General features: G+C 38.5%; 2 protein-coding genes and 2 long non-coding RNA genes across 6 annotated transcripts; 1 reads left to right on the top strand and 3 right to left on the bottom strand.

Annotated features, from left to right (window-relative positions):
* Nucleotides 1-8054: 8054 nt before the first annotated feature.
* LOC122300087 (transcription factor bHLH67-like) lies at nt 8055-10647 on the bottom strand. 2 transcript variants are annotated; one of them, XM_043110477.1, is made up of 4 exons: nt 10178-10647; nt 9157-9837; nt 8628-9035; nt 8055-8426 (listed from the first exon to the last, which is right to left on the bottom strand). In XM_043110477.1, the coding sequence occupies exons 1-4, from the start codon at nt 10208-10210 to the stop codon at nt 8343-8345; spliced, it is 1206 nt and encodes a 401-aa protein (XP_042966411.1). In that variant the 5' UTR covers nt 10211-10647; the 3' UTR covers nt 8055-8342. The 2 variants fall into 2 exon arrangements, with proteins under 2 accessions (XP_042966411.1, XP_042966412.1); XM_043110478.1 differs by having other exon boundaries at nt 10333-10646.
* A 15158-nt stretch (nt 10648-25805) lies between these two features.
* On the bottom strand, nt 25806-26276 carry LOC122300086. Its single transcript, XR_006239903.1, has 2 exons — nt 26133-26276; nt 25806-26047 (listed from the first exon to the last, which is right to left on the bottom strand). It is a non-coding gene; the product is annotated as an uncharacterized LOC122300086 (long non-coding RNA).
* Nucleotides 26028-26835, top strand: LOC122300085. The gene is made up of 2 exons (XR_006239902.1): nt 26028-26423; nt 26548-26835. It is a non-coding gene; the product is annotated as an uncharacterized LOC122300085 (long non-coding RNA).
* A 270-nt stretch (nt 26836-27105) lies between these two features.
* LOC122300084 (metal tolerance protein 1-like) lies at nt 27106-30348 on the bottom strand. 2 transcript variants are annotated; one of them, XM_043110476.1, is made up of 2 exons: nt 30189-30348; nt 27106-28508 (listed from the first exon to the last, which is right to left on the bottom strand). In XM_043110476.1, exon 2 carries the CDS (start codon nt 28506-28508, stop codon nt 27252-27254), a length of 1257 nt encoding a protein of 418 aa, XP_042966410.1. In that variant the 5' UTR covers nt 30189-30348; the 3' UTR covers nt 27106-27251. The 2 variants fall into 2 exon arrangements, with proteins under 2 accessions (XP_042966410.1, XP_042966409.1); XM_043110475.1 differs by lacking the exon at nt 30189-30348 and adding an exon at nt 29993-30115.
* Between the last annotated feature and the right edge of the window lie 41741 nt (nt 30349-72089).

The following is a 72089-nucleotide window of genomic DNA, read 5'->3' as shown; positions in this document are numbered from 1 at the left end:
GAAAGCTCGAATAGATGTTCAAAATTGGTTGGAAAGGCAAGAGATCATGTGGAGACAAAGGTCAAGGGCCCTATGGCTGACTGAAGGTGATAAAAATACCAGTTTTTTTCATCATAAAGCCTCCCAGAGAAAAGCAAAGAATTTGATAAAAGGGATTAAAGATGATATGGGTAATTGGAGAGTGAATGAAGATATGGATGAGGTTATACTAAACTACTTCAAGAAGCTGTTTACATCCTCAACACAAAGGGGTAGTATGCAGTTCCTAGAGGCTCTAACAGGTCGAGTTACAGCAGAAATGAAACAACAACTGGAAATGGAGTTTGTGGCAGATGAGGTTGATGTAGCTTTAAAGGAAATGAATCCAACAAAAGCTCCTGGTCCTGATGGGATGGCTCCATTATTTTACCAAAAATATTGGGCCATAGTGGGTAGAGATGTTACTAGAGCTGTTTTAGAGGTGTTGAACACTAGAAGTTTTCCTTCATTGCTAAACCACACTTATGTGACATTGATTCCAAAAAAGAAAAAGGCTGAGTTGGTCTCTGATTTCAGGCCAATCAGCCTTTGCAATGTTATTTATAAGTTGGTGTCAAAGGTTCTTGCAAACAGATTAAAGAATTTTCTGCCTCAGATAATTTCAGGTTCTCAATGTGCTTTTGTCCCTGGAAGATTAATATCAGATAATGTGTTAATTGCCTATGAGTTAGTGCACTTCCTTCGAAGGAAAAGGAAAGGAAGAAAAGGTTACATGTCCCTAAAGCTTGATATGAGTAAGGCTTATGATCGAATAGAATGGGATTTCTTGGAATCAGTTCTGAAAACTATGGGTTTTGGTGATAAGTGGACTAGTTTACTGATGCTGTGTGTTAAATCAGTCTCTTTGTCTATTTTGGTGAATGGAGAACCTAAAGGCCCAATCTATCCTTCAAGAGGGTTAAGGCAAGGGGATCCCATCTCCCCTTACCTTTTTATTCTCTGTACTGAAGGCCTTATTTCCCTCCTTAAACAAGCTGATGTCAAAGATGTAGTGGAAGGGATCTGTGTATGCAGAGGTGCTCCAAAGATTAACCACCTTATGTTTGCCGATGACAGTGTGTTATTTTGCAGGGCCACAACACAAACTAATAGAAATATCCTTCATTTATTGGAGGTTTATGAAAAGGCTTCAGGGCAAGTGGTGAACAAAGAAAAAACTTCTATGGTTTTTAGCAAGAATGTCTCCTCCACTAATAAAGCTGAGATTATGCAGTTCTGGGGTGTCCAACAGCAGCAAAATTATGATAAGTATTTGGGATTGCCTCCAATGGTGGGTAGAGGAAAGCATCAAGCTTTTTCTGGGCTGCAAAATAGGGTGTGGACTAAATTACAAGGGTGGAAGGAAAAATTGTTATCTCAAGGGGGTAAGGAAGTACTTATAAAGGCAGTAGCCTTCTCAATTCCAACTTACACCATGAGTTGTTTTAAATTACCTGCCTCTTTGTGTTCAAAGTTGGAAAGTTTGATAGCTAGATTTTGGTGGGGGCAGAGAAAAGAGGAAAATAAGATTAGTTGGGTTAGTTGGAGGAAAATGTGTAAGTCTAAGTTGCATGGAGGGATGGGTTTTAAGGATTTAAGAACTTTTAACTTGGCCCTTCTTGCAAAGCAGAGTTGGCGTATCCTTAAAGAAGAAAGTCTGCTGCTTCATCAATTATATAAAGCTAGATATTTCCATTCTACAAGTTTTAAAGAGGCCAAACTAGGAGCAAATCCTTCTTTTGTGTGGAGGGGTATATGGGAAGCTAAGCAATATCTCCTGAAAGGTTGTAAGTGGAGGGTTGGAGATGGTAAGGCCATTAATATATGGTCTGATTTTTGGTTACCAAACCATAAAATGGTGCCTGTCTCGGGTTCCACTACTCAGTCCCAATTAAACTGGAAGGTTTCTGAATTAATTGATGACAGCACTCGAAGTTGGGATGTGGAAAAGGTTAGAAGATGTTTACCTCCAAGGGAAGCTGAAGAGGTGTTGCATATGGTGTTAACCTCTATTAGTAGGCCTGATGAGTTGGTATGGGAACATGAGAAGAGTGGTCAGTTTAGTGTTAGAAGTGCTTATAGACTATTCTTGGCTGATGCTGCCAGGAACCAAGAAGGAGATGTATCATTTCGAGAAGATCAGACAACAATGTGGAGGAAAATATGGAAAATGCAAGTCCCTACTCGAGTGAAAATTTTTGTATGGAGGGTTTGTAAAGAAGGTTTACCTTCTTTAAAGAATCTGCTAGTTAAAAAGGTGGTGACAGATGCTATGTGTCCATGGTGCAGAATGGAGGAGGAAGATATAAATCATGCTTTGCTTAATTGTGTGACTTTTAAAGATGCATTGTTGGAGCAGTTCAGGTTTCTGCAGGGAGCTTCAGGATTATTGGACTTTGTACAGATTATGCTTCAGCTGGCATTAAGCAAAAAGGAAAAGGAGATGGAATCAATGGCTTTATGCACATGGGGGTTATGGCACAGAAGGAATAAATTTCTCTTTGAGCAGCAAAGATTGTCTCCTCAGCAAGTTATGGATCAAGCTTTTTCACTTCAGCAAGAACAGAAATCAGCTCTAGCAGATCAGAGAAAGGGAGTAAAGCCTGTGTGTAATTGGATAGCTCCACAGGTAGGTGCCTTGAAGCTTAATACTGATGGTGCTATCTTTCAGGTCCAGTGCAGCTCGGGAGTAGGAGTGGTTCTAAGAGATGAGAAGGGACAGGTGATTTTCACAGCCTGTAAACCAGAACATGAAGTAACAGACCCAATGGAGATTGAATTTCTGGCTGTGTTAAGAGGCCTTCAGATTTGCTTACCTCTGGGAATTGCTGAGCTTGAGGTGGAACTAGATTCCCTTCTGGTGGTACAAACTCTTGCTACAGATCAGGATTCTATCTGGGGGAACTTGGTCTTTGAGATCAGAAGGCTCTTGCAAAGATTTCCTAAAGTTTCTATAAAGCATAAGGGTCGGATGGCCAATGCTGTGGCTCATTGTTTAGCTAGACATTCATGGCATATAGATGATCTTGTAATTTGGTGGCATTCTTTTCCTGAGTTTGTTTCTCAAGTTATTAGTCATGATGCTTTGATGTAATGGATATTTTGATGAATAACACTATGTTTCTTTGGTGATCAAAAAAAAAAAAAAATAATAATAATAATAATAATAATATTATTTGAGTTGGACAATGAATGAACATTAGTATGTAGTATTTTAATGATGATGTGGTAGTGACTTATGGATATTGTTCTTGATGGTTGAGTATTGCATAACCTTTATTACTGTTGTTATTAGTTTCCAACTAATACCTTTTACTTTCTACTACTACTTTTGTATACACATGTCATTTACATACGAGCACACAAGTTCCTACGTTATGTAAGGGATATCGCCAGTTGTGCTTGCATCCTGAGTACTGTGGTTCCTCTCCAAACCACAACCGAGGGCTGGAGGCACCACATGCAAAGTCTTGTGCATTGACTGCTTAAAAATTACAATTACTTTTGCTTATATCTTATATGCACGAAATCCATCAATACACACGGTAAACTATGAGAACTATATAACAATGGTAGTATGAAAGGGCACACTTCTTTTGGATAACAAGTAAGCACTCCTAAGGCATCTTAGAAATTGCTCAAAGGTGCTCTAGGTAAGCCTTCAGTGAAATATTATACGTCAAAATATACAACAGCAAACTTACCCATGAAAGGCCGCAACACCTCATGCATTAGTCTCATATAGATTATGCCATGTTTTGAGTGCTATCTTCCATTTTTCTACAAATCTTAACCTGATCTGGTGATACTCACTTCTAAGGTCAATGTTGATAAATACCTTAGATCTTAACAATTGATCTAACATGTCATCCAAGGGAGAATTGAGAATATGTACTTCATTGTAATCGGATTAAGATTTGTAGGCACATGCACCAACATCCATCCTTCCACATAGCTAAGTATCCTCTTTCAAGCAATTCTATCACCCAGCACTACAACTCATCACATTCTTTTGGATGAGCTGATAAGAGGCCTGCTAGGCAAATTGGATTTTGGCACAAAGGTTATTTAGTGTTAATATCTTTCAAGGGTGGCAACCCAAGAAGAAGAACCTCCAACATCAAGTCACCAAACTCTGATAGTAGCCATTGCAACTCAACTAATAAATTACTATGTGCCCTCCTTTTCTACTTTCTTGAGGAATCTAGACATGGATAGAGATTGATTCTCTTCTATGCTATGAGAACAAGGATGTTTCATTCTCGACAGTGGCTAATAGCACATAATCACCTTAATGTTTATGGAATAGGTGTTTCTCTATCTATCATGAACAATCCTCTAGTCATACTGTCAAGGATTGCGCGCCGATAATAAATTATAGGCATCCATAGACACTATGTCATACCAAGCATTATCATAATATTCCATGCCAATCGGAAAAAAGAAAATAAAAAATAAAGCAAACATCTCCTAGCTAGTATCATCCCTAAGACTTGTTAATTAACTACTTATTTAGACACCACATTCTTGCAATAGCCACTATAAATAATAAGCGTACAAAATGAACATCTTCTCTTGAGTCGCCTTTTACAGCCAGCAAACTCTATATGACAAAGATAATCTCCCACTACCACATCCATACAGAATATTCCAATCATTACCATCATCATATAGAGTTAATATTTTCTAAGAAAAAATTATCAAAAATTCTTGGTTTGTTAAGGAAGTTATTTTAAAATTTGGCAGGCAAGAATAATTTGTTTATATGAACTAAGGCCTCGTTTGGTTGCAAAATTCAGTTAAGATCAACTTAGTTCAGTCTAATTTTAAACTAGGTCTAACATCCAAATACTCAAATTTCAAATTACTAAACTCATTTCAACTTAAAACCTCCTTACACGTGGAAACTATAACCTTTTCAATTCAATACATCTTTATACATAGGACCTACAACTTTTTTCAATTTTCAATAAATACTAATAAACTCATTTTAACATCTAAACTCATTTTAGATAGGCTTCACATAACTCATTCCACCTACTCAACTCACTATTATTTATAAATAACTCAGTTGAGCTCAGTTTAACTCAACTTCCAAACGCAATCTAAAAATATACAAAGAAATTAAGGGAAGCAAAATGCCCTTCATTTACTATAAAGAATAACCTAAATAGACTGTCCCGCAACCAATTAGAGCACTCCCAATAGATTTTTCATCTTATCTTTTAAAATACATCATCAAATATCACTTTTTCTATTTTACATACTGACTTTTACAATATACTATACATCAGTTTATCTATTTTTTCTTTATATCATTTTAATATTATACCTTTTAATATTTTATGGGAGAAAATAAGAGAAATTAATTTGAGAGAAAAAGTACAAGAAGAGATAGAAAACAAATAAAAATATGTTTACATTTGTGTACAGTTTCTTCTGCATCTAGCGGCAATACTATACAAAAATGAAAAATAGAAATAAAATGCAGCATCCGATGGATGCACCTTTTAGACAACTTACCTTTAAATTTTACATAATAATAGGTTTTATAAAATTCACTGTGAGTGCTCTTACAACTGAAAAAGACTCATTTAAATTCGAGAAATTAGAAATTAGGAAAAAAATATATTGAAAATGACGAAAACTAAAGCACTCATGATTTGAAATTTAAGAAAACAAAAAATAAAAATAAAATTATAAAACAAAGATAAAAAAGCTCATGATTTTATATTAAAAAAATAAAAATAATAGTTTTAAAAAGGGTGTTGCCCTTTGGCATACGGCAACCCCCAAATGGGTGAAGTGGGATCTTGGGGGGCATCAACCCCAACATCCAACCCTACATGGGGTGGATGCTGATTTTAACTGCCGTGGCATCTTTGGGAAATTTATAACATTTTGGTTTTATGAATGGATATATTTTAGGTTGTTTTTTTTCCCCCCCTTAAAATATAAAGCAATATTTTTCTTAATTTCTGAAAAAAAAAAAAAAAAAAAACACAGATGTCTTGGTGTGATTAAGGGTATAAAGGGCCAGATTAATGAATGTTTTTGTATGAGTTAGAAGCAGCAACAGCAAAACTAGTTAAACCCAGAGAAGAAAACAGCTTTGGACAGCTATCAGAGAGAGGCAGGCCGATCGACATAGATCAAATTTAGAAACAGGGAGAAAGGCTGTTTCTGGCAGAAGAGACAAAAGAAGGGAGGTTGTTATCATGGAGCTCATACGACAGTAAAATGGGTCCCCAACATACACCGATATGGTTTGTTGGATTGGGACTGACCTTTTGAGAAAATAGAAGAGAATTTTAAAAAAAGAAAGAAAGCTGTAAAAAGGGTAAAAGCGAAGGCCCATAAAAGAAAATTCAAAAAAATAAAAATAAAAATTGACTAAAGGAGAGTGATTTGTCTCTCATTGGAATACTTTTGCACATGCATGGATATATGCGCCTTTTTATTCTGCACACTTTTGCAGCTCTCTTTCCCAGATCACTCTCTCTTTCTCTCTCTCTCTGTCTCTGGAAGGTGTTTGGCAAATGGCTATTGGCACTGGCAGCAGCATTTGCAACCCTTCGCTCATCACCATTTGACTTGGGCAGGGGCTATCTCGTCAAAGCATTGCCCTTCTATTCAACGACTCTTTTGCCACGTCACTCCTCTGCCATTAACGTTATCATCTCAAGCTATTCTATGAACACTTGAAAAAGTTTGTAAATCAGGTTAAAGGTTCTCGTGATTAAAAGAGAAGATGGGGACCCATGGACATGCATTAATAATTATGCATGTAAAAACGAGGAAATCTATGTTGTCATCATGTACTTCAACTGAAGTAGGAGAAATCTTATTTTCTTCGTATTTTGTAGCCTAATATCATATGGATTGATGCGTATATTTTAACTAATTTTTTTATTTAATAATTTGTTAACATATTAAATCATTTGAAATATAACACATCAAATGAGAAGTTTCAAAAATGATAAAATTTAAGATAAAGAGTATTATTATTTTAAAAATATATTTCTTTAATACTAATTTATTAATTTTGTGTATGAGTTTGAATTAAATGTGAATTAATTAGCCCTAACACCTTCAATATCTTAAACCAAACGTCAACCTGAAATATTACTTTTAGGGTAATGTCATATTAGAAATACTTTAACCAAAAAGAATTATATAAAAATAAATCTATATATTAATGTGACTTAATACAATACGTCAGATTGTAAATTTATTTTTAATATAAAATAAATTTAACCCATCACGTGAAATCATGTCAATTTATAAATTTATTTTTATATAATTTTTTTATATTTATAACAAGTCTCATGTCATATATTCTACAAGTTTTACTACATAAATTTTATATATGTGATTGTTTCACCATCAAAAGTTTAAATCAAAGTCAAACCATATTATCATATTGATGATGTGTCACCGACTGATTACCAATTACATTGAATTAATAAGATTTTCTGAGTATAACTCCACGGCTAGATTTGGATGATGAAATGAAAATTTTTAATTTTAGATAAAAATTAAAAGTTGAATAAAATATTATTTTTTAATATTATTATTATTTTGAGATTTAAAAAAGTTAAATCAAAATTTAAAAAAATTATATTATTTATCATATTTTATATAAGAATTTAAAAAATTATAATAATAAGATAAAATTTTTATTTCATCTTAGCCGCCAAACCTACCCTATATTATGTTAACATTTTCCTTACTTTTATGTTAGATTGGTCAATGGTACAAAAAACCAAACCTTACCATTCCCTAACATCGAACCCTAAATTTCACGAGAGGAATGCTACACATCATCCTATATCATACATTTTATATATTAAAATATTATTTTTTATTATTTTTTATTTTTTATTTCATTTTATTCTTATTAAACTAATTAAATTATTTTATTTATCATCTACACACTACATATTTATTAAAGAAAAAATAAAAAAAAATTAAAATTAGTATGATGTGTAAAGTGTGAGGATGATAAGAAGAATTTTTCATTCCACGAATGAGTGAAAACAAATAAAATCAAAATTATATAGAAATTAAATTAAAAATATCGGAACAAACATTATAATTAAACATTATCTGGTTCTGTCCCGAGCCGTCTGCGGTACAACTCACTGCCTAGAAGATAGGGACGACGGAATCTGGTTCCTCTCCGGCCTCCATATCCCATCCCCATAATCTCTCTTCATTTTAAAAAAAAAAAAATTAATTTCCTTTTCTTCTCCCAAAGTACTCCTTCTTTATCCGAGTAATGTAGGCAGCTGCCTCTATATTTGCGATGATTCTTTCAACAATCAGCTCCTGCTGATAAAGCTCCATATCTGTTGTACTGCGGATGCAATCTCATTTGCAGATCCCAGTTTACACTCATCCTCTATCTGTGCAGTAAAAGCCACCAAAATCACACCCAAATGAACAATGGTGTAATGTAAAGTACTGATCAAAATGAAGAAAAACCAAAAGAGGACTGGTGCTAGCGGCCTACTGCTATCTAGGTTTGATCTCTTCAAGTCTCAGAATGGTTGACTAATAAAAGACAAAGCAAGAAAGACTGAAATTAAACTCGAAAAGAACAATACCTTGAGACTGAGAGAGTAAAGAATCGAGGACTCTGAGGAGGTGATGTTGAGGTGCAAAACTGTCAGCCTAAGTTCCTCCAGTGCAACAATGGCTTTCAGCAACTGCCCCGGCTTCCTTTGGCATTGAATTTTCAGGTTCACATGTGTTTGAATCACAGTAACCTGAATCTCCGCCTCCTCGGACTTGTTCTCCGCCTTCACTTCTTCCCCACGGTGGCCTTCCTCCGTCGACGCATTTCTACATTGGGGAGACATAAACAGGCCGTTGGATGGTGCATCCATAGCGCCGGAGCCCTCGCCGCCTTCCTGATTTTTTCTCATTCTCTTCTGTGCTTCAAGGGAATGGAGTAGCTGCTCCAGTTCCTTCACAAAGTCTATTGCACCTCCGATAATAGACGCTTGGTCACCCTTTCAAGGAAAACGCAGAAATATTAAATCTTTCGAAAAATGTACATTAAATTATATGAAATTCAAGATTATATAACAATGGAACTTAGAATGGCTTCAAACTCATGTCATGATTGATTACCCTTTGAATATAGGGGGTTGGCATTAGGGACCTGAGGACGTTGAGATGGTCATTCATTTGGCGTCTACGGTTGCGTTCCACGGCAATGTGGGTCATGCGCTGGCTCTCTACTTCTTCTTGGTTCTTGGTCGGCCTTGTCCGCTTTCGCTTTCTTCGTTCCCGGGCGAGTGGAAGAGATTTGGGGAGGTGGGTCTGTTTAGGCCAGGACTGTGGCGGGGGTTTTGGCCACGGAGGTGGAGAGCCAGCTGAGGCGCCTAATTCTATGTAATGGTTGGGTTCTTGGTTGCACTCTGAGCTCACGGTAGCCTCGAGACATGAAGCTGAATGCGGCTGTCGGAGGTCCATGGTCACGGATTTGACAGGAGAATGCAGCTCCACTATGTCATGGGTGACGCAGCTCTCGAGCTCTAGAGCGTGAATTTGGCTTTCCATTTCAGGGATGTTGTAGGTGTAACCGTCCCAAGGCTTCTTAAGGTGCTGTAATCTCAACAGTGTCTGAAAGTTGGGCTCCCTGTAAGGCAAAAAGTGAGGGGATCCCACACTTTGTAGCATCTGAAGAAATGGCATTTTCTCTTCCAACATTGGGGTTGAAAATTGTGGTTCTTGTTCCTCAAATTTCAAGCTTTCTGAAAGGACAAATTCTTGCTCTAGACAAGCTGCGTCTGAATGTTCCCCAAAGAACTGCAGGAAAGCAAAAAACCCAGAAAAGAAATATTATGAAAGAGAAGAAAATGAGGGAAAATTTTCTGATCTTTCAAACTCAAGCTCCAAAGCAAGCAGGGAAAAAGATCATGGAATGTTAATGGGTGGGGGTTCCCGTCTCTATAATGAAAGAGAAACAAGAGTGAACGAGAACAAAATATCGAGACAGAAAACAGTGTCGAATATGTTACTATATCCAGGAAAAGAAACATGGTGCATTAAATACGAGCATTCTGAGAGGTAAATGCGGTCCATTTCTTGATTCTAGAGATCAAGGGACTCAAGAAAAAAAGGGAAGGAATGAACATTAGTAACATACACAGGAATTAATGGGTCCCTGAAACCTCTCCATTTCAGCCGAGCAGCCGTTGAAGTATATGCGTTAAGTTCTCTCTGTGTCTATATCTCTCTCCCACCTAGGTGACCAACATTCCATAGTGATGATACTAACAAAACAATCGTAATAAATGTTACCCCAAAGAAACAGCAGCAGGAGACCGCATATCCATCGCACGATATATTCCTTTGTTCCTGAGACTGGTGATACCCTTAAACAGAATATATTAAATGCTTGGCTTGGAAGAACTCATGCACAGAGAGAGAGAGAGAGAGTAGAATATAGTAAAAGGAACTCGGAATAGGGCTTGGAGAAGTGAAGATGGGTTAATACCAATGGTAAAGAAAATAAAAAGGGAAGCGGTAATATACGAACGGTGGAAATCACACAAGCTTGAATATATATCAAAATTACTTGAAACTGAGAGAGGGTTGGTAAGACTTCACAGAGGAGGGATCAGAAAGAAGAGGAAAAGGTAGGGTTGTCTCGTTTACAAGGTCCCAAATATTATTGGCGGTAGCAGTTTTGTCCAGCAGCGGGGACAGACAGTTGTGGGGACTCTCTCTCTCTCTCACTCTCAATGCCTGCAGTAAAGAGAGAAAAGGTTCGGAAAGTCCTTCTATGGATGTCACTGCTCACTGGTATCTGTTGATGGGTCATCCCATTTTCCCACATCTCCAACTCCATTTCCCCATTGATTTTCTTTTCCCTGAGCACATCCACAATTGCACATGGGTTGTGATTTTTCTTGTAAAATTACCTCATTGTTGGGAGATTTTCAATACGTTGTACGCCCTCTAGCTTTGGAACTGATTCCGACTGTATACATTTAGGCAACTGATTTTTACTGTTATTTTCCAAAATGCATGTCATCTCGTTAGTAACAAAAAACACTCATCGACACAGCGCAATCTGCATCATGTTTTCGAATATGTAGCTCATGCCATGATCATAGGCGCAGTACAGGACGTTCAAATGGACGATGCACGTTCACAATTACTCTCGCATTCTTTTCTTTCTTGTAATTTGATCAAGGGCGTTGCAATCCTCACCGATGAGCCAAAGTTTTTTGTTTTCTTTTATATTTACTTTTTTTCAGGCATTTTTTAAAATTATTTAAACATTTTTTGAAAAGAAAAAAACAAATCTATTAAATTTTTTTTTTAATTATTAAATAAAAAAAGTAAAAAATAAAATTCCGTATAAAATTTCGGTTAAAATCTTCCGTAGAAAGTAGTATATTTCTCCTTCGATCAATCTCTTTCCCTTCTCGTTTGTTGGCTGACAATTAGGTGCAACAGTACTTGCGTCTCAAGTACGGTTTGCATGCATAGTTCTCGCATTCTTATGCTCATCCTCGGTGTCTCGCGAAATTGTCTGTTGTTCTTCTACCTTCACTCTCAATAATTGATATATTTTTATGTGGGGACGATGCATACTAGTCGTGTGCGTGATTTGCTTTAATGCGTCGGGGACAGAGTGCTTGTCACAAAGGGAAACATGTGATAGCTAGATCATATTGATTCCAAATTAGCCGAACTGATATTTTTCGGTCCTTGTAAATTTGTCGGGAGGATTTATACTTGATTTGTAAAGAAATTTAATTTAAATTCTACCATTAGCTGCGGAGTCAGGAATTTACTTTTGGGGCCAAACAAAATTAGAACAATATGCATAAAATATTTTTTATTTTATTTTTATATAATTTTTTTACAATATAAATAATACGATACGAAGATTTACAATAAAAATAAAATACATTTAATATAACTTATGTATTAAAAGTATTGGATATGTCAATAATAATATATTATTGAAATAATATAAACACATTCATATAAAGATATTAAACAAAAGAAATATAGAGTGTCTAAAGTTATAACTTGTATTCTTTTAAACAGACAAAATCATCAAATATTGAGTCTAAATCAAAATTCTTAACTATTTCTCTTTCAATATAGACAATGGAAAGAAGTTAGAAATACTACTGTTTATAGTTAGAATTTTTTTTTTTAATTTTATTTATAATAAAAATATGTATTTTATTTTATATGAGAGGTATTTTATTTATTTCATTTTTATATCAGATTAAATTTTATGGAGGGGCCAAAATAATTTTTAGAGGAGGGGCATAAATTAATATTATTTTATTAAATAAAAAAATTAACATATATATATTTTTTCAAATTTCAAAAGAGGGGCGGAGCGAGCTTCGCCACTGTCTACCATATTAACAGTGTGAAGGGTGTGCCTTTCATACCAACTTATAAATGTAGTTTTCCTTTCCATTCACCCTCCTCTGGCCTATTCAATACGAAGTTATATATTAATTTATTTTAGTTTGATGGTTGGCTCTTGATAGCATGCATATCAACTCGGCATCATTAATCTTAGTGTTAATGCTTAAAAATAGTGCAAACAGGCCAAAAAGAGAGAGAGAGTTATTTTTGGCCCCCTGAGACTATTCAAGCCTCAATTAGTGCTATATAGAGCTCCCATCGATGGTCTAGTGTGGTTGTACAGTGTTCGTGCGTATATATATAGTAATGAGTAGTAAATAAATACAGAGAAAGTAAAGAGACATAGACGCACAAATTTATGTAGTTCGAAATAATGCTTACGTCCACTGGGATTTAAGGATGAGAGAATCCATTATAATGTGATTGTTTTACAGTCTCTAATTCTTGTTGTATAATGGAGATCGAAATTCTACCTCTGGTGGGGATCTCGTCACTGGAGTCCCTAATGTTGAATAAACTAAAATAGAAGTCAAAATTTGCCCCAAAAATCATTTGAAAGAAAAGCCCCCCTTCATCCTTTACTCCTCCTTTGTTTTATATCACATTTTCACTTTTTCTCGTAATACTCTTTCCTTCCTTACCCATTATCCCCTCATTCTCTCTTATTCCACTTTCCTTCTATTATCTTCTAGTGGGAGCCCTTTGATGTGCTAGCCTTTTTATCTGGGCCTGAGATATTTTATTTCCTCTAATTACCTGCGATTCTTACGATCAATTCGCTCCAAAAGAAAGCCTTGACAATCTTCAAAATAAAATATGTGATAGAGGTAGTCTGTAGAAACTTGTAGAAAAATATATTTCGGCAGAGGCTCCCTGATTCTTCGTTTTGCTTGCGTTTAGTGATAAAGATTTCCAAGCGCGAAGCTAGGTAGGAGATAGACTCAACCGCATAATGTGCGAGCGTGAAGCTCGGCTTTGGCAGGAGATGGGCTTAACCGCTTAAGGTGCGAGTATGAAACTTGGCTATGGCAGGAGATGTACTCTACCACGTAAGGTGTGAGCGTATAACTCTGCTTTTATGTGCGAGAGGATGGTCAGGCAATCAAGTGACTTGCCTGGGAGGCCAAGCGGTCCCTGACCTTTCCCATCTATTGACTTAGTATGAAAATGATGACAAGCCAAGCAACCGAAAGACTGGATCCGCTTCTTTGGCTTAACAAAGGTGGAGCAATTGGTAAGACTGGACTCGCATTGTTGCTGTGAGGGAGGTCGAGTAATTTGTAAGACTGGACTTGCCTTGTTGTTCTGGTGAAGGCTGAGCAGTGTGTAAGACTAAACTTGCCTCATTGTTCTGGAGGAAGTCAAGCAATGCGTAAGACAGGACTCGCCTCGTTGACCCTCGTAAAAGTGAGTGAATTCGAGTAGAACATAAGACTGAACTTGATTTGTTAACCTTATGGAGGTCGAGCAGTGCATAAGATTGAACTCATCTGTTGTTGTCGAAAAGTGTATGTTCATCCAACCTTTTTGTTTTCAATGGTGTTGGTGAATTTTTCTTCTCCGATGTGAATTGCAGTTAATGTTAGAGTTTATTTGTTTTAACCCATGCGAAGTAAATAGGGAGCCCATCGACCACCTAGGTCCACCTTAAGTGGTTGTCGAATCCGTTGACTAGTTCTCGAAGGTAACCTACACGAGGTGGTTGTGGAGCTCGGAGGCATGTTAACTCTGAAAGTAACCCATTAGTAGTAGTTATGACAAAAGTGTGAACACCTGATGTTTGCTGGTGGAGAAGCCATCTTGGTAAGATTGAACCTGTCGTGTTGTCTTGGTGGTGGTCGAGAGTACGTCAAACTAAACTCGCTTCGTTGACTGGATTGAGGTCTAGTAGTATATCAAGCTGAACTTGCCCCTTTGATTGGATGGAGGTCGAGCAATACATAAGACTGAACTCGCCCCTTTGACTGGATGAAGGTTGAACAATACATCAGACTGAACTCACCCTGTTGACTGGATGAAGGTTGAGTAGTATGTCAGAATGGACTTACTATGTTGACTTGATGGAGGTCGAGTAGTACGTCAGATTGTACTCATCTCATTGATTGGATGGAAGTCGAGCAGTACATTTATAGAAGCCAAGTCGGTTAGCGTAGATAATTTCCAATCACAAGTGTGATATTTGCGCACCTGAATTGTCCATTTGGAGTGTGGCAAAGGTTTGAGACGTGTTGACGAGGCCTATGAGCAATTATGTTTTGGCGATAACGGAGGTCTGATGTGCCCACAAGCATGTTAATGCCGAGAAATTTATTTTGATGGAGACATATTGAGACATCCGAGAGATGCCAGAACGAGGTGGGGTGTTTTAGCTGCTGTAGCCAATTTTTGCTTGACTAAAATTACCTACTACTAGTTGTCATTTCTTCTTTTCATTGCCCTTCTTCTTCTTCTTCTTCTTCTTCTTCTTCTTCTTCTTTCTCTCTCTCTCTCTCTCTCTCTCTCTCTCTCTCTCTCTCTCTCTCTATATATATATATATATATATATATATATCTTTTTAACAACTTGTCCAACATATGTCATGTAGCTTTGACCACCTGGGTTGACAATTGCATGGGACATACAACGTGTGTCCATCATTGCATTTATCTTGGTTGTGTGACTTCATGGGTGGGTAGTCTTGACAATGATGCTGAGGGTCTTCGGGCATCTATCTTGGCCGTGTGAGTCATGTGGTCATAGAACCACTGAGGTTAAGGAGGTCGTGTTTGAGCAGCTCCAAGCTTGGGCCAAGATGGTGGCTATCTGTGACGAGTGAGTGGCTCAGTAGTTGGGTCTGCGAGGGTGGCAGCTAGGGTGGCCTTACTGCTAGTGCATGTGGCGAGTTGGGATGCAGTGGTGAGTCATCCCAGTTGGGATGCAGGGCCGAGTTCGGTTTTAGCGAGAATGCTGATGGAGGGTTGAGCAAGTGGCAGGGCCAGTGGGAAAGATGCCACTAGCATTCTCTGTCACCGATGGCCAGTATGGGACGGCAGCCAGTGCTGACACACCCAGCTGTGGCGTTACTAGCTTGTCAGCAGTTGGTGGGCAATGACCTGCTAGCCTCCAAGTGCTCGATGACAAGGGATCGGTCGTGGATCGCTGCTCGTGGCTTCTTCTGGGCATCCTGTACAATGGCGGGAGTGCGTTGTGCGTTGTAAAGGAGGTGGCAGGCTTTACATGCTTGCCACTATGATCCTGTTGTGGAGTTATATGTCCCAAATGTAGGGACAACGGTTGCTTTTTGGGATGGGAGGTGCCTTATCGGAGACAAAAACCGCAGGCAACCCCAATGGTAGTCATCAATGGCTGTCCCAGGTCCCCTCTGTGGCTGGCGGGATGTATCGCTCCAACCCGTGGAGACTTCGAACGGCGAGATGGGGTGGCCGAGATGCACACCAGGTGGCGTGCTCCCCTTCAGTCTAGTCTGGACTTTCGATGGTACGCTCTTCGATAGGAGGGTTGGTGGGAAGCTAGCTGTTGTTGAGTGTCCCTCAGTGCACTTAATGTACACCCATTCGCTACTGTGCATGGCACTATGCTTGCTATGCAGAGTGTGTGTGCTTCACGTGCACTGTGCATTTAAGTGCACAGTGAACTTCCATAATCCTCAACTGTTGTGTCCTTCGTGCACAGTGGGTGTATCCCACCCTTACTCTAAGTGTATAGTACCAACCTGTTCTCTCCCCTCTCTTTTTGCATATTGCACTTAAAGCGCACTTATAGCTTAAGTGGCCGGGTAATGTGAGTAACCAGCCTCACATGCCAAGTACATGGAGAAGCACTTAAGTTCATAAAAATAAAAGTCGAAAGGTCTAGAATACTTATTTGGGAAACTTCTATGTGCTCCTTCATAGATTATTTGGCAGAAAATCATCATTCTCTCGCTTCCAATGTAGAAAGTAAATTATCATCCTATAGACAATACCAAATGTTAATGCCTAAAAATAGTGTAATAGGCCCAAAGGGGATAAAGAGTCATTCCAGGCCCGCTGAGACTATTCGGGTCTCGATCAGTGCTGCGTGTAGCGCTTGGCGGTGGTCTGTTGCGACTGTACAGTATTTGTGCATACATCAATGGCAGTAGTGGGAGAATTCACTATAATGAGATTGTTTTAAAGTCTCTTATGATCTCTTATCCTCGATGTACAATGGAGATCGGATCTCTATCCTGTGGTGGAGATCTTGTTGCTAGAGTCCTTATCATGAGGTTAAACATGCTGAAGAAGAAGTCAAAGTTCGACCCAAAAAGAAGCCCCCTTCATCCTATGCTCCTCATTGTTTTATGTCACATATTCTATTTTTTATATTACATCTCCACTTTTTCTCTTGATACCCTTTGCTTCCTTAACCTTTGTCCCATTTTTCTCTCTTCTTTTACTCTCATTCTATTTTCTTCTAGTGGGGGCCTTTGATAGGCTAGACTTTTTATCTGGGCCTAAGATATTTTATCCTCCTCTCAACTTGGAATCATTGAGGTAAAGAGAAACACTAGAGTAATAATTTCATTACAAATTTCAGATTTTAATTGTCAACTCGACAGTTCTAAACAAGTTGAAGACCAAGTCCTAATATCTTGCAAATCAAATCCTTGGTCTAAAACAATTTCAAAATTACAATTTGTCATCCATATGCTTTTAATGGTTTAAATACTTGTTACAAACCAATACACTAAATTTGAATTGATAAATGTTTTATCTCTAAATAGATTTCACAAAAGTACATTGATAATCTAATGTGACTTGACGTTATAGGTCAAATTATAAAAAAATTTCTACGATGAAGTAAATCTAATGTACATACCATAGTAAGCTATTCTAATGTGTGATCTAGCGATGTCTACTGCAAGTGATCTAGCAATTACATTACAATTTTAGCCCAACCAAGAGAGCGAGTGTCAAGAAAATACTTAGGTATGGTTTGGTTACCAAATATTAAACTATCTCATCTAATCATTATAATTTTTTCAAATTTTCATATAAAATATAATAAATAATTCAATTTTTCAAAATTAAAAAAAAATAATAACATTAAAAAAATTATATTATAATAATATTTTATTTAACTTTCAACAAAATATCTCATCTGAACTATGTAACAAAATGGGTTCTTAATTTAGTATCTCACTCAATTGAGAGTAGTAGAACTCTTTGATAGGGCTCTCTTTTGTATGCTTTGTGCGATTCTCGTCACTTTCTCAAACCTTCTTGTCCTCTATATATTGATGTGTTTCTATGCTTTTGATGACGATGTGATCTGTATTGTTCTCCCTTAGTTGGAGAGAATTCATCTAGATCTAGTTCTGACCTCTTTCCTTTAATTTTTTTTTTTTTTTGAAAGGAAACTTCATTCATTAAACCTCAAATGAAATCCATAATAAAAGAGGGGATGCTCCCTACGTCAACTGACAAGGTAGAAAGCATAAGTGCATTCTTAGCTAGCACATGTGCTACCTAATTACCCTCTCTACGAATATGGCTTGCTAACCAACTATCAAAAGAAGGTAGCTGACTCCTAACATCTTCAATTATCATGCCAACAACAGACCATTTTTGACCCTTTCCGTTTATAGCTTGGGTAACCTAGATGGAATTCCCTTCAAGGATTATCCTCTTTAGTCCCAGTTGAATTCCCGGAAGGGATGCTTCCAAGGCTCCAATCTATTTTGCCAATAGAAGATCTGGGTAGAGGGCTCTAAAGTGTCTTGTCGATGCCATGACCAAGCCAGTTGAGTTCCTGACAATTATGCCAATTCCAACTTTACATCACATCTTGTCTATTGTTGTGTTCCAATTGAGCTTGAAGACTTGAGGTGGAGGGGGTATCCAGGTTGAATTCAGAGGTTGTGGTCCTTGTAGCTTATGTGATCTCTGAGCCTGCAGGGTGAGTAAATCCTATAGCGTATTCTTCGCCTACTCTGCTACTAAGTTTGGGCTTTTAAACTCTTGTTGAAAAACATACAAGTTCCTCCTAGATCAAATCCTCTTGGCAACCATTGCTAGCTCCTCCACTAGGGAAGTACCTCCAATTAGAGCTAGTGAGTTGATCAGCTCTGGCAGTGAAGGGGTAAGGGAAGGACTTTTTTCAAGTTGGCTAGAGCATTGGTTCCATACGTCTTGGGCTGCAGGGCATGACCGGATGGCATGGATTACTGTCTCATCCTCTTGCAGGCACAATGGGCAAAGAGGTTTCTCTAGTATTTTCTTTTTATATACGTTCAAGTTTGTTGGTAGAGCCTCATGACAAGCTCTCTAGAGAAACATCTTGTCTGCTGGGGGAATTTTAAGCTTCCATAAATGTGACCAGAATTGATCCCTGGTTGAGTCATCTGATGTTTGCCCATTTCCTCTTGCTGTATTTCTTTGTGGATGTGGTATGCGCTTCTTATTGAGAAGTTGCCTTGTGTTTTTCCATGCCAGATTAGCTTGTCTTCACACCCTGAAGAGCTTAGTGGGATCTGGTAAATGAGCTCTACCTCCTCCTTTGGGAATAGCTCCTGCACTAGATGGGCTTTCCATTGCCTTGTGTTCTGGTCAATCAATTTACTAGCAGTGGCCTTATGATCCAATTCTTTCAAAGTATGTGTTAGTCTGAAAGAGTTTGGTCTCAAGGTCCATTTATTTCACATGATGTTGATGTTTGTTCAATTGCCAACTCGCCATTTAGTGCCTTTTTCTATGAGGAACCTGGCTGCCATGAAACTCCTTCATATGTATGATGGTTTACATCCCTTCTTAGCCTTCATAAAATGACAGAATGTGAAATATTTTGCTTTTAGAACTCTAGAAGCCAGAGATTGGGGTTGTTGTAAGAGTCTCTAATCTTGCTTTGCTAACATGGCAAGGTTGAAGCTGTGGAGATCTCGAAACCCAAGCCCTCCTATTGCCTTTGCCTTTTCCAATGTTTGTTAAGATACCCAGTGGACTCACTTCTCTTGTTCACATTGTCCCCACTAGAAGTTCCTTATCTTTTTGTTGATTTGGTTCAATAGGACCCAACGTAGATTGAAGACGGACATGCTATATGTGGGCATAGCTTGAGCTACAAATTTGATGAAGACCTCCTTCCTTGCTTGTGACAGAAGCTTGATTTTGTGATTGCTAAGCTTTTGCTGTATTCTATCCACAATGAGCTTGAAAGACTTTGGTCTTGATCTCCCCATTAGGGATGGAAGGCCCAAATACTTTATAAGCATTGCTGGATTTCACTGCTGCTACACTTAGGATGAGCTTCTGATTTTCCTTTGATGTGTTCTTGCTAAACTGTATGGATGTTTTCTCCTTGTTGAGACGTTGACCAGAGGCTTGTTCATAAGTATTTAGCACCTGTATGAGCCTACTCCACTCCAAAGAGTTGGCCTTGCAGAATAGCAAGCTATCATCTGCAAACAGCAGATGGTTGATGTTAATTCTTCCTTTTGCAATAGGGACCCCTGTGATTGCCTTAGTCTTTACAGCATTGTAGAGTAGGGAGCTCAAGATCTCTGCACATATAATGAAGAGGTAGGGAGACAAAGGGTCTCCTTGCCTAATGCCTTGGGTTGGCTTGAAGGGCTCTTGAGGATGACCATTCAAGAGAATTGAATAAGAAACAATCTCTACACACCCATCACCAAGTGCACCCAATTTGTGGCAAAACCCATCTTAAGCATAGCTTCTTTCAGAAAAGACCCCTCTATTCTGTCATAGGCCTTGCTCATATCAAGCTTTATAGCCATGTAGCCCTCCCTTCCACTCAGCTTGCTGTTCATTGTATGCAAAGTCTCAAAAGCTACAATGATGTTATTTGAAATTAAACGACCTGGTACAAAGGCAGATTGTGTGATAGAAATGATCTTAGGAAGAATAGATTTCAACCTCTTGGATATGGTCTTTGAGACATTCTTATACATTACATAGGTGGATTATTGGATTATTGTCGAAAATCAGAAACTTTAAGTGGATTAATGTTCTTAGGAATTAGAGCAATATGAGTGGCATTGATAAAGTCAATCTTACCCTTTGAGTTGAGAATGTAGAAGCCAGGTTCACTTCCTTACCCACTAGTGGCCAATGATTTTGGTAGAAGGCAGGGGGAAAACCATTTGGGCCAGGAGAGTTGAGTGGAGCCATGTTTAGGACAGCCTCTTCCACCTCTTGCCTTGTGAATTTCCTTAGTAGCTTGTTGTTCATTTCATCATTTACTTTCTTCTCCAAATGCTGCAAGGAAGCCTGAATGTCTTGGGGCTTTGATGTTGTGAAGAGGTTTTGAAAAAAGGTTTGGAATTTTGCACTAATTCCTTCAGGTGATGAAGCTTTGGAGCCTGTCTCATCAATTACTGTTTTGATCAAGTTCTTTTTCCATCTCTGAGTTGCACACTGGTGGAAATAGCCTGTATTTCTATCCCCTTCTTTGAGCCATCTTTGTTTGGCCCTTTGTTTCCATATAGTATCCTCCTCTTCAAGTAAATGGTCAATCTCTTTTCTAGTGGCCTACAATGCATTTTTGAGATCCTCTTGTCTGCTAGTTGGAGGGCTTGCAAATGTTGGAACTTCGTTTTAATCTATTTCTTAAAGTATCCCCTTGAGTTTTTGTTCCAAGTTTCCAACCTCTCACAACAACTACCATGCTTCCTCTACCACTTTGTTGCAATCCTCCCTTAATGCCCAACTGGCCTCATATCTAAAGGGTTTGTCTCTTCTTGCAATGTCTTGAGCTACTGGGGAAATGGAGACCACCAGAGGCCAATGATCTGAGTAGTTTGTTGGTTATGTGTTGAAAAGGAAGCTGCCAAACATGGCCAACCAAGTGGAGTTTGTGCAAGCTCGGTCAAGTCTCTCTTTTGTGAAGTGAGAGCTTTGCCTATTGTTGCTCCAGGTGTACTTGCCTCCCTTATAGCCCATATCAAATAACCCACTTTCCATAAGAGCTGAGCTGAAGTCTTCTAGTTGGGAGTAGCGTCTTGCTCTTCCCCCAAACTTCTCTTCATGGTGCAGGATCTCGTTGAAGTCACCTAGGCAAAGCCAAGGTTGCCCCTCTGCAGGTTGCAATGCTCTTAGTGGGGCCCAACTTTCTCTTCTCTTTTTAGTCATCGGGCTTCCATAGAAGCCAATGATTCTCCAACTTGTGTTATCACCTCCTGATTAATGCTAAGGAAATGTGGGCTTGCGAGTTGTTCACTAAATCCACCTTAATGGAATCATCCCATAGAAAAGCCAAACCTCCACTTGCCGTTCAGCTGTCTACTACAAAACTACATGTCATTCCTAATTTCCTTCTCAAAAGTTCTAGTTTGTTTCTATTGCACTTAGTCTCTATTAAGAAGATGAGACTAGGGAGCTTTGATTTCACCAAGATGTGAAGTTCTCGAACTGTCTGAGGGTTCCCAAACCCTTGGCAGTTCTAGCTTATACATTTCATGGGCTTTGGTGGTGCTGCCTAGCAGCCACCACCTTAAGTTTTTGTTTGATGTTTTCTTTCCTCCCTTCTTCCCGCTTCTGTTTTTTGAGGGGGCATGTGATTTATGTTTGGTAATCCATTCCTCTCTTCGAAGGGATTTCAGTATGTGCCATGGTGGAGTCTTCATCATGTTCATCTCTTAGTTGCAGTTGCTGGACTCGAGCTCTCCTCTTCCATTTGTGCTTCTTAGGAGCTGCTAGATGCTTAAGCTGAGAAGTCAGGAAATGGTTAAGTGAATTTACTTGTGAAGCTAGAGATGGGCCTAGCTCACGAGGGGCTCCCTACCACCATGGGCTTTGCTCAGCTGGGCCATCCTTTCTTTAGTTGCTTCAGCCTTGGCCCTTGGAGACTGGCTGCCCTTGTTGAGGCTCATGGATCCTTCAGGGGGCAGGGTGTCAGTTTTAGCAGTTGCCTCTTTTTTTTATTGAAACCGAGGGTAGGTCTTTTATCATTAGCTTGGTGGCTTTCTGAACATGCCTATTGTGGTCTTGATTTTGCTTTTGACAGGTCAGGTTAGCTTTCCTAAAAGGGAAGTTTTCCTTGTTTTCCTCCTTGTGTGTAGCAAGGGTTGGTGAAAAGGTTGTTGGTGCAGGTCCTTGGTTTTCTTTTTCTGTATCATCACCGTCTGTTGGAACCTCTTGCCGCCCTAGTGGCTCTGTCTCCCCCTTTCGTCGCCCTCGTATCTCTTGGTCGAGAGGCTACCAAGTTTAGGAACAGGGGCTTGAAGCCAAGAGCCATACTCATGTTTGTATTTAATGGTGCCACATTGCAAACAACATGAAGGTAGATGCTCGTATTTGGCTGGTAGCCAAATCATTTTGTTATCAAAGTTCACAAATCTACCTCAAATCAAAGGTGTCGTGATATTGACCTTAACCTTCATGCAGAGAAACTGACCCCAAGCACATCTTGTGTTGTCTGTATTGAATTCTAGAATCTCACCTATGCCTTCTCCAACTTGGCAGCCTATTGTTGAGTTCATACTCCCTAGTGGCAAGTTGTAGATTTGGATCCAGAAGGGGCTCATGTGTGGAAGCTATCTCGTTAGGAGGGAATGTCCAGTCAACATCCTCCATGCAGACCAAGGACTTGTCAAACGTCCATGGTCTCCCTTGTAGGACCTTTTCCCTTGTCTTGCTCACATTGGAACTCCACCAAGAATTTGTTGTTGCCCATCTCCTTAAACTAGATCCATCCCCTTAGCCCCCTTACCTTTGACATCATATTTCAAAAAGCCTCTTTGTTGACCATACGTTCTGAGACGACCAGAAGCATCAGACAGGATTTTTTGGTACCCGTCGTTGCTTCCATGTTTGTTTTGCTGATTTTGATGCCTTGTTTCTCTTGTTATGTAAGAGTAAAACCTCGCCATAAACACTCTAGTTCATCCCCCATCAGCCCCTCTGCAGTTTGGAAAACTCAGAGAGACACTTTGCTTGGAGCAAAGAGGAAAACCTCAACCTTCGAGGAGAAGACCTCACATTGACCTCTTTCCTTTAGAATCTTAGATCATGCCTGATTAAGATGAAATCCTAATGCTATATATAATTAATCTAAGAACTGCAAACTTATATATTAAGAATCAAATTCTAAAAAAAAGTTTGGATAGTGAGTTGAGATGTGAATTGATATGTGAATTGAATATTATTAAAATATTATTTTTAATATTATTATTATTTTGAAATTTGAAAATATTAAATTATTTATTATATTTTATATAAACAATTTAAAAATTTATAATAATTAAATGAAATAAGTTAGTGAAACCTTCGACCTATTAGTGACTTAGTCTCCTTATCAATCTGAGTTTATTATTTCTTGGCATATCATGTGTGCTTTTTTCTTTTCTTTATCCCTCACCTAACCATGCATGCATGGTTGAACATGATTCCTCCAACTCCTCCCGAAAATTCTTTCCACCGAAATTCCACCTCTCTATCTTTTTTCTTTTTTGCTTTCTTTCTTCCTTTAGTGTTTCTCACTTTTTTTTTTTTGGCAAATCTATTATATATGCCCCGATCATTGTTGACTTTAAAGCACCCTCGATTCCTTCTGCCTATTGACCACTTAACCATCTACTCCATTTTTGTGTCTATCTTGTTTGAGCTGGCTTGAGTGTGACGCGCGCATGCACCACCTCATCCATTGAGCTTCCTTTATAGATCTACCCGAATCCCACCTTCTCCTATGCTTTTGGAGAATTCCAGTGATTAGGAGTATAACAGGTTAGATTTAGTTTAGTTTTAGATATTTAAGAATCGAATTGGTATATATCGATTTTAAGATTTGACGAATCGATACCGCATCAATTACACTACTAAACTGATATTTCTAATTTTATAGGTTCAAGTCTGGTTTGGTCCAATTTGTTTTGTATATTATATATAATATAGTATATATATTATAACATATAATAATATAGTGATAATATATATTATAATTTTATTATAGACTATAGTTATATATTATACTATATAATATAATATTATACCATATATATAATATAGTGAGGTATTATAGTATATTATAATATAGAGTGATATAGTATTAGTATAACTACTAATGCAATAGACTATAGTGATAATATATAATTATAAGTATATATAATTATTTATATATTATATATAATATAAAAAATCATATAAAAATATTTTAGACAATATAAAAAGTTATTATATATATATAAATTGGTCCGATTTGATATTAAAAAAATAAAAATAAAAATCCAACCGACTTCGATCAGTTTTAAAAAATTTTAAAATTAGTACCGGACCAAACTTTCAGACCAAAAATGAAACTGTACATTCCAAATGCGCAAATATCGTTCCCCTCGAGTGAATTAAAAGGTTGAGGATGCTCTAAAACTGATAACTACTCTTCTTGGTCTAAAATGGGACGAGATAACCTGATTATACAGCACTATTACATGTTACTACATTGTATCTGGAACTCTCAAATCTCAATTTTTTAGAAGACAGACAATGACAGCTTTATGAAGTGCTATTTTTCATGGCTAGCTATCAGACCAATCACTCTGTCACCTCTATTATGAGCATGTACCCTACTGTCCTATTGTCCTATAAGGCGATTTTCTTTTTCTTTTCTCTTTCCCTCTTCCAAGTTCCTCTAACATGCCGTAGCCGTCTACATTCTCACTCATCCAATTCTATTTCTAAATGTATAATCAAGTTGGAAGACGTTCGTACGTACGTTTGTGCTTAGAAGTTACAATCATAGTTTTGAATTTCGTTTTGATCGATCTGGCTGGAATTTTTGGTCCAGTATTGTATTAAATTAACTAAACTTTATTGTTTCATTTTATTTTAAATTTCGATCCATTCTTATCCATTTCAACTATTTTAGTCAAATTCCGGCTCCAGAATTGGCATTTCAGAATTACCATCTGAATTTTGTTTGAATTGGCATTCTGCTCTTATTTAATTTCGGATTATTTTTATAATTTTTTTTATGTGTGGATGGTATTTTTATAAATTTTAAATTTAAATGATATTTAGTTAATTCTAAAATATAAAATATATTTATATAATTTTATTTTATTTTGTAACTTTTAAGTATGCCCTCTCATTATCTCTTTTTTTAAAGATCATTATATTTAATAATTTTCTATTCTTTTTATTTTTATTTTTTTCTGTTTCTCAACTCAAATTTTTAATTTTTTAAATTTATATTCATTTAATAAATCTTTAATTTTTTCATATACATACACATATACATGATACACACTTATATATATGTGTATTTATTATATTAGTTGATATTTTATATATACATATAATTATTTATATATAATATCTAATTAATTTCAAAACAATATTTGTATCGAAATATTTTGTTCTAATATCTTAACCGAAATAAACCATATCAAAAACTTTGATTAGAACTCACAGCAGAAGCAGCAGATATATGTATGACAGAAATTTACAATGAAGACAAATTCAAACGAATAAAAAAAACCAAACCTCTTTGAAAACACCAAAACTTTACCTGATAATGTCCAAAAGAATCTTATCTTTGAAACTGTGGCCTCAATATCTCTAAAACAAGGACCTCTAGCCACACAAACCAGAAACATCATCTTTCTCAAGAAAACTGAGAAAAAAACCTTGGACCTGTCCTCTAGCGGTTGAGGAAAAAGAGGTTAAATTTTACACATGTGAATACAATAATACTAAATAACAGTTCTAAATGTTAGTAGCATCACCTCTATCTATTGGTAATGTTTCTAATCCTCAAAATTCACAAGGTGGAGCCTCTGTTTTAATTGGTTTTTGTCCAGTTTCTGCTTGCCTTCAAAGGTAATGTATGCGTACCCAGTTTCTGTTTCCATTTTGTAGAACATAGGAAGGTACAAAGTACCAGCTCACAGGTCTCGCTTATGCTGAGCTTATCATGGAGAAACTGAAACCCATCTCAAATGCGTGACTCTTGAAACTATTTTGTGGTAGACCCCAAGACTCGAGCGTCAGCTGATGCTGGATGCATTCCTGTGCTGGTAGCAACCCTGATTCCTTTCTTAGGGAGAGGGATACTCCTCTCTGCAAAATGAAATAAGGCAAACAAAAGAGGAAATAGAGAGAAACGAATCTGCTTGGCCTGATCTACAACTTTTGGTGCAGGTTATGAAGTACGCATGAGCTCCTGGACATGACATGAATATCAGAAACAACATCGGCATTCTATCATCAAATTTGTCGCCAATACGAGTGAGCGAGCTTCGGAGGTTACCATTTTTCTGTTTGTGACATGTTATTGTTAGAGAGCTTCTGTTCTTCGATCTAGATTTTCAGATTCCCAATTGCACTTGTTAACGTGACATGCACAACAAAAATGACAAGATTTAAGATGAAGAGTTGCGTTCATTTTATTTAATTATTTAATTATAACTGCTTCATAATATTTTCGCACTTTGGTGGACATAACCCAAGTGTCAGCCCTGTCGTGGAAGAAAAGAATTCGGTTTCTACTTTCAACAGTTGGACATATTGTGTGAACTATATGTATTTATACACTCCCTAGGTTAAAAGAAATTAAATATGCACAGATTACTTGGTAGACAACAACAAATCCACCATATTGGGGAATTGTGCTCAGACATTTTCATCTGAGAGAGAGAGAGAGAGAGAGAGAGAGAGAGAGAGAGAGAGAGAGAGAGAGAGAGAGAGAGAATCTGCCGCTAAAAGTAAATTCTAGTCCGCAAACTCTGAAGATATTTATACCTTAAGTAGACTGCAACAACTACTGCTAGGAAGTGCACAACGAAATTATTGATAACGATAGAAATATAATTTTTCCACTAATTATTTTCCATGCGAACCGCCCCCTACCGCTCTATCTGTATAGTTATATGACTGATGTTGTACTCCCTTTTGATATAATTTAGCACATTGTCCAGCACCAGGTCTGCATTTGCTTCTGGCATGATTTTGACATGGCAAGCAAGTAGGATCTTCCCCACCGTGATAGCCCATATATGGAGCTCATGAACGGCCACCACTTCCTTCATTTCTAATAACCCCTTTTCGAGTTTTGTTGCATCTATCTCTCTTGGTGTGCTCTCCATCAGGACTTCGAGTATGCTCCGGAGCATTCTGATAGTAGTCCCTAAAACAATTACCGAAAAAATAAGGGTGCAAATCAGGTCAACTATCTTCCACTCAGGCTTATACCATATAATTGCCCCTCCAATCATTACACCAATACTCTGGATAGAGTCCCCAAGTACATGGAGATAAGCTCCCTGGACATTTATGTTCTTTCCCTTCTTCTGTTTGGGTCCATTTGTTGGTTTATCTAGCAGTGGTTCAACATGATCGTCATGATGGTGTGCATGATCTTCATGATCATGATGGTCTGCATGATCTCCATGACTGTGATGGTCCGCAGGATCTTCATGACCGTGACAATGATCATCTTCTGGGTGCTCATGATGATGATGATGAGGAGTAGAAATTGTCATTCCGTGGCTGTGATGACCATTTTCATCATGTCCATGTCCATGTTCATGTCCATGTCCATGTCCATGGCCATGATCATGGCCCAATAAGACAGCCATAATGATATTAACCACAAGACCAAATGAAGCAACAATAAACATTAAAAAGCCATTTACCTCGCCTGTTTCATGAATCAGTCTAACAATGGCTTCATATACCAAAACCCCTGCAAGCAACCATATGAGTTGCATAGAAACCAAAGCACCAAGAATCTCAAGCCTAAAAAATCCATAGGACTGACGGGGAGTGGCTTCCCAGCCGGAAGCCCAAATGGCGAACAGTGAGATGGCAAAAGATGCAACATCTGAAAGCAAATGTGCTGCATCAGTCAAGATTGCGAGACTATTGGCTTTGATGCCACCAACTACTTCAACACTCATGAAGACAACACAAAGTACCACTGCAATTAAAAGCTTGCGTATCGAAGCTGATCTTTCTCTAGCATCCTTAGATTTGGATCCAGCATCCGAGAGTCCACAAGGTGCTTCCCCACAAAATTTACTCCCTCCAGTGCTTGTCTCTCCAGTAGGAACATCTATACTGATTTCAATAATCTGCCCAGGTTGAGAGTTGTGCTCATCCATCTGAAAACTCAGAGTGATGAGAATGCGTACATAGAAAGGGATCTTCAATACCATAATTATGCATATGAATATGCACTAAAGTGTCTGAAATTGTTCAAACAACAAAATCTTGCCTTTTCTTCTTATATTCGACCAGAAAACAAGAATATTGCTTAGAAAAATCATAAGCATGAGTAGAAGTTCAGGTTATAAATTGACCAAAGTATGGAGAATAGTATGATTTTTTAAACCACTGATGATTTAATTGTGCATGGAAAATTCCATACACCATATACTATCATCTCACTTGCATCCCAGTAAGTAAGATGTGACACATTTACCACCATTGAATGATCACTTATTACATGCTTCTATATTATCAAATGGCGATAAATGCGCCACATCATATATAGTGAGATACAAGTGGGATGGTGGTGTGGTGTATACTCATCCATTGCTGATGTTCTGTTTTGAATACCCTAGGTCTTGTTCTGGGTATTGTTTGTCTCTAAAAAGTGTATTTATACTAGTTTCAATGGTTATAAACACAGTTTTTAGAGATAATCAATGAGTCCTATATCCAAGTGAAGAGTCAGATTCAATCACCATAATTATGCACCAAGTTGCTTGAATCCTCTTGCGTTATGATTTTGAAACATTGCTTTTCACAGAGACCTACCTAATTGAGCTAATCATCGCTTCTTCATTTTATAAGCCAAAAAGGCAACATTTCTTTCCCCAAAGACCTACCTAATAAATCCTTATTATAGAACTCTGGAAACACCAAAATAGCCTAATTGCTAGCATTACCAGCCTACAATTGAATGCTAATCCATACTGATACATAAAAAACAATTGAATGCTAATTCATGGGATTTAGAAGCCATATATGTTATCTAGTGAACTCTACAGTCACGCTTTTTTTTTTTTTTTCCATTCTTTTTTTTTTTCAGTCACACTGTGGTCATCCAAATTTCAATTACATTTCCGGTCCAAGCAATTAGAAAAACACTAATGAGTACTTTATTTAGTTGTTATAAGAATGTGCCACTTAATAAAAATCCAAAATCTTGAATGCATTAGGAAATCCGCCTTATGATGTTGGGGTCACATCTTATATCCATAAAGCCCCCATCAACACCTCCCTCATCTTCCCCCCCCCCCCCCCCCCCCCCCAAAAAAAAAAAACAAAAACCAAAACAAGGATAAAGGAAATCTGTCACCGATTCCTAGCCATGATTAAACCCGGAGAAATATTATTGGAGAGATAAACACACTCACTGCGGAAAGTTAGTACCGAGACAGTTATTTTGGGAAAGAAGAAAATATACATTAACATTATCAAAACAACAGAGAGAAAAACAGATCCTATGGATCACCACTTGTTTCTAACGATTTTATATATCAGGCGGAAGATTAATCCCAACCGACTTCAAGAAAAATCGAAACCAAACACTAGCTGTATAATTTTACCAAGATTTGCTTTAATCAAAACGAAATCTCACCATAATTGAAAGAAGCAAACATAAACTGAAATTGGTACAAATACCAGACCCAGAATCACATTTCAGAACTCGTATAAGTAGTAGTGTACTGTAGTAGTGGTGATAGTCTATGAGTTGAAAGAAAATATAATCTTCACGACAGAAAATCGTAATAGTCTCATGATGATACCAAACAATAAAGGAGGGGGATACAAACCTTTGACTTTCGTCTGGTGCCAAAGATAAAGGGCGCTCTCTCGCTCTCTGGTTTCGATGAATCGATAATAAAGGACTTTCCGCATAAGAGATCCTTCTTTGTTTAAAGCATGGGAGTCGGCTTTCATGGTTCGCAATGATGGTTTTTCCATTTTCACGCAACCAGTCATTCCAAGATCCGGCCCAACAACCATTCAGTCCAAACATGACCGCGTGTCCATGGGCGAATTCGGAATTTTAATGATAATGTCGGTAACTCATAAGTAAATTAATTATACCTGATGAAGAACGTCTTTCACTTTCACAAAATATCTGATTTTATTCCTTTAAAAAAAAAATATATATATCTGATTTTATTTTATCTTATTTTATTTAATTATTATAAATTTTTTAAATTTTTATATAAAATAAAATAAATAATTTAATTCTTTTAAATTTTAATATAAAAATAATATATTTTAATAATATTTTATTTAATTTTCGATTTTAATATAAACTTATCTCGTACCAGCTTTGAAAACAAACAAAGAAAGGATGTCTACTTTAGGAATCGTCACATTGGATCAGATGTTATATTTTATCTTTTAAATAATTATTATATAATTTTAGAATAAGAGTGATTCTATATATAACTATAAAATATGTAAATTCGTGTAATTATTGTAAAAAATAAGGTCTATTATTAAAAAATTAATTTAATTTTTATGTGAATCTTATATTTTATTTATTTTTTTTAAAATAACTACATCTCAGTTACAAAATTTATAATTGTAAATATCTTTTTTTTAAATAAAAATAAAATGTGACAAATGAGAAATCATATGACAGCCGGCAATCCAATGACAAAATGCCAAAAGTTGTCCCACCACCCATAAGAACTAGTTTAAATAAAAAAATGAGGTAAGATAGTTTAAGATAATAGATAAATGTTAAATAAAATATTATTTTTTTTTAATTTAAAAAAATTAAATTGAGATTTAAAAAAATTAAATTGTTTATTACTTCAAAAAAACTCTTTAAAAATTTTCAAATTCTATTTTTTTAAAAATTAATTTCTAATATTTTGTAAGAGTGATTGGCCACCTTCGTAAAAGAACAATGCTAGGGTGCACGTGAAATGTGCACTCCAAGTATACTTACTACTGTAAAGGATTTTTTTTAAAGCAATTTTTAAGCATCTTTAATTTTAAAAAAATATAAATTCATTAATAATTATTATTTTTAATTATAAAAAAATATAATGAATGGATATATATTTTTTGAATAAAATGAATAGACACATTAAAGTCATAAAATACAAGGATGGTCAGGCTATCCTCAAGATCTTGTTCTAGGTGTGGTCCAACCACTCATAACACCACCGGGGTTGTAGGTACTGTGGTCATTGGGACTGGCCAGTCTGGCCGAGGCCACCCTTGCGCACTACCCGATGTCTATTCGGGGTCGTAAAGGCCGCTCCTGATAGCCATCGAGGTTGGTCATTTCCAATGTTGACGGCTCTAGGATGTTGGTTTTCATCCAAAACTGGATTCCTAGGGTGGTGTGATTGTAGTCCGATGTTCTACGAGGGTGGCCAACACAAGTCTGAAAAAAATTGAAGGGTTTTTTAATTTTACTATCATGGGTGGAAAGAAGAGGTAGTTAAAATAGTTGAAGGAAGAAACAAGGGATAGGGAAAGGCCGGAAGCATTTATAGAGGTGAAAGTGGCGCATCGGGTTATTAGTTAAATGGTATGTAGAGGTAAGTGAAATAGGGAATTTTGGGAACAGATATGTGTAGACTCCAGGGATGCTATTCTGTATTCACAAATGCGGAGACGGTCATCCCTTCCCCACACCCCGCCCCCACACATGCAGGGGAGATGGTTTCTTTCCCATCTTTGATTTCTTGTATTTTCAAAATTCCTTTTAAACATTTATTTGATGTGAAGGGTTTTGTTATGTGTCTTTTTCTTGTAGGGGCCCTTTTTTTGTGATACATTTTCGTGATTTATTTGTGAAAGTCTTTTTCTTAGAAGAATGCGTATTATCAAACATATTCTAAATGCATGAATATCCGATGTCATCAAACATATAGGCGTCATTGAGGTTATTCTTCTCAAATCTTTCCTTAATAAAATGATAAAATAAAAGTGGCTTCTTTCCGTCAGGCAGTTAACAAACAGTTTACAGAGTTTCTTTTAATGGGTTTTTTTTTTTCCTCTTCTTGTTGGTTTCTCTGCTGCAATTTCACATTAGACCAGCGTGCACTACCAAACAAAGTACTACCATCTAGAAAATTACTACACATGATGATTAGGAAAGTGGTAATATATGACACGACATGTAAATCTAATATGAATATTAAAGCAAATAAGTGGATTTGAAATTGATAAAAAAAATTTGGATTAAAATGAATTGACGTGATAAGACACAATTAATAAACGGATTAATTGTGAATCAACCTATGTAACACGAATATATTTATATTTTTCAGATTTTATGAATATTTAGTTTTATATGCTTTTTTTAATTTGTAGTTAGAATGTAATATTAATATTATTATTTGACAACTTAATATTCTAAATTATTAATTTTTTTTGGTTAATATGTAATTTTATTTTATGAAAATATTAATTTTATTTTATATATTATTAGTTTGGATATTGATAATAAAATATCCAAACATAAAGACACAATCTATCTAAAAATATTGTCATATATATTTTTTTTCATATATTACTCAAACACAAATATTTTTTAATTTTAAATTTTAAATTTTTTTTTTATCTAATCATTATAATTTTTCAAACAAAACATAACAAATAACGCTAGTTTTTTAAATTTTAAATTAAAAATAATTTTTAAAATTTTTTTAAAGATTTTTATTCAATTTTTTCTATTTCATTCATAATAATTCAATAAAATATATTAAACTTGAATATTTTTGTAAATAGAAGTTGTGGCCGAAGGGTATGGTCGAAAAGGGAAGTGATGTGGGTACTGATTAACATAGGGTGAAAATATCCAGCCGGTTTTTGGTAATTTTGTTGATTGTAATGACGATGACTTTGACATGTGGTCAGGTTAGGAGCCACTGGATCAAGTTTGAGAAGTCATCTTTTCATTAACGCTACTGCATATGTTCAACCTCGTCATCGTATGGAGTCTCAAACGGTGTGCAATCTTGGCCGTCAACTTTTATGGAGTTTTGAACAGGGTGCAGTGCAGAATATTTCAGTAAAAAATATAGTTATAAATATAATTGTATTAATTTATATATTAATATTAATTTAATGTGATTGATTAAAAAATAAATTTTATTAAAAATAATATTAATTTAAATTTTAAATATGAATAAATCAATATTGATACATAAATTAATACGTAATTTTATATATAATTTTATTTTTATATAGCAAAACTCATATCTCAGTTCTAGCTGCTCAACCTGAGAAGCTCGTATGTAGTCCTGAGAAAATTGTGTAATCTAAACGGGCTAAGCTATTAAAAAAGGACATTCTAAAAAAAGTTGTACTATTTCAAATTTATTTATAGGTTTAAAATATTTTTAAATACATTACGTTTGATTATAGACAAATTAAAAAATATTTTTTTAGTAGAAATGAAAATTATTTAAATTTTTAAAAATTATGACTATATATTTAAAAATTTGAAATTGTAATTATTTAAAAGTTGTATGATATTTTTGTCCATTAACATTCATTTTAAAATGATATTTTTCTCAAATATAATTTTTAATTTATTTAAAATTAAAAGTATTTTAATATGTAAAAGTCAAACAATCCAATTTTTTTAACACTATTTAAACACTTTCATTTTTATGACAAACCCAAACAGTCCCGGACTATTTTTTGCCGTGTTAGGCTTGGTTGTGCATTTTTACACTTTCATTGAATAAAGTAAAAAAAAGAGTCAAAAGTTGAGAGCTCATCATAGGGCGGAAAGGGGAATGGAAAGTTAATTTGATTAAAAAGATCTTTAACAGTGAAGAAGCAAAAATGATCCTCAGTATACCAGTCAGTCAATGTAATCAAGAAGACAAGTTGATTTGGGGACCATCCAATAAAGGGGTGTAAGAAGTGCCTACTTTCTACGGTTGGATAGAAATAGAAGCTATAAAGGCGAGTCTTCAAAGGAGGGGAAGGTACTGGATGGTAGACGGAGGAGCATTTGGGATTTAGAAGTGTCCAAGTGTGGTGAAGGTTTTTCTTTGGATGGTTGGTAATGATTTGTTACCTATGAAAAAAAAGCTGTTTAAGAAGAGAATTGTTGAGGATTCTTGTTGTCCAGCATGCTAAGAAGAAATTGAGACAGTGATGCATGTTCTTTGGGAGTATCCAGCAGCCAATGATGTGTGGGGTGATGACCAAAGTTGTGTGCAGAAATGGAAGAGAGCAGGGAGTGATATTCTGGATTTATGGGAGAGATTGATGTGAAAATTGCCTAAAACTCAATTTGAGGGGATAGCTGTCCAGCTAAGGAAAGTGCGGATGAGAAGAAATGAGGTTGTGCTTGAAAAGAGGCTTACTTGTCCAAAAAAGTTGCTGAAATCTGCAAGAGAAGGGCTGGAGGATTTTTAGAAAGCATAGAAAGAGCAGAAACCAAAAGCAATGTTTGCGGGAGCTAAAGTTAACAAATCTTGGGTGAAACCAGATGCAAGTTTTGTGAAGGTTAATTGGCATGCTTCTCTAGATGTCAAGAAGAGGTTAATGGGGATGGAGATCATCATTAGAGACGAGGAGGGTAAGGCACTGGTGGCAGTTTGTGGCTATAGAAATATGGTTCAAAAACCAGATATTGCTGAGTGTTATGCACTGCGGAAAGCACTGGAGATTTGCAGAGATCTTAATTTTCAAAAGGTGATTTTCGAAGGTGATGCAAAAGCTATAATCATGGCAGTACAAAGTGATGAAGAGAATATATCGTGCCATGGTCCTTTAATTAATGACATTAGACACGTCCTTAGAAATAGATGTGAATGGAGTATACAGTTTGCTTATTGAGATAGGAGTATAGTAGTTCAAACTTTAGCCAAGGCTGCTTTACAATTTGTTGAAGAAAGGGTTTGGATTGAAGAAGACCCAGACTTCATTGTAAATAATCTGACAAGAGACAAAAATTGTTATGGTTGAAGTTTATAATGAAATATAGAGGTTTATTTTTCAAACAAAAGAAGAAGACTACAATCCCGGTATACAGCACGCACAACATCATCTCAAACACCAAAAACTAAAAACTACATACCAACACAGAGAGAGGGAAATGAAATAAGAGAGCGAGAGTAGGTGGGAGCAAGAAGAGACAAAACTCACGAGGTGGCTGTCGTTTTGTGGGCAAATTGAGAATATTTGTGAGTCATAGATGCTTTCGAGCATTGCATGCTACTCTCTCTGATTGCTTCAACGTTAGAGAAGCTATAAAAGATGGAGGAGCCTGCAAATGGTAATAAAGTGGAAGGAGCAGAGGTCATATATAGATAATATTATTGGCTCAATTTCTTTTTTAGCATGAACTTGCAGATCACACTTACCAATCCCTTTTCTAGAATTTTCAAGTGATTTATTATGTCAAGCTTCAAATATGGCCTCAATAACTCATGTATGTTGGCAGACCAAAGGGTGGACCATCCTTCCTAGTTTAATGCTCTAAAGTCTAAGGGGTTGCTAGTCCATATGGTAGGCAGAGTTTGATTGTGTAGATTCTCTTTTAGTCAGTAAGCAATGCCATGATATCTGATTTAGGTAATTGGGGGATTTGGATTCTCATAATGTAGTTGGCAGATTCATATATGATTGTAGTTTTGCCCATTTTTTGTCCACCCTTCTTGGATTGAGATTGAGTAGGTCTGATAAGTTCAGTCCGTGCATGTATACTTTTTCCATCACCGATTGTATAGCAATATCATTTCCTAATGATATCTCTGGTTTCGAAAATCTCATGCGGCAAAAAGGGATGCGCTAAGTACTCTTTCCAAAGGTGATTGATGCTATTTTGGATGTTCTACCCAAGTTTTGCAATGGAGGCTCTATCGACATGCATGATACATTCTTCTTAGGCCCAAGCCATTGCCTTTTTGAATAGTCCTTATGTTTTTATTTAAAGGAGAAAGATGGACATGTTATCTGCTGGAATAAATGCAACAACTGATTTGATGAGAGTAGTTCAATTCGAATAGGTGAAGGTTTTTGTGACCGAGAGTTCTGGAGATTATTGTGGTTATGGATGCTTTTGAGGTTTTGTTGAACTTGAACTGAATGCTAGATTTGCTTTTGTTGATTGTTTATCTTGACATATTTTCATAAGTTTGGAGATGGGAGAAGATTGAGTTTGAATTAGTATGCGTGGTGTGGCTGAAGATATAAGGTCATCGTGAAAGAAAAGGTGGGTGATGGGTGGGCATCTCTGCCGGTTTTGGTTCCTAGAGCACTTCCTCACTGTTCCCCTAATGATAAGCCAATTGAAGATATTTGAGCCTATAATGAAATGAAATGGGGATAATGAATCACCTTATCTAAAGCCACACTCTAGTTTAATAACTTTCTAAGGACTCCCATTGATTATGGTAGAGTAGGTGGGGCGGATGCACATTTGAAGATCTTAGTTGGTCCATGCCTGACACCCCGAATTCTTGAGGGTTCTATTTTAGGAAAATCAGGTTCTCTCAGTTCAGGTTTTTATTTATAGAAGGTAGTTAGTGTAAGAGGACTTGTTGAGGTTTCAATTGATTGCATGATTAATGCTTGTAAGCTAGGCTTTGCACTCTCATTGATGGATGGATGAATGAAAATAGATAGTGTGAGACTTCGTAAAGTTGCATGGTAGAAGAGGAATGATCAATATGGGTACTTTGGAGTTTGGGGTCATGATTATAGGCTATGATTATTTGAGGGGTTACTCGTAAGTAGATAAGAATTGGACCTGGAATTATTGATTTAGATCTAAAGAGGAATAAAGGCCCGGCCCATTAGGCCCAATAGGAGGCCCGACCCATTACGTCCATGTAAAGATAGATAAGCGCAAGGTTCCTCTTTGCCAAAGCCAACAAAAAGTGAAGATCAGCTCCTTGAAGCCGTAACCGAAACGCACTTCTAGGGGTGAGCATCGGCCGGTCCGGACCGGCAAAACCGACCGGACCGGCACTGTTTGGACCGGACCGGACCGGACCCAATTCGGTCCGGTCCGGTCCGGTCCCATTTTTAATGGACCGAAAAGATTCGGTCCGGTCCCGGTCCGGGAGTTTTTCACCCCGGACCGGACCGGACCGGACCGGACCGAATAGAAATAAAAATAAATAAATATTATTTATATATATTATTTATATAATAGTATTAGCATATTACTAATATATATAATAGTATACTATATGTATATATATTAAATATATTACAATATAATTACATAAATATTAAAAGAATGTCATTAAATATTAGCATATTATATAAATATATAGTTATCACTATTACTATTATTACATATAGTTATTAGTTATAGTATAGTTATTATTACATATATTTATTAGTTATAGTATTATTACTAATAGACTAATAGTATTAGCATATTACTAATATATATATATATAATACTATATGTATATATATTAAATATATTACAATATAATTACATAAATATTAAAAAAAATGTCATTAGATAAAAAAAAAAAAAAAAAAAAAAAAAAAAAGAAAAGTCAACCTTGGACCGAATGGACCGACCGGACTGAACCGGTCCTGATGGAGTTCGGTCTGGTCCAGGGTTGAAAAACCCTGGACCGAATAGGTCCGGTCCGGTCCACAAAACCTCCCTGGACCGGACCGGACTGGACCGAACTCACCCCTACGCACTTCCATGGTCTCCGTCCAAATCACATTTAATCACCAAATCACTCAAGTCCAACCCATTTGCCAGTAAATTATTACAAGCGAAATGATTGATAATGGATAAGTGGGCCCTAATTCCCTAAGAAGGGATCTTATGGATTCGATGGTATTAACCGGCCCATATTTTAGTGAAGCATAACTGAAATTTATTAGATAATATTGGTTAGGCCACGGACCCAAAGATTTGTTACGGTACATACGCTTTCTTTATTACACCAATTAACTTGGTGTTGATTATGTAAAAATCGCTCAACAGGCCAGAAGAAAGAAAGAGTTATTCCCAGCAAATACAGAGAAAATAAAGAGAATAGGACACGCAGATTTACATAGTTTGACACTAAGCCTACGTCCACGGGAGCTTAGGAAGGAGAAATTTATTATATTATTCTTATTTACAGCCTCTTATGACTTTTCATCTCTCACTGTACAAGGAAAGCTATGGATATATTTACTAGAGAAGAACGCCTGCACCAGAGACCTCTACAGTTGAAGAGAAAGACGGAGGAAGAAGGAGAGGTCGAGGCCCCCCCTCGTTGGAGGTTTTTTTATATATCCTTTTATTGCATACGTTGATTTGCAGTGATGAGACCCTACCCATTTGAGTGCGTCAGCTTCCTTTCTTTTCCCACTTTCCCTCTAACTTACTCTGAGACCTCCTGCCTTTTGTCTACTCCATGTCCCTCCTTGTCCCCCATTGTCCTCTAGCACCCAACTAAGTGGGATAGGACTGGGCCCTGGTATTTTACCCCCCTCAAAGTACCCCGTGATTTTTAAGAGCAACCTATGCTAACAAAAGACCTTGAGAATCTGTAAGATAAAATATACAATATAAACCGTTAGTAAGAAAACAAAATATTTTGCCTGTGTTAATGCCTCATTGGGAAAATTTAGGTGGGAGGCGTGTGTGACTGCACAATGTGCGAGCGTGGAGCTTGGATGCGGAGGCCGCCCCGACTTCGTAATGTGCGAGGGTGAAGCTCTGATTCGATGAGAGGCCGGCCTGACCGTGCAATGGGCATGCAGGGAGCTCGGATGCAGTGGGAGGCTGGCTTGATTGCGCAACGTGCGAGTGCGGAGCTCAGGTGCAGCAAGAGGTTGGCTCGACTGCTCAACGTGCAAGCGCGAAGCTTGAATGCAGCAGGAGGCTGGCTTGACCGAGCAACCTGCGAGTGCAGAGCTCAGCTGCAGTGGAAGGTTGCCTCGACCGCGTAACGTGTGAGCACGGAGCTCGGGTGTGGTGGGAGGCTGGCTCGATCACACACGTGCATAGTTTGGCAGTCGTTGTTCGTATGTTTACTGTTGTAGGAAAGTGTATGCTCGTTTTGTGTCTTTGTTTTCGTTTCACTTTTACTGTTGGAGTTTGTGCAAAATAACCCACGTAAAGTGGTCAAAGGGCCTATCGACCCCTTAGGTTCACCTTAAGTAGTTGTCAGGCCCATTGGTTTGTTCCCGAAGGTAACCCAAGCAAGGCGGTTATGGAGCTCAGAGGCTTGTTAACTTCGAAGGCTCATTCTTGGAGGCAACCCATTGGCAGTGGTTATGGCTCGAGCGTGGCACTCGGTGTGGTGAGTCTAGAGACTCGGCTTTATTGAATGGGGGGTCAGCAAGTTTTGGAGACTTGGCCTTACCCTGCAGTAGATCTAGGGACCTGACTTCTTGGCGAGTCTAGAGACTCGGCTTTGTTGAACGGGAGGTCGGCTTATCTTGGAGACTTGGCCTTACCCGGCATATGGTTACGAATCTAGGGACTCGGCGAGTCTAGCGACTCGGCTTTGCTGGATGAGGGGTCGGCTAGTCTTAGAGACTTAGCTTTACCCCGCATATGGTTGCGAATTTAGGAACTCGATGAGTCAAGGGACTTGACTTTATTGGACAGTGGTGCTTGCCTGTGCTGAATTTTTCCGTCAGAGTATAGGGCCACGTGGCCAATGTTCTGCACTACAAGAAGTGGTTAGTAGAAATGAATTCACACAAATCGCGAGAGAGACAAACCGGAGGGATGTTTAGCCGATGTGGTCGATCCTTTTTTACCAAAAGATTCGTCGGCCATGATTTCCTTGCCTTCTTGTTTTTCTTCCTCCCTCTTTCTTTCTTTTTATTATATATATATATATATATATATTTTTGAAGAGGCCATGTCTGCTCGTTGGTTCGAGCCAAGTTTCGCAGCCGAGCCCGTGCCAGTGTTTTTGAGAGGTGTGGCGCTACCAATGTAAGCTTGTTAACACATGGTCTGAGCCGTGTTTTCTTTTTATTCAATGCTTGGTTCGTGCGGCACCAGGGAACTGTTGAGTCCCTTACAGTTGGTGGGTCCTTTACAGTTGATGAGCCCGTTTATTGAGTGTCCAAGCTGCATAGTGCCAAGAAGTTATCGAGCCCATGGTGGTCATGTAGTGCATGGCGACTGGATGAGGAGTTGAGTATGCAAAGTTGTGTTTGAGGTGGAGCTCAATTGCTGAGTCGTGAAGGCTCGATCTAAGCCTGTGCATGACTGCTGTGTTGTGGTGTTTCCTAAGCTGCGTGCAGTCTCGTCCCCTGAGTTTTTGAGCTATGTGGTGAGGACCCTGTTGTTGGGTTGCCAAGTCGGTGGTGGAGGGGTCTCATGCCCTTGGGTTGCCGAGCTGTGTGGTGAGGACCCTGTTGTTGGGTTGCTGAGTCGGGTGGTGGAGGGGTCCCGTGCCCCTGGGTTGCTAAGCTGTGTGGTGAGGACCTTGTCGCCAGGTTGCCAAGTCGGGTGGTGAAGGGGTCCTGTGCCCTGGGTTGTTGAGCTGTGTGGTGAGGACCTTGTTGCCGGGTTGCCGAGTTGGGTGGTGAAGGGGTCCTATGCCCTGGGTTGCTGAGTTGTGTGGTGAGGACCCTGCCGTTGGGTTGCCGAGTCGGGTGGTGGAGGGGTCCTGTGCCCTGGGTTGCCGAGCTGTGTGGTGATGACTCTTCTGCTGGGTTACCAAATTGGATGGTGGAGGGGTTTCGTGTTGGTGAGGCCCCTGTCATTGGGTTGTCGATCTGTGTGGTGTGGCTGCTACCGCAGGGTTGCCGAGTCGAGTGCTGGAGGGCCCTGCCGCTGAGATGCTGAGCAGCGTTTTTGAGTCCCGAGCCCTGAGTGGTGATCTTTCGAGTGGAGGAGCTTTGTTTCCTAATCGATGGAATCCTTTTGTGCCCTGAGTGGTCAAGGGCTTTCGAGCTGCATGGCACCACACTGTCAAGGGCTCGGTGGCTAAGTTCCCAAGTGGTCCATCCGAGTCTTCTAGTTGAGTGCCAAGTGGTATCGTCGGTCCGTATCCGAGGCATGTTCCCAAGCCCCGAGCCCCAAGCACTACTCTTCGAGCAAAGAATACCAAGCTGATGAAGTGGTTGTCCAAGTTGGGGAGTGACTGAGGGGGTGCTGAGTCGAGGGCTGAGGTGGTGCTGAGCTAGGGATGGAGGAGATGCCAGGCCGGTGGTTGAGGAGATGCTTGGCCGGTGTGCCGATCGGTGGGCCAAGGAGGTAACTCCTGGGTGCACAGCGAGGTACACATGGGGTGAGGAGCTCCTTTGGGCAGGGGTTATTCCCAGCCTACTAACATGATTTTGTCCTTTATCGGTGTTGTTTGGGGCTCCCGGTAGTGTTCCGTCAGAACCATATGTTGTCAGTGTGTACATCCATGGCTGTGAATAGAAAGCAAGTGCAAAGAAAATAAAGAAAAATGGACACATAGATTTATGTGGTTAGACACTAGGCCTACGTCCATGGAGGCGTGGGGAGGAGAAATTTACTATAATATCCTTGTTTATAGCCTCTCATAACCTTTTATCTCTCACTGTACAAGGAAAGCTATGGATACATTTACTAGATAAGAACGCTTGCGCCAGAGTCCTCTGAAGTTGAAGAGAAAGACTGAGAAAGAAGGAGAGGTCGAGGCCCCCCCTTGTTGGAGGCTTTTTATATATCCTTTTTATTGCATACGCTGATATGTAGTGATGGGACCCTACCCTTTTGTCTGCGCGAGCTTCCTTTCTTTTAGGCCTCATGCCATTTGCCTAACCATGTCCCTCCTTGTCCCCCCCTTGTCCTCTAACACCTAACCAGGTGGGTTGGGCCTGGGCCCTGGTATTTTACCCCCCTCACACTTGGTTAAATCCTATTTGATGCTTTTTAAATAAGCAAGCCCATATTTAATGGGTAATAGGCCAATCTAATTATTTGGAAAGCCTATAAATGTTTATTGGATGAGTTGGGTTTCTTTTGGATGTAAAGACCTATCTCATTAGAGTTCATTAAGTGATGATGAGTAATCATCATCATTTTTCTCATCATCCTCTTATCATTATATGATTTGCCAGTAGATGATTAGAGACTATTTATTATATTTCATTTGTGAACTTATTATCTAATACAACATCATGTGATGATGAGGGGGATAATGAGAAAATCGATGCTGAATATATTTTTCCCCATAAAAATATAGGCAACATGGCATTTATTTGACTAGATCCTCCATATCTTGGCTCATTATCGATTTGGGAATCGGTAGCACAATAAGATATAACCCCTATCATTGCAACACAATGAATCTCATTACTAATAGAAGAGGCGGTGGGTGTAGCATGAGGATGGCTAACGACAAGTTATAAATTTTATTTTTGATTTTTTTTATTCATTTTTTCATATCCTTATTTTTTTAAAAAAACAAAAACAAAAAAAAAAAAAATTCACAACATCATTTAAAAAATACCTTTTTAATCACTAAATAAAAAATTGCATCGAGACCGATTCTTGGGATGGATCCTCGGTGAGTGTAGATTTATTCCTAATAGAATGCTTAGGCAACCCATACCTTCTACACGTGCAACAAATCCCTTTCTTTAAACGAGTGACAAATTGACCTATTGTGCCACACCTATCACATGTGAACTTTAACAACTCCCTCACACCATAAACATACTCTTTGATATGATTGGGCTCTTCATGCAACTTTTGTCCACAATTTAATTACATTTGAAATAAGAGTTGAATGAGAATGTGAGACCATCAATAATTTAAATCCCATCATGAGATTTAGAGATTTTCAATCTAAATATGATACTTTCTAGAAATTAACATCAAGTACAAGAATGATTAGAACTCAAGAAAATATTCATAGTGGAAGAAAAATACCTCAAGCCAAAACCTCTATCTTATGACATAGTCAAAGGTAAAAAAAGACACTCATAAATAATAATGGGACTTAGATGGTGAAGAAGTAGGGAACCGTTCACTCACTTCTATATTTGGTTGGATAAGCACATGTAGTATAAAATACATGCTACGGTAGACTTCTTTTTCTCAAATAGCGTATGTCCATATCAAACATACACCACCTTTATGCCTAACTCGATTCTCTTCATTTGCTCGCCTCCAAAGCACTAAAGAGGGTCTGGCATCTAACTGTAGACTACATGGATCATGGGGTGTCCATGCACGATCCTCTTAAATGTCATGGGCCTCATTTTAGCTCCCATGAAGGTGACATGTCTTTTGTGTCATTCAATTTATCCATTTTGGATAAGTATTTAGGAACACAATTTCTTATCTTTGCTCGCTAGCTCTTTGCAGCACCAAAGGCGATCGCTCGTGTGAGTAAGTTGATCTAAGTTTGTTATCATACCTTGTGTGGGTGTATGTGTGTATACGAGTCATGCCATATTGTAAAGAAAAATTTAGAAAAAATATAATGTTGCATTAATATCTCAAAGGGAAGTCTACATTACTTTGTCAAGAAGAAAAAAAAATTATAATTACAGTCTATGCCATTCTAAACTCCTAACATGAGCTATAAAAGCATCTTTCGCTATGGGTTTTTGGGGGATCAACAACCATGTGACTCTTAGACAAATGTTTCTTGACCACTATTTGATGTAGTGGTATCAGATAACCATCTATTTGGTTTTTCCATAATACTTTGGGTCCTTAGCATATGTGAGAGTAGCCATGCTATCACAAAAAATCTTCATTAGATCAAAAGTATTAATGTCGATGCCTAGAAGCTGAAGGAACCTCCTTAACCAAACAACTTTCTAAATTGCTCCTGAACATGCTATTTATTCTACGTCCTTTGTGGGCAAGGTTATGTAGGGTTGTTTCTTGCTACTCCATGTAATGGCACCATTGTTCAAAAAGAAAACATACCTAGTTGTTGATTTGTGCTTGTCTAGGTCACTGCCTCAATCAAAATCACTATAACCTTTCACTTGCCAATTTGAACCATGATATCACAATACAGTCTATAGTCCCCTTGAGATATCTTAAAATCCTCTTGATGGCTTTCTAATGGGCTTGTCTCGGGTTCGATTGGAATCTACTAATAGGACCAATTACATAGCATATGTTTGGCCTAGTATTGTTATGTACATTAGGAAGCCTATACCACTAGCAAAGGGAAATGGGTCATATTTTCTATTTCTCTTGGAGTCTCAGGACACATTTCTTAGCATAAGCTCTCACTTTTGGCAATAAGGGTATCAATGGGTTTACACTCATTCATTTGGAAGCACTCAAGAACATTCTTCATGTAAGTCTGTTGAGACAAACACAGAAGTATCTTTGAAGAATCTATATAAATCTTAACTCGTAAAATTGTATTTTGCTTCACCCATGTCATTTACCTCAAAATTGAGGGACAACCACTCCTAAGTGGTGACAATCATCTACTTGTCTTTTCTAACTAATAGAATGTCATCAATGTACAATGACAATAAAACGAAGCTTTTCTTTGACTATTTTACATAGACGTAGTGGTCTTCTGGAATCATCATAAACTTGTTTGATAGAATGGCTAAAGGATTCTTAGACACCACTATCTAGATAATTGCTTTAGCCCATATATAGATTGCTTGAGCTTGCACTCTTTATGCTATTGACCTTTGACCACAAAGTCTATGGGTTGATCCATATAAATCTCTTCATCTAACTATCCATTTAGAAAGGTTGTCTTAACTTCCATTTGGTAGAGTTCCAAACTTATATATGATACTATAGTCTATGGCTAGAATTAGGCGAATTGAGGCAAACCTTATTATTGGAGAAAGAGTTTTCTTATAGTCTACATAACCCATTCTTTCCCAATGACCTTTCGCCCTAGCGGTAGGTCTACCATATCCCAGATCTGGTTGGTCTTTATAGACTCCATTTCATTAATTAGTGCTTTTATTCACTCATCCTTAGTAGAAGATAAGAGAGTCTCTTGAATTATTCTAGGCTCATTGTCACCTTGCAAAAGCAATATGAAAGTCCCCCCTTTAGTTTCAAATAGGCAATGAGGAACCTTTCCATGTGAGCTTCTTCATGGTTGAGTTTGTTGTGAATGGCCCACAAGTGGTGTGCTACCACTTCAAGCTAAGTTACTCCCACTGTTTGTAGGAGCTTGAGAAATTTTCTCATTTTCAACTAAGTTTCTTGGAGTGGCTTCCTCTTGATCCACAATCTCTTAGAATCCCAAACTCCTACCAACCTCACCTCTACTTGGAAATTCATCATTGATGAAATCTACATCCTGTGCTCAATTTCAAACACACTTCTATCAACCTATTCACCGATCAATACATATCCCTTAGAGTGGTTAGTGGTTCGTGTACTTGTATTTATGAGAAGAATCATGAACAAAGCCCGTTGAAAGCCATGAGCACAAGTTACTTAAGTTGTGTTTCTAGTTGGTTTAAAGTTCATACAAAGTGGAAGGTACTGATCTAGAGAACACTTGGTTAAGAATGTTGGTTCCAGTAAAAAGTGCATTACCCCCAATATGATATTAGTAGGTTTGCTTGCACCATCATGACCTAACCATCTAGCTTTTCCTTCCTACTAAATCATTTTGTTGTAGCTTATTTAGCATTGTTAACTGCCTTTTTATTCATTTTTCATCACAAAGCCTTTTAAACTGCTTAGATAGATATTCACGTCCACAGTTAGTTCTCAAAGCCTTTACAATCTTGTCTAATTAATTCTCAACCAAGCTCATGTATTGTTTGAAGCAATCCAAAGCTTCAAACTTATGGGTGATCAAATTGACAAGGCCATATCGTGAAAAATTATGCATGAGTATGATGCAATAGACAGTCTTGTGTTTTGGCTCACCCTCATTGGGCCACAAATATTTGAGTGGATTAATTGCAATGGAAGAGATGCTCTCGTTGCTTTCCCAAATTGTTTTCTCTTTACTTTCCCATCAAACAATGTTCACATTTAGGCAGTGTGACTTTAGCTGAATTGCCCATAAAGCATTCTCTAGCTAATCTAGTCATCATTTCTTACCTAATATCGCCAAGCCTAGTATTACATTTATTTGAGTCTAGATTATCAATAAAGCTGTAGATTCATTCACATTTGAATAATCCAAATCCATTATCATGAAACTGTCTAAAAGAAAAACATAACCATAAAAAAGTTGCTAAAACAGATAGAAATACAATTTTTTTCAAACAAACTATGAAAACTAAGTATAACTAAAGTAACTACAAAAAGTAAGTTTCATAAAAATTTATGAGCATATAGTACATTGTGGAGCAATAAAATGCAACTGCCTTGCAAGTCCAGCTTGTAGGTACCAACTCGTAGCACCTTCATGCTAGCTTTGTTCCCTACCCTGATGTCATGAGTCTCAACTGCAATAAGAAAATATTTCACAAATCCAACTCTATCTTGTGCTATGTGCTCAATCACTCCTAAATCAATAGTCACATACAATAGGAGCAAGTAACCATCACATAGTTTGTTACATAAACAAGAAGAAAATAATTAGATTGTACCTTCTTCAAGCGATCACTAGCGAAGTTTCATTTCTTTCCACAATTGAGGTAGTCTAGCTTAGACTTGTTCTTCCCATGCTTGCCTGTCTTGCCACACTTAGAAAGGTCTTGACCCCTTTTGCACATGTCTAGTTGCTACTCCAATCTTGGTTCTTGCATTTTGGCCTAATTGCCTTGTGTGAGCTAGATTTAGCCACACATGCTAAATGTTTAGGCTTAGCAGCCTTTAGGTGCTCAGCCTCAAGTTAGCAGTGATGCGACACATCAGCAAAGGTTTTGATATTCTCATTGGGCGTCAAGTTTTGATTCATTATTTCCCAAGAGTTAGGTAGCAAGCATATAACAACCAAAACTTGTGTTCATCAGTCAGATTGTTTATGGCAACCTTAAGTTCATGGATCATGGATAATATCGCTCTAAGATGTTGCTTTATCACTTGTTTAGAGTGCATATAATAGGAGTCAAACATCATGGTCAACCCCCGCAACCTCGTGACCCCCCGAACTTCACTTTTAGTACTTACGACATATTTTGAGTAGTGTTGTAATCCTCAAACTCAATGAGAAGATCATTGTGCATGCTCCTTAACATAGTAAAGTACACGCATCGATCCTTCATAAGGTAATTATTGAGGGCTTTGTGATCCTTTTGGTATTGTTTTAGGTCCCCTTTCTCAGGCTCAAGAAGTGAGTTAAGGTTTCCAAGACCTCGTACTCACTCAAGACATATTGGATCTTCCAATGCCAGATGACATAATTTTCTCCATTTAGTATCTCCCCTTTATAATTATACTATAAAAGGGCACAAAAATATATTACACACATACCTTAAGAAATTTTCCACGTCTATCTAAGTTAAAAAGGAAAAATAATTAATACATGTCGCAAGATTGAAAATTCGCTAGGCTTCTTAATCATTTCATGTGCCACAATGTCTAATTATGAATTTTAACTTAATTTTTGCGTTATTTATAACTTCCCAAAAATATTTTAAGGCCAACATAAATAAATAACCTAACAAACTTTTTGATAAAATAATCTTATAAATCACATGTTATCAATTCACAAAACAAATTCATATCAAATATGTAATAAAATGCAACAGCATGAAATACAAACATAAAAAATAAAATATCAGAATAAATAAATCAGGGCTAGAGCTTTTTGGTGCACTCAGCCTTTGTTTACCTCTAGGTCCTAGGTTCAAAACCATTGTTATTCTTTTGGTTTTAAAAGGTAATGAGCCGTACGGGGTGGGCCAATAAAAAGGGGCCAAGCCTAGAGAAAGGGCCCCACGAAATTGGGTCCAAAGCCTTCTTTTTATAAATAGAACATAAAATTGGTTGGTTTTTAAACAAGCTGGTTGAATAATCCTTTTAACACAAAAACTTGAAAATAATCATTTCATGTTATATGTCATTACATATAGCACGAAATGACATATAACAGATAATATTTCATAACATGGCATAACATGTGACAGTGAATATTACGTTACATGACATACATGTAACAGTGAATATTACATGACATGGCATACATATAACAGATGGCATAACATAACATGATATACTTGCAACTTATAGCAATACATGACATAATAGATTGTGTAACAGGTAAGTATTCCATGATAGAATAAATCATGCGTAATAGATAAACATGTAATGATACAACATGGCATGGCATATATGATAATATACTATAACAACCCACTCATTTATCTCTCTAATGGTCATGAGTCTTGTTCTACGTGTCAAACCTTGATGGTATATTTTTAAAGATATCAAGTGATTTATAAAGCAAGTCTAGGGCTTTAAGCCGTCGAATATTTTAAATGTTTAAGAAGTATTAAATGAGGTATTTCTAGTGTTATTGGACTAAACCTGATTTTAAGTAAGACAATTATAATATTTTTGAAAGGCCCAAAAATATTATAATTGTAGAAAATCACTTTATCGAAATGATTTTAGTTATTTAAAAATATTATGAAATTTCAATTATGTTGAAAACTTCAAATTAATTAGATGATTTTACTGTCTTAAAAAATATTTAGCAAACTTCATCATTTATTAAATGATGAAAGATTATTATTTTATAACCTAAAATTGAGTTTGAATTAATGATATAATATTTCTATCTTAATTCCTCTTAATTTAGTTAGTTTTTACAGTGTATAAACTCTTACTGTTAAATCGGATCTAAGACCCCAAGATGAAGGGTTAGGATTAAATACCCAAACCCTTTCCATTTTTCCCCTCATTCCTCTCTTTCCCTCTCTCTCCTCCCTCTCCCTCTAATCACGCGTGCAGCCCAAAGTTTTGAATACCGTACTGGATGCCATACCGGTCAAGGCACTAGACCGAAATATTTCGGTACTGGTACCATTTCATGTACCGTTTTGGGGTAGTCGATATATGAATAAATTATATATAAAGATATATAAATTATATTCCAAAATAATAGTCTATATATTAATAAATTATATATAAATACATATATATATATAAATTATAAATAGCCTGGTCTGAATTGGGGGGTCAAAAAATGATCTTGCAATTTGAAAAAATGAAAAAAAAGTAAAGGCTGAAATACTGGCTGGTACATAGGCCGGTATTTAGGGTGGTACGAAACATGTATAATACATGTACTGGACTAGTGGCTAGTACGTCATATACCAACGTACTGGCCAATATTAGTACAGTATTTAAAACAGTTGTGCAGCCCCTTCCCCATAGCCCCTCCTCCTTGCGTAGCCTAGCTCTGCTGTGACCTAGCCTAGTCGACGCCGCCCATCACATCCACCTCACCGGCGACCTTTCCCCCGCCACCGATCTCCTCCCATAGGCTCTCCCTCCCCTGAATGGGTCTCACACGGTTTCTCCCTTTCACCGCTGCTAGCCTCGCTATAAACCAACCCCACGCCACCGCACTGCCACCAACAGCCTCCACCCTCACTGGCGACCTCCCACTAGCCTCCCCATGCCTAGTCGAAGTCCCCCATCACCCATACGCTCTCTCACTCTCTCATGGGTCCTCCGTGACCCATGACCTAGATCCACCGCCACCCAACCACCGTACCACCACCTTGATGCCACCATAGCTTCACCAGCACCTCCTAAGCCCCTCCATGACCAGTTGAGTCTCTCTCTCTCTCTCTCTCTCTCTCATCCATAAGCCACGACCTCAACCCTATGAACGCATGGAGCTGTCGTGCTCTGCCCCCACACCATCACCAAAGGACCACCATGAGCCTCCCCATGACTACCTTTCAAGATCCACCAACCTATAGTCCAAAACAACCACCTCCAACACCTAAACAACCACTATACACGGCTTAGCTACCACCCACGACCTTTCCTCAGCCAACCCATGACCTCAGCCACCTCACATAGCCTAAATCCACCCGCCAAAGCCTAGATCTAGTTGAGAAAACCTAGATCCGACCTTCCGACTTAGCCCTGTTTCAATGTCACAGTAGTGACCACGACGGAGTGGTTACCGCCTGAGCTAGTGGCTTCCGACACCATTGGCCATGCCAGGCAGCTAGCAATGTGCGAGTTAGCCTCAATGATGGTATAATTCTCTTTCCCTTTTCCTCGTTATTTATATAAAGTCGGTTGGTTGTGGATTGTGTTGTAATGGTGGTTGTGAAATGTGTGTCGTTGTGTTGATGTGTGGCGTAGTATGGATTGAAGGGAGTATACGTAAAGTGTACTCCGTGTGGTGAAGTCGTGAACTAGAAGTGTACTAGAAGTGTTGGGCATGTCATGAAGGTTTGGATAATTGCATAGTTGAGTAGAGTAGAGCATGTTGTGTAGCGTCAGGAACTGTGAAACAGTATCTCAGAGTAGTTGTGATGTGACCCTCTCGTAGTGATGGTAGTCACGGTGTGGCTGGGTTTGGTTGAGAGTACATGTGAAGTCATGGAGTGGTGAAAGAGTGATATAGTAGAAATGTGACGGGATGTCACGTAGTGGCATGAGAACGTGAGGAGTTGTGCTAGTGATGAGTTAGAAGTTAGTGTAAAAGTGATGTGGCGTGATGCCAGGTGAAGTGGTAGATAACAATGTAGCTTGGGATTAGTCTCAAGCTACGTGACACGATGGAGGTGTAGTTGAAAATGGAGTCTTGTAACGTTAAGTGTTGGGACGAACTATGTTGTTGGACGGGTAGTATGAAGAGTCATGCTAGTCGGGTTTGAGTAGAAGTAGGTATCGGAGTTTGGAGCTAATTTACACAAGCGGGCGTTCAACAAATTATATGTTGATCTTAGATGATAAAAGATGATAAAGTATGTGTGTAATCTGGACAGATTACATGATGTGCTGGACGGATCTACCATATATAATAAGTAATCTGTCCAAAGCATGGGTACATGATGTTTAAGCGTTAGAGTTAGCTTAAAGTTGTGTGGCATGCATGGATGGGAATGAGGATGAAGTGGGGGCTAGGATGCAAGAAGAAAGTGATGTGTGTATGGACTAGGATTGGGATGCATGACTTAGTTGATCAATTTATGCATCGGGTTGTGGTTAATAGGAAGAGTAAGATGAAGTCTTAGTATCTTAAGCCTAAGGTGAATCATGGAGGTTCACTTTAAAGGATAAGATCTCGAAGTAGAATGCTGAGTTTGAAAAAGGTGACCCAAGTGAGTCTCAGAAATAGAAAATGTGATAAGGAAGACATAGAAGAATGGGATAGAAGGAGAGTGTGTCTAAGTGAAGTGCAGTCTGTGTTTTCTAGTTTAGTTGCTTATGCACTAGATGGAGAATGATGTTGAGGTTGTGTATGCATGTAAGTTTCCATGGCACGCACTTGAAGGAACTAGATGAAATGAGTATGGCAAGGAGTCCAGGTAAGTATTATATTCATACCCTTATAGAGTTTTCTAAAAAGATATAAAATGAAAATAAAATAATTTCCCTTTATGACACTTTACAAAGGGACATGAACAATATTTTATGAAAGTATGCTAAGTATAGTATTTAAAGGTATATGTATGTAATAGCCCTTCTTAGTAGCCCCATTTTATGCACTCCAAGTATTTAATTGTATGCATATGATGGATGATTATATGTAGTATCTATTGTCTTTATTTTCATGAAAGGAAATGTTGAGACCTATGCCCTATACTTTAAGCGATACTTTAAATTTGCGACAAAACTGTTTTAAATGTCCCTATGAACTAATGCTTTAAGGATGCCATAAACTAATCTTTTAAGTGATGTCTTGAAAGATGATGTTTAAGTTCATACTTTTAAATGACTTTCATGAATGAATGGATTAAAAGAATGAAAAGGAATGAAATGACTAAAATGAAGGAAGGGACTAAATGAATGAAAGTTTTAATGTATGAAAATATGTAATGACCATATGAATGAATGGAATGGTACCAAATGAATGGGCATATTGCAATGCCGGGTAAGTAGTACTGGCAGTGCACCCAGTGTTGCCCCCTGACTGAAAAGGATACCCAAGTTGTAGCCAGGGGTGGAGTCTAGTTTAAAGGAAGACTGCTAACCCTCACACATAGGGCATAACAATGTGTACGGGCCATAGGAAAGTGATAAGAGAATGTATGTGTGTTTTGATTCTCTAAGAAATGAAGGTACGAGGTATGGGAAAATATTTTACTTTTATGAACAACCCCACCTCGTAATGTTTTAAATGAACGTATGTCTTATGCATAGTATGTATGGAGTGATGAATGCATGAATGAAAATCTATGTTAGTATAGTTTTACTGCATGAAATAATGCTTACTGAGTCATCCACTCATTTTAGTTTTTATGTATGTCCCTCCCCCCTCAGGAACAAAATGAGCATAAGGCGTCAAGACGGGCATGGCCCAAGGGAAAAAGCATAGAAATCTAGGCATATTTTTTCTATGAAGGACTTTTAAATTTTAAAATTTAATGTTTTCCACTATAACTCTCTTTTATCCTAAAGTATGTTTTATTTTAAACATTGAGTCTTTCGTATCCTAGGTAGAAAACGAAAAAGTTTTAAAACAAATAGTAATTCTTGTTTCTTTCTTAAAATCATGTTCTAATATTCCCACCACATGGATGGGTGTTATTTATATATATATACATAAACTGTAGTTTTCTTATCCATCACATATATACAATAAATTGAAAGTAAGTTAAAATCTAACTTGATCGTCATGTTTTACGAGAAATCAAGCTCAAACATGAGGACCGATAAATAGCGATTCTAAAAGTTAGAAACTTAAACTTAATCACTAATAATTAGAAACATGGAAAAATGATAACTTAAGAGTAAAATTATCATTTTACCTTCTACATGTGAAAAGATTACCATTTTACCCATAACTTAAGGATTTCACATCCTAACTCCAAAAAAATCAAAATATCAAATATCAACTATAAACTAACTTCAAAATTTCTCATGTAAATTTTGACTTAAACTCAAATATCAACTCAAAAAAATTTAAAACAAAACAAAACTATGAAAAACACACTATCATATTCATAATATCATACTAAGAACAACCACACTTTGAATCATTAAACATAAATCATCAAAAATCACAAAACATCACTTGGAGTACTTGGCTCCACACTTAGTGAAAAAATAGAAAATTTCTCTTAACTAGTTTGATCAAATACTTGATCATGGTGTAAAATGATGAGATCTTCAAACCAAAGAAATCACATGGTTAAAAAATATGTCCTAAGGCATATACAAGTATTAAACTTAAAATCACATGGATAAAAAGCAACCAAAACATGGATCTAACCAAAAACATCAAACCTTTAGCCTAACCGAGTATCTTCTTGCGTAAAAAATCATATCCTTGAAACTAATACCAAAAATCTTCAAAATAACATTCTAACATGCGTATAAGAGGTTTAGGATCCTTAAATAAAAATATCAAAGCCATTGGAGTAATATTAAACCACAAAAGATTCAAACTTTCTTATAACAGAAACTGTTTTTCCTCTTTCAGTTTCTAAGTTTCTAGATCTAAGAAACTATTTTATCAAAAAATTTAATCATGCAACGAAGCCTCAACCAACATTCATATAAACATGTTCAAATACTCTAATAAAATTTTAGATTAAGATATGTCCATTAGTGTGGTCAAAAACTCCAAAATATAAGACACTCTCCAGTTTGTTGTCTAGAATGACCTTTTCCATAGTTAAAATAACTTTTGATCGATAAAATGACCATGAAATGAAACAAAAAGATATCCACAAAACTAGACTAAAAGAAAAACAAACTTTCATGAAAGATTCATTGTGAGAAATACTTACAAGGGGTTGAAAATCGTCACGTAAAATGTCTCAGAAAACTACCCGAAAGTACTCCTAAGTGTCTCTCTCTAAGAATGAGGATGAGAAGTGATGAAGTGAATGAAAGGGAACCTTGCACGCCTCTAGACTTCTAGAGGATGAAGTATGGGCTTGAATGACCCTTTGATGGGTGGTGTCTATGTCACAAAAAGTGAAGAATAGTAAGGGGGAGTGGGCTACTGCTGCTACCTCATAGAAGGGGGTGATGAGGTGGACTTTCCTCTCACATCAAGAACTATTTGGGGGAGGGGGGGCCTGCCATGTTTTGGGGGGGGGGGGGGGGGGGGAACTTCCTCAAGAAACTTTGCTAAGGTGGCCAAAATTTGTGGGTCTTAACCTAGTGGGCTTCATTTTGTTAAATAGGGTTTGGTTAGAGTTTGAGATGTTATCAAGCTCAATCTAATATTTCTTTGCCCAATCAAATTTTCAAGATTTAAAAGGTTGGATAATGATGTCATAACATGAATTTGAGGAATTAATAGCATGTGGAAGTGGTTTGATCAAGTGATTAAACACAATGCTAAAAATTGGATCAAAAAGGGTTTGGAGGCTAACTTTAAGGTTTGGGGAAACTGTTTAGGGTTTCACTAGGGTTGAACCCTCTTTGATCTGGCACAATTTGGTTGATCAGATGGAAAATAGAATTTTTCTTTGGTGGCATGATTTCATGCCTTGAATTCCTTCACAATCCATCTCAATGCTCCTCTTGGTACCAAATGTCCAAAACTATTCACCAAGTAGTGCTATTATTGAGATTACTATTCACTCCGAAAAAGTGATCAATAAATTTTACACTGTAAAACCCTGAAGTTTGGTATAAATCCAACTGTGCAGTTTGTTTATTGAAATTCAATCTCGAATTGCCCCGAAAAAATAAAAACACAATTTCAAGCAAGCGTTTCGTGTAAAAAATAAAAATGGGATTATTGCGGCTTAAAATACTAAATAATCAAATGAGTCTAATGTCGCAAAACATATAGCATTCTTACACTTCTAACTACCTCAAATAAATAAAACTATGTTTCTTGCACCATAGTGGGTGGTAGCATTAGCTATGCTGACAAATTAAAACCCACTACGCCCATAGTGGTTGGTAGCATTCGTGAAAACTTAATGAGTTTTTATGAGGTTCCTAAAGCCTATAGAAATTCCATCATTGAATTTATAGTGGTGTTAAGACCCGCTCCCTTCTCTCTCGAATGGTCATAGTCTCATTCTGCGTGTTAGACTTAGAATATTTTAAATGTCCAAGAAGTATTTTAAATGGGGTGTTTCCAATGTTATTGAACTAAGCCTGAGTTTAGGTAAGATAATTATAATATTTTTTAGAGCTCCAAAAATATTATAATTGTAAAAAGTCATTTTATCTAAATAATTTTAGTTATTTAAGAATATTATGAGATTTAAATTATGTTGAAAATTTTAATTAATTAGATAGTTTTATTCTCTTAAAGATATTTAGCAGATTTCATCATTTATTTAATGAAGAAAGAGTATTATTTGTGTAAGTTAAGTTGATTTTAAATTAGTATTAATGTATTTATTTATTTATTTATCTATTTTAAGTTAGTTTAATTCTATGATTAACCCCTATTGTTAGATCTAGGTTAGTGATCCTAGATGAAGGGTTAGGATTAACTACCCAAAAGGGAAATCCTAGCCCCTCATTCCCCCACTTTCCTTCTCTCTCCGTCCTTCCCTGAGCTGGTAGCCCCTCTCCCATCTCCCCTTGCGTTTTCTCTGGCTCCTCCCAGCCATGGCAGTGCTGCCGCAGTCCGTCGTTGGGCACCACTGCATGAGCTCCCCTTTCTACGGTGACCACCCATCACAGACGTAGCCCATGCTACAGCTCCTTACCCTCTCCCCATCTTGAAATTGAGCCACCCTCTCTCACATGGGTTCCTCACCTCGCACAACCAAGCCTCTGCTGCTATAGCTTCCAGCCACCACCACGACGTTGTTGCCAAACCAACATCTTCCTCCCTTAACTACCCATGCCCCCAATCTAGCTCCCCCTCACGCAGCCTCTCTCTTCACAAGATCCCAGATCCACCATTGTAAGGTCACCATACTACCACTCCATCACCACCACCAGCTACATCGCACCTCCTACAGTCCCTCCATGCCTGGCCATAGCCTGGAGCTCCTCCCTTTACCTCTCACGCCCTCTCCCTCTCTCGGATTCACTGTACATGGCGAGTTTTCCATGATCCACCCCTCACCACCACCACGAGGCCACCATGAGCCTCCCCATGGCCATCCCTCCAGATCCACCAACCCGCATACCCGAATAGCCCCTAACCAAGGTGAACAACCACTGTACGTGGCTAGCCACCACTATGCACGACCTGCCACTGCCACCCATGGCCTTAGCCACCTTACACAGCCTAGATCCACCAGCCAATGCATAGATCTAGTCGAGAAGTCCTATATCCAATCTTCCGAAGTAACCCTATTTCAAGGTACCACAACGGAGTAGTTACCACCCAAACCAGTGGCTTCCGATGCCACTAGTGGTGCTAGATAGAGAGCAACGTACGAGTTATCCTAGCAATGGTATAACTCTCTTTCCCTTTCCCCCTTGTTAGCTTTATGTGAAGTTTGTTGGTTGTGGACTATGCTGTGTTGTGGAGTTCACTATGTAGTGAAGTGATGGGCATAATTATGAAGTGTGCTATGTCATGTTGTGAACTGTGCTGTGAGAAGTTTAGTCTGGAGTGAAGGGAGTACACGTGGAGTGTATTATGTGTGGTGAAGTAGCGGGATGCCATATGTTGTGACAAGGTCACGATGTAGCTTGGATGTATTTTTGAGCTATGTGATGTGATGGGTGGTATAACTGTGAATAGTGACATGTCGTGTTAATTGTTAGGATGAACTATGTTGTTGGATGGGTAGCATGAAGAGTCATCCTAGTCGGGTTTGAGTAGAAGGTTGGTATCAAAGTATGAAGCTTTTTTTAAACAAGCGGGCCTTCAACGAGTTATATGTTGATCTTAGGTGATAAATGGAAGTATAGTACAAATGTAATCTGGTTAGACACATGCGCTAGATAGATTTACCATATGTAATGGGTAATCTGTCAGAGCATGGGTACACAATGTTTAACCTCAGATTTAGTTTAAAGTTGTGTGGCATGCATGAATGGGAATGAGGATGAAGTGTGGGCTAGGATGCAAGAAGGAAGTGACGTGTGTATGGACTAGGATTGGGATGCATGACTTGGTTGATCAAGTTATGCATTGGGATGTGGTTAACAGGAAGAGTAAGATGAAGGTACTAGTGTCTTAACCCTAAGGTGAATTATGGAGGTTTACTTTAAAGGATAAGACCTCGAAGTAGAATGATGAGTTTAAAAAAGGTGATCCAAGTAGGTCCCAGAAAGAGGAAATGTGATAAGAAAGACATAGAAGATCGGGATAGAAGGAGAGTGTGTCTAAGTGAAGTGTAGTTTATGTTTTCTAGTTTAGTTGCTTATGCACTGGATGAAAATGAACCTAAGGTTGTGGATGCATGTAGATTGCCATCTAACACACACATGAATGGATTGCATGAAATGAGTATAGCATGGAGTCCAGGTAAAATGATATGAAATGAAAATGAAAAAGCTCTTCCTTTACGATGCTTTATGACACAACATGAACTATATTTTACGAAAGTATGCTAGGTATAACGTTTAAAGGTATAGGTATGTAATGGCCTTCCTTGGCAATCCCTATTTATGCATGCCAAGTAATAATTATATGCATGTGAATGGATGTTATTCATAGTATGTATTTTCATGAAATGAAATGTTAGGCTTATGCCTTATGCCTTGAGCGATGCTTTAAATGACGTGAAGAAAGTCTTTTAAATGTCCCTATAAATTGATGCTTTAAGGATGCCAAGAACTGATATTTAAATGGTGAATGATGCACCTACTCTAGACAATTGTCCTAACTTGGATTTTACACTATCTACACCTACCCCACTCGTAGGGACATCCACCTCGAAAACTAAGATTGTAGCTACTTTTTGTGCAAGTAACTTCTTGAGGACCTACACTGAATGAATCAAAAGAAGTAGAGCGTTGTTGACCACCACAACCTAATAAGAGAAGGTCGTAGACATGGGACTGTTTCACAAAATTTGACACTGATTATGATAACTTGCAAGCAAGGTGCCATCATTGTGGAGATTGTTTTGGTTGCGACTCTAAGAAGCAAGGCATATAAGTTTTGATTGCACATTTGAACATTTGTGTAAAGTAAAAAATTAGTAAGTCGTTAGTGGTTGATGATCATAAGAAACTAAGTTTATGAAATAATGATTGCAAAGATGGTATGACTACTAAAAAACTATGAATCCCTCATTATAACAGCTGAGGGCCCTGTCTCACTATAGTGGGAATTTTTTATTTTTCTTGGTAATTTAATTGAAAATCTGAGCCCTAATTTTTCATTCCTTCAAGGTATACTGTCATGTGAGATTGTTTGAAAATACATGCAAATGAGAAGGTCCACATGAAGGATATGTTTATGAGTGGGCAAAGGGTTTCTTTTAGTCAATTCAAAACTTGAGTTATGTGTATCACAACCCATTTCATTAACAATGAGTGGATGTTACATAAGTGAATTTTGAAATATAGATGGATTCAAGATCACAAGGGGGCAAGTATTTGAAGGGAGTTGGAAGATTTCTTCTTACCATCATAGTTGATGATGTTAATGCCAATGACAACGCAATTGAATGGTTGAAGAGAAATCAAGTGGCCAGTGAAAATAAATTTGTGACCACCTATTTATACATGTTAGATGTTGTGCATACATTATCAGTCTCATAGTGAATGAGGGTTTGAAGGAAGTTGATGAGTCTATTGTCAAGTACATCAAGTCTTCCCCCTCTCCAAAGGCTTGACAAGTTTAAGTTGTGTATCGAATAATAAAAAATTCCATGTGGTAGTATGTCATGATTGGACATTTCCACTAGATGGAAATCGACATACATTATGCTGGATGTAGCAGAAAAATATCAGAGAGCCTACCAGATGTTGCAAGAGGAAGTTGAACCTTTTTATCATACATTATTTGAGAACACACCAGGGAGAAGGGGGCTCAAATTGGCAGACTTTCATGATTGGGATAGTGTGAGGTATTTTGTTAAGTTTTTTAATTTTTTTAATTATACCATTGTTTGCATTTTTGGCAGTTTATATTGTACTGCTAACTTGTACTTTAATAAGCTTTTCAGGCTTGTATAAACATTTGCAAAGGGGTTGTGAAAGTAGTGATAGGTTGTTAAATGGTATGGCTACGAGGATGAAGTCAAAATATGATAAATATTGGGGAGATTGAAAAAATAAACATGCTATTATTTGTGGCTACAATTCTTGATCCCCAATATAAGTTGGGTATTGTAGAATTTTGGATTAGGAACATTCTTGGTATTGAGAAGGTTGATGAGTTCATTACAACCTTAAAAAATGATATTGAAGCCCTATATCGCCATTACAACTATACTGGCCAGTCTTTAAGCTCAGGTGGGAAGTAAATGGTTGTGGTTGTGATTCTACTTCTTCATTAGATGACACACAAGATCCAAGTTCATTAGTGTTGATGCAAAGGTATCATTAAATTCGAGCATCAATGAATAGTATGGAGTGTAAATATGAAACTAAACACTATTTTATGGAGAATATTGAGGCACCAAGTGATATTTTAGGGCTGAAAACTGAACTAGTAGGTTCAGTTTCATCCCAAAGTCCGAACCAAATTGACCAATTTTTGTATGGTACAAAATCTGCTGAACTGACTGACTAATGGGTACAAAATTGGCCAGCGTAGTTTTGACTGATTTTGATCAGTTCATAAGCTTTCTCATGTTAGATAGGACTTTTTTTGAACCGTAAACACTAGGAAAATCCTTAGAAAAACCAAATAGTACCTAGAAAATGGAAACAATAAATATAAGTAACCAAATGGAAGCAATAGATATAAGAACAACTTCAAATATACGATACATTCATATTACTAGATTTCATAATCTAATTGGGACCAAGAAAAATTAAAAATTAAAATCATATCAAGAGCGTGAGACTTTGGGCCTTTTGGGCTTTCTTATGATTGGAGGGAGAGAGCGACGAAATCGGGTCAACAACAGGGCTAGCGATTTGAGAGAGAGAGGGAGAACAGAGAGATGCGAGAGAGAGGGAGAACTGATAGATGAGAGTCAGACGTGAGAGAGATAGTTGTGCATCTAATAATATGTACTATTAACTGTGGATTTTTTTTTTAGCAATACTTAATGTATCATAATGCTAAATCCCAAAACATAACATATTTCCAGAAATATGCACATATTCCAAAAGTCATCCAATAAGTCTAAATCAAAACATGTATTGGATACAACACTTCATAAGTAGAGACATAAAATATAAATTGTTGAACTAAACACCAAGCTGCTCACATAGCTCCGTAATGATCTCCAAAATATGATCCAAGGGTTGGAGGATTGACTCCATAAGCTCCTTGAGTGTCCTGATTCTCGGTCCCCTAACACGTTGTCTACCATTTTAGAGGGAATAGTAGTTGGGACTATCAAGTGAAATTTTGAAAATCTCAGCAAGTAAGGCACATAAAATGTGAAGGTCCTATCTAACACGAAAGGGGACTAACCAATCATGACAAGATAAACATGAGAAGCACTCCAATAGTCTTAGGAACTAGCAGAAGGAGACACCGAATATAGCTAGTCCAATATATGGGAAAGTAATCACTCTATATAAATCTGACTGATATCTCCTAGAGCGAGGTTGAGATGAGGAACTCGACCATAGCAGGCGAGCTAGAAAAGTCGTCTACTCTAGAGAGAGAATGAGGAGCTTAAGTGGATGGTGAACTTGGAAGGAGAGTTACCCACCAAAGTGAGAAAGGATCACTTGTCAAAGAAGAACTACGGACAACTATTTACCCAACTAGTCATGGAAACCTTTTGAGATAAGAGGGAAGAGTTCTAAGAAGTGCCAGCAAAGAGCACAGAAGCCCCCATTCCATCTAAAAGGTTACATCTGGAGTGGCATTGCAATTAAAGGTGAAGGCTTGACAAATCATGTCATCAGGTGTGATGACCCGCTTTTACGTGTATTTTCACTGAATGGTTGTTTTTAATTTAATTAATATATTAGTTTATTTATTTTAAATTAATGTATTTTAATTGGTTTTAAATTATTTGATGTTGTGTTTAATTTATTTTAGTCGTTTTACGGTTTTTAATATCATTTTCGGCGGATCTGTTTTAGTTTTTGGAGTGAGGACTGGACCTCATTTCTTTTTCCTTATCTTTTCTTATCTTTTCTTTTCTTTCTTTTCCTTTTCCTTTTTCTTTTTCTTTCTTTTTCCTTCTTTTTCTTCCTTTTCTTTTTCTTTCTTCTTCCTCCTCTCCCGCCTACGCATAGCAGCCCCTTTTTCTCCTTCCGTCGCCGCCTGTTTGTCAACCCAGTTCTCCACCGTCCGGCCACCGTTTAGTTCATCGCCACCACCATTCTCTTCCCCTTCCACCAGAGATCATTCTCACCAATTTTCAGAGCCATCGGACCAGTCGTTAGCCTTCGAGAGCCGCCGGAAGTCGTTACACCTGCTTCATTTTTGCCCCTGTCGCTGGTTGCTTTCGCAGCCCAGAACCGCCGCTCGCCGGTGGTGTGGCCTACACCGCCCACCCAATTTTCTTCCCCTCTCACCGGTGAACATCCCTACCAAGTTTCACCTCCATCCGAGCCACCGTTAGCCGCCACGAGCTCCTCCAAGCCATACGATTTTTCACCGTTTCCGGCGCCGTCGCACCACCTCCGGCCACCATCTTTTCACAGCTTCTTCCCCTACCTCTTGCCAACCTAAACCACCCATTTCCGGCCTCGATCCATTGCCGGAGCAGCTCCCACGAGGTCAACTCCGTTCAGCCCATTTTTGGCCTTCGACCGCCATTTCCACCACCACCCACGGCCAAAACTCATTTCCCTTAACTTCATAAATATCTCAAGGCCATTCCCTATCAATCCCGAGCCTTGGTTTGTCCCCGTTCAAAAGTGGATATTTTACAACCCACGGCCACAGTGAAATTTGCACTGTTACGTTGCTTTCCTTCCGCCGTTTGCAACGCCGCGTGTTTTCTAAAAATACCATATAGCGCTGTAAGTATTTTTCAAACCCTAATTTCAGATTTAAATATATTTTACTCATTCAATAATTATTTATTTGTTGGTTGGCTGATTCCGAACTGAGTCTGAGGAGTTCGGGGGTCGGATGGATGGAGGACGGAGTTGCTTGTTTTATTGATTTATGGATGGTTGTTTATTTTTTGTGCATTGATATCGCATTTACATGGTGCATGCACATGCATTTTTATTTAATTGAGAAAAGCCTGTTTTATTGGCGTAGGTGGATTTTCGGGTGCGTGTGTATCACGACCCCAAGCCGGGATGGGATATTATCTCGGTGGGGCTCCTCTAGTCACTCGGGAGCGGAATAAACTGAGTGACGTCCCCTGAGTTGTCGCTGGGCGACGACGGGAGCGGGGACTAGGGGATGCTTGGCTACGAATGCGCCGGGCGCGGAAGCGGGCATCGCTCTATGCACCGACTCCGTGGCCCTTCACTGGCGAGGGCTAGAGGATGCTTGGCTATGAATGCGCGGGGCGTGGAACTGGGCATTGCTCGTTAGGTGTCACATGCGTGGTCGTAACCTGTGTTGTGGCACTGGAGCTAGGGTGTGCGGATGACCCCTAGGGGAGGTCATGGTGCATACGGATTAATTGGATAATGGGTTGAGATGGATATGGGCCAAATGTGACTTTTGGCGTGATATTTGGAAATGATATGTTTTTGGGCCATATGGGATTTTTGGCGTGCGTGGAAAAAAATATGTTTTTATAGGTTTTGAGATGTGGTTTATGAGACATGTGCATTGGGCATACTTCATGCATATTGTTTGACTTTTATATGTTTTTATCTGGTGGTGTTTGGATTTTACTTACCTGCGGCGCCATTTTTGGTTCCGTAGATTTTGGTGCAGAGTTCGATGAGGAGGAGGAGGCTGAGCCCGAGGATGCGGCTCCGCCGGAGTTTTGAGTTGAAGTTGTGCTTTGTAGCTGTTTTTAAAACTATATTTGTGTTATGTAATATTTTATTTATGTATATTTTAAACAGCTTGTATTATATTAAGAAAAATTCTGGTACTTAGTTATATGACTTTCGTTATCCGCTGCATTTCTTTTTGCACATTTGTTGCTCTTACACACACCTGGCACTCGTCGTTAGGGTGGTGATCTGGGTTGTCATCATCCGGACGTCTCGATTTTCCCGTGTCCGTGCGTGGGGATTTTGGGGCGTCACAGGTGGTATCAGAGCGGTTTGGCTTTAGGTAAAACCACATGTCCCGTAGGTAGTACCAGAATGCTTTTAAAGTTGTGTTTTAAAATTTATTTTAAGTAAAGTTGCTTTTGAATATGTTTTAATTGTTTTATTTGTTTGAGCTTGTTTGCTTGTATGTATTTATTTAATTGTGTTATTGCATGCTGGTTTCTTTTTTTTGATTTGTTGTTATGTGGTTTGGTTTGGGTTTTTGGTTTTATGTTGTTGGTTTTATTTGTTTTTCTTAAAGGGGGTCAAAGGTTGTGTTGTGGCAGGAAGGCGGTATAATCGAGGATACTATTATTAGGCATGAACATTTAGTGTAGTAGGCTTGAATTTTGAGCGATGTGGTTTGCTTGTATGATGTTGAGGTATGAAAGGAATGTCATGGTTTAGGCAATTTTTGTAAGGTGGGAACTCACGTAGCAATGAGGAGAGGAATTAGCTTTAAGTCGCTTAGGATGATTGAGGTCAAGGTTTTGTGGAATTTATGTAACGGGGCTATAGTATAGGAGAGTGTAGGTTCAACGAACTTTAAGGATATGTTTAAGGGAATTTTGTTTAAGGTTTGGGGTCTATTGCCGCTGTGACCTAGCAGCGCTTTAAGAAAGAATTTAATGATCGCTTCTTTCCTGCTTCCATGAGGCGGCAAAAAGCAAGAGAGTTCTCAAGCTTAGTCCAAGGGAGCATGACCGTGGAATAGTACGCCTGAAAATTTATAGAGCTTGGGCGATTTGCTCCCCACCTCATCGCCACAGGGGAGATGCAGGCTGAGTGTTTTTAGGAAGGTTTGCGACTAGATATATGCAAGATGGTAGTTTGCCACCGGATATCCACTTTTCAGGATTTAGTGGATGTGGTCACTCTTGTAGAGCGAGAGAATACTCTGAATATGGGCTCCCCTTCAAGACAAAAGAGGCGGAGTTTTACTGGTGAAGGAAGTAGTTCGGGTTCGCCTCAGAAGTTTGTTCAACGGGCTGGGACTTGACCATAAGCAGCCTTGGGAGTGCGTATGGGAGGCCGAGTTCCAGTTTGTGGCAAATGTAATAGAGCTCATGAGGGTGAGTGTCGTCTGGGTAGTAGCCAATGTTTTGAATGCGGCCAGATGGGACATCTTGCTCGTGAGTGCCCTAGTCATGTTCAAGAAAGCCGTGGAGCTCGTCACAGTGGTAGAACTAACCAGAGGCAATTAGCTCGGGCTCATGTGCGCAATGACTCTTGGTACTGTTGGAGGTGAGGTTATGGAGATTCAGAATGCTGGAGTCATGGCAGGTAGGGGTCTAATCTAATCTTTAGTGATGAACGCCTTGTGTGGTTTGTTTTTCTTATATTATAGAGGCTTAGAGAGAGTGGCATGATCTGGGTGATCTTTTAGGGAAGTAGAATAATTGAATTCTTTAGTTCTGTGGAGTTTATGAAATGGTCTATAGCGTAGTAGATTGTAAGTTCAACAAATTTCAAGGATAGATTTTATGAAATTTCGTTAAAGTTTTAAAGTTTGGGGCCTTATAGATTTTAGAAAAATAAGTTTATAGTAATTAAGGTGTTAGGTTCGACAAGCTTTGGGGGGGAAATAATTAAGTTTCGAGTTTTAGATTTCATGATTCGGATGAGTAATTTGGTGGCAAATAGGGCTTTAGATTTTACAAGCTTTTAAGGTGAATGTTTTGGATTAAAGCTACCAATCTTTAGAATTTTAGAAAAAGATTTATTATCTATTAATGTTTTAGAATTCGAAAGATTTGAGAAGTCGATTTCTTTTTTCTATTATGGGATGTAAGTTCTTTGATCTTAGAGATTCCGGAAGATGATTCTTGTTTGATTTAAGGTTTTAGAATTGCAGAATTGAAGGACTGATTTATAATTGGAATTGAGTTCTTAGTTTTACAGACTTAGTGCTATAGCTTAATCTACTCTAGTGAGTAATTAGTTTGTAACCATTAAAATGAGGTTGATTAGAGTTGAGTTATTAATATGAAAATTTTTCTAGAGTAGATTCCTTTGAGAATTGGAGGTAATGATCTAGTTCGTGTTTTTCTTTGAGGATTGAATATATCGAGCTAGTTTAGAAAAATATTTACTATTAACCCGAGGTTGTAGTGGCAGATTTTAGGAAATGATTCTATCGATTCGAAAGATATAGGTCCATCAGGGTGTTGGAAATAGTAGATTTTGTGTTGGTGTTGAATACGATTGAATTTGAGGCTATACGATCCGTAGACTTTTGGGAATGGATTCTTAGCAAGTTTAAGGTCATTTTCGGTACCAAACTTTAAGCAATGACTAGTTGCTGATTTAAGGATATAAGTTTAGTAGATTCAGGAACGATTCTTGTTGAGTTGAGGATATAAGTCTAGGTGATGGAAATGTGATAATGGATCACTTGTACGTTTGAATGATTTTTGGTGTTGGCTAAGAGTGCATGAGATCGGTGAGTAGTAATGGTACGTGCGTATGGATGTTGGAGAGTGCTGGTCCTAGTCTCATCTATTTTTGGCTTGGCAGGAGTTGAAGAGGAATCTGTGTGGTAATATTAAATTCAAGAGATTTTGGCTTTGAGTTGTTTGGTAAATTGAACGGAATGTGCAGTCGAAGCGGGTTACCCATTGGGATGATGGTTTGAAACGACTGTTGTGTTTATCTTGAAAATTAATTGCAACTTGAAGTCATATGAATTTATATTGGTGAGGCTATACTTTTATTTGGAGATCAAGTATCCAGTTGGGAGAATTGGGGATATGGTTATTTAACTTGAAAGGAGATCGTTAGGTCACCATGTGGGGTGTATCAAGTGATAAATCTTCGAAGTTGAAACTTATGCATCAAAGGTGGGTAGCATGATCATATGTATGAAGTAATAAAGCAGTAGGATCCTTGAATGTTGTTTAATAGTTTTTGATGGATTGAAGATTTAAACAGTATGACCTGTCTTGAGATGTTTTTTTTGTGAAGTGCTATTGAAGGAATTAGTTGTGCCAAAACTAGAGTTTTTGAGAGTACAAGTAAGTGGGTGAGTTACCAAGAGCGTTTTGATTATGTCTAGGTGAAGTCAGTGGTAGTTTATAGTGAGTGAGTTATTGCAAGATTATATGTTATTCAAAATATAGGTAATGAGTTTGAAGTACAGGATATCGGATAGAAGTTATAAGTGCTCTCGTTGGTTGGCCGGGAAGGACTTGGGCCTTTTGGAGATGTTCCTTATCTTTAGAAGAGACAGGTGTATTTTGGGATGATGTTATGCAAATTGGGGCCTGGAGGTTGATTCGTACTGGTTTTTGTTATCAATCATTGGATGTATTTTTGCGGAATGTTGGTTTTCGTTAGGGCAGCAATGGCCAACTGAGGAATGAGTGGAGATTTGTGATTTCTGAAAGTATATGATTTTCTATGGAAATGTGGTAAAAGTTTTCTTGTGATTAGGTGTGGATTGAGCTTGTTCTTCATGATAATAATTTTTGAGGATATAGCCTTTATGTATGTTGGTGAGTTATCAGAGTGCGCACGAAAGCATGACTTTTGGAGATTTTTAGAAGTTCAAATTTTGTATCGATTTGAGGAATTAGTAGTGATTCGGAGTTTTAATGTGAGATTAATCTTTTGGTCGTGCAAATTTTATTTATTGATGGTTAATTTTAGGAAGTGGCTATTAGGTTACCAAAGTTGGAATAGGATGAAAATTCGGAAGGAAAAGCAGAGACGTTGCCGATATTAGCAATTTATGGTGTGAAGATAATAACCTTTGGATTTGTTGGGAGTTGTCGATGATATGTATCTCTCAATTAGGTTCAGAGTTGTATCTTGTATATTTTTGGCGTTGATGGTTGATCTTGCAAATTTCGAGGACGAAATTTGTTTTTAAGGGGGGAGGATGTGATGACCCGCTTTTACGTGTATTTTCACTGAATGGTTGTTTTTAATTTAATTAATATATTATTTTATTTATTTTAAATTAATGTATTTTAATTGGTTTTAATTTATTTGATGTTGTGTTTAATTTATTTTAGTCGTTTTACGGTTTTTAATATCGTTTTCGGCGGATCTGTTTTGGTTTCCGGAGTGAGGACTGGACCTCATTTATTTTCCCTTATCTTTTCTTTTCTTTTCTTTTCTTTCTTTTTCTTTTTTTTTCTTTTTCTTTCTTTTTCCTTCTTTTTCTTCCTTTTCTTTTTCTTTCTTCTTCTTCCTCTCCCGCCTACGCACAGCAGCCCCTTTTTCTCCTTTCGTCGCCGCCTGTTTGTCAGCCCAGTTCTCCGCCGTCCGGCCACCGTTTAGTGCACCGCCACCACCATTCTCTTCCCCTTCTACCAGAGATCATTCCCACCAATTTTTAGAGCCATCGGACCAGCTGTTAGCTTTCGAGAGCCGCCGGAAGTCACTGCACCTGCTTTGTTTTTGCCCCTATCGCCGGTTGTTCTCGCAGCCTAGAACCGCCGCTCGCCAGCGGCGTGGCCTACACCACCCACCCAGTTTTCTTCCCCTCTCACCGGTGAACATCCCTACCAAGTTTCACCTCCATTCGAGCCACCGTTAGCGGCCACGAGCTCCTCCAAGCCATACGATTTTTCACTGTTTCCGGCACCATCGCACCACCTCCGGCCACCATCTTTTCACAGCTTCTTTCCCTACCTCTTGCCGACCTAAACCACCCATTTCCGGCCTCGAGCTCCCACGAGGTCAACTCCGTTCAGCCGATTTTTGGCCTTCGACCGCCATTTCCACCACCACCCACGGCCAAAACTCATTTCCCTTAGCTTCATAAATATCTCAAGGCCATTCCCTATCAATCCCGAGCCTTGGTTTGTCCCCGTTCAAAAGTGGGTATTTTACAACCCACGGCCACAGTGAAATTTGCACTGTTACGTTGCTTTCCTTCCGCCGTTTGCAATGCCGCGTGTTTTCTTAAAATACCATATAGCGCTATAAATATTTTCCAAACCCTACTTTCAGATTTAAATATATTTTACTCATTCAATAATTATTTATCTGTTGGTTGGCTGATTCCGAACTGAGTCCGAGGAGTTCGGTGTGATGACCCGCTTTTGAGTGTATTTTCGCCGAAATGGTTGTTTTTATTTTAATTAATATATTAGTTATTTATTTTAATTTATTTGCATTTTAAAATTGTTTTTTTTATTTAATTGATGTTGTGTTTTATTTCTTTTAGTTGTTTACAGTTTTTAATCTCGTTGCGGCGGTTTAGTGTTGTTTTCCCGGAATGAGGATTAGACCTCATCTTTTTCCCTACACCTCTTTTCCTTTTTCCTTTTTCTCTTTTTCCTTCTTTCTTTTTCCTTTCTTTTTCTTTTTTTTTTCTTTCTTTTCTTTTTTTCCCTCTCTCTCTCCCTGCGTCGACCCCCCCGGTCTCTCTCTCTCTTCTCTCTCCCTCACGCTGAAAGCTTCAGCCAGTCGAACCGCCGCCGTCCGGCCACCGTGCGGCTCACCGCCAGCACCGTTCGACTCCCCTCCCTCCGGCGCACCTTCCCACCAAAACCCACCCCCATCCGGCCGGCCGTTTGGCCGGAAAAGCCCTTCAAAGCCCGCACGGGTTTGGCTCCGATCCACCGCCGTCGCTCCACCTCCGGCCACCATTTCTTCACCACTTCATCACCGGTCCCTTGCCGTCCTAACCCACCTATTTTCGGCCACCAACAACCACCGGAACAGCTCCTACGAGCTAGCTTTCCTTTTTGGGAAATCCGGCCTCCCACTGCTGTTTCCGCCCACGGCCAACCACCACTTCCAACCACCCACGGCCAACAACCACCCACGGCCAACCACCACTTCCAATAGCTTCACAATCATCTCTAGACCATTCCCTATCAATCCCAAGCCCTAGTTTGTCCCTGTTCAAAAGTGGGTTTTTCACAACCCACGGCCACAGTGAATTTTCACTGTGACGTTGCTTTTTCTCCGTTGTTTGCAACGCTTCATGTTTTCTAAAATTGCCATATAGCGCTGTAAGTATTTTCCAAACCCTATTTTCAGATTTAAATATATATTGCTCATTCAATTATTTTATCTGCTGGTTGGTTGATTCCGGACCGAGTCCGAGGAGTTCGGGGGTCGGATGGATGGAGGACGGAGTTGCCTGTTTATTTGATTTATGTTGTTGGATTATTTTATTATGCATTGTTATGGCATTGCATGGTGCATGCACGTGAGTTTGTGAAATAGTGTGAAAAGCCTGTGTATTGGCGTAAGTGGTCTTACGGGTGCGTGTGTATCACGACCCCAAGCCGGGATGGGGTATTATCTCGGTGGAGCTCCTCTGGTCACTCGGGAGCGGAATAAACTGAGTGATGTCCCCTGGGTTGTCACAGGGCGACGACGGGAGCGGGGGCTAGGGGTTGCTTGGCTACGAACGCGCCGGGCGCGAAACCGGGCATCGCTCTACGCACCGACTCCGTGGCCCTTCGCTGGTGAGGGCTAGAGGGTGCTTGGCTACGAACACGCGGGGCGTGGAACTGGGCATCGCTCGTTAGGTGTCACATGCGTAGTGGTACTCTGCGGTGTGGCACTGGAGCCAGGGTGTGCGGATGACCCCTAGGGGAGGTCATGGTGCATACGGATAATATGGATTCTGGTTTGAGTCGGATAAAGGCCAAATGTGACTTTTGGCGTGTTTTTCGGAAAGGATGTGTTTTTGGGCCAAATGGGATTTTTGGCGCGTGTGGAAAAATCGTGTTTTGTGGGCTTTGTGCATTGGGCATGTTTCATGCATATTGTTTGAGTCCTATGTGTTTTTATCTGGTAGTGTTTGGGTTTTACTTACCTGCGGTACCATTTTTGGTTCCGTAGCTTTTGGTGCAGAGTTTGAGGACGAAGAGGAGGAGGCTGAGCCCAAGGATGCGGCTCCGCCGGGTTGCTAATGCTATGCTTTATATTTGGTTTAAAACTGTATTTGTGTTTTTGTAATACTTTATTTATGTATGTTTTAAACAGCTTGTATTACGTTAAGAAAAATTCTCGTACTTAGTTATGACTTTCGTTATCCGCTGCGTGTTTCTTTGTGCACATATGTTGCCTTTGCACACACTTGGCACCCGTCGATAGGATGGTGACCCCGGGTTGTCACCATCCGGACGTCTCAATTTCCCCGTGTTCGGGCGTGGGGATTTGGGGGCGTCACAGGTGGTATCAGAGCGGTTTGGCTCTGGGTAAAACCACATGTCCAGTAGGTAGTACCAGAATGTTTTTTTTTAAGTTGTGTTTTAAAAATTATGTTAAGTACAGTTATTTTATTTGTTTTATTTGTTTTAATTGTTTGAGCTTGTTTGTTTGTTTTTTATTTATTTGGTTATGTTTTTGCATGCTGGTTTCTTTTGTTTCCTGCTGAGTAGTGTTGTTTTTGTTTTTGTTTTTGTTGGTTTTATGATGGTTTTATTTGTTTTCTTAAAGGAGGGTCAATAGTGGTGTTGTGGTAGGAAAATGGGGAGACCAAGGAAATCTACTCAGGAACCACGGGACAATACCTCCAGGGATGACTCCATAGCCGAAGCAATACGGCAGATGACGAAGTTTATGCAATAGAGTGCGAGGCCTCAACAGGCAGGGCCTTGGCCACCACAAGGACCTTGGCCACAACAAGGGGGTCCCTGGCCACCACAAGGAGGGCCTTGTCTACCACAAGGAGGGCCTTGTCCACCACCAGGAGGGCCTTGTCCACAACAAGGAGGGTTTTGGCCACAACCAGGAGGTCCTTGGCCATATCAGGGAGGGCCTTGGATGTATCCAGGAGGGTCCAGTAGCATGGTGCAAGCCGGATGCACCTATGAGCGCTTCCTGGCCCATAGGACTCCACACTTCACTGGAGATGAGGATCCACTTCAGGCTGGAAAATGGATCAAAGATCTGGAGAGAACCTTTGAGGTGTGTGGATGCACTGAGGCACAACAAGTACTCTACACCAACTATCTCTTGCAAGGTACAGCTTCTGATTGGTGGGATACCAAGAGGGTGATGCTGGAATCTGAATTGGGATCTTTCGCTGCGGTGACCTGGCAGCGTTTCAAGAAGGAGTTCAATGACCGCTTCTTTCCCGCATCGGTAAGAAAGCAAAAGGCAAGAGAGTTCTCCAATCTGGTCCAAGGGGGCGCGACAGTGGAACAATACGCCCGGAGATTCATAGAACTTGGGCGATTTGCTTCTCACCTTATCGCCACTGAGGAGATGCGAGCAGATTGTTTTCAGGAGGGGCTACGCCATGGCATACGCCGTATGGTGGTCAGCCATCGGATATCCACTTTTCAGGAATTAGTGGATGTGACCACCCTTGTGGAGCGGGAAAATAATCTGAGTGTGGGCTCTCCTCCAGGGCATAAGAGGCGGAGTTTTTCTGGTGAAGGAAGCAGCTCGGGTTCGCCCCAGAAATTTGTTCAGCGGACAGGAACTCGACCTCAAACGTCCTCAGGTGTTCGTATGGGAGGACGGGTGCCTATTTGTGGAGTTTGTAACAGAGCTCATAAGGGCGAGTGTCGGATGAGTAGCGGACCCCAGTGTTACCGGTGCGGCCAAGTGGGACATATCGCTCGGGATTGCCCCGTCAGAGTTCAAGGAAGCCGTG

This window comes from Carya illinoinensis, chromosome 2, assembly GCF_018687715.1.
Source record: "Carya illinoinensis cultivar Pawnee chromosome 2, C.illinoinensisPawnee_v1, whole genome shotgun sequence".
Lineage (NCBI taxonomy): Eukaryota > Viridiplantae > Streptophyta > Magnoliopsida > Fagales > Juglandaceae > Carya > Carya illinoinensis.
This window is presented reverse-complemented; position numbering and strand designations above follow the sequence as displayed.

What these genes read in the sequence shown, in the direction of transcription:
- LOC122300087 (XM_043110477.1), bottom strand. Translation starts at nt 10,210, where the DNA reads ATGGAGAGGTTTCAGGGACCCATTAATTCCTGT. An exon ending in AGGGACCCATTAATTCCTGT is followed by an intron (nt 9,838 to 10,177) that starts GTATGTTACTAA and finishes GCTTTCCTGCAG; the next exon opens with TTCTTTGGGGAACATTCAGA. An exon ending in CAACCCCCTATATTCAAAGG is followed by an intron (nt 9,036 to 9,156) that starts GTAATCAATCAT and finishes TTTCCTTGAAAG; the next exon opens with GGTGACCAAGCGTCTATTAT.